This window comes from Boleophthalmus pectinirostris, unplaced genomic scaffold (assembly GCF_026225935.1).
Source record: "Boleophthalmus pectinirostris isolate CB_2022bp ecotype Guang Dong unplaced genomic scaffold, ASM2622593v1 HiC_scaffold_20, whole genome shotgun sequence".
Taxonomy (NCBI): domain Eukaryota; kingdom Metazoa; phylum Chordata; class Actinopteri; order Gobiiformes; family Gobiidae; genus Boleophthalmus; species Boleophthalmus pectinirostris.
In genome coordinates this window covers 1,291,815-1,363,903 of record NW_026571153.1, presented here as the reverse complement: position 1 = coordinate 1,363,903, position 72,089 = coordinate 1,291,815, and the positions used below count along the sequence as shown (strand labels likewise).

The window sequence follows — 72,089 nt, the reverse complement described above, 5'->3', positions numbered from 1 at the left end:
ACGTTCTGGAATTTTAAGAGCGGATCAGGACTAAACCAGGACTAAACCAGGTCTAAATCAGATCTAAACCAGGACTAAACCAGGTCTAAATCAGGTCTAATCTTGGAGAGAGAGAGAGAACCCTGAGCCTCGTGGAGCAGGTGTCTGAAAAGTGCGACGGCTGCACGTACCTCCTCGTCTCTGAGCTCTGCACTGGTCCTTTCACCCGCGGACACTCGGGTCGACACGGAAGGACCTCCAAGCACATTCCGACAGTGAGTCCTGGTTCTGGTTTAGTCCTGGTTTAGTCCTGGCTTAGTCCTGGTTCTGGTTTAGTCCTGGCTTAGTCCTGGTTCTGGTTTAGTCCTGGTTTAGTCCTGGCTTAGTCCTGAGTCCTTATAGAACTGGTGTCTGACATCATAAATTACATTATATTTCTCCACTTCGAGGATGAACTTTTCGTCGTCCATCATTAACATTTCCTTGGACACAGTTCATGTTGTTTACGTTGTTGTCTTGACTTTGGTTAAATTATTTTGAAAGGGCATCGGAAGTTTATTTTGACACCGTGTGTTTATTTCCTGTCTTTCCTCTGCTAAAAACCTTGGAGACGCACTGTTGATGCTGTAAAATTAGAAGTCCAACCTCTGGAGCAGCGTCAGCGTCAGACGCTCGTTGGACGTGTGTGTGACTCTGTCGGTGTGACTCTGTCAGACCAGTTAAAATGAAGTTCTAAACCTGTGCGTCTGCTGCTCGTGTGCTGTGCTGCTGCACTTACGCTCCGTTGTGCTTTGGTGTGAATTGGGGGTGAGAGTGAACAGTGTGAATAGTTTTTATTGTTGACTATAATTGTGTTGTATAATTTATTCTGTGAATCCGTGAGTACAGATGGAAACGAGCTGCGAGGTGTAAAGCTCCGAGCCCCGAGCGTCAGGACGTCCACTTCACACAGAGTCTATGTGGACACACGTCTGGGGCGTCCTGTGGTTTTGAGTCTTCGGGCGTTAGTGCGGTGAGAGTCTGGCCTTGACGTGGTGCGTCTTGAGTTTTCAGGTGTCGATGATCTAGACGCGTGTCCAGGGCGTCAGCATCAGAAGTAAAAAATGCTGAACTTCTCATGTTGGACACGTCGTGCCAACCAATCAAGGACGAGAATCCAGAGATGCAGCATTGGTGCAGAATAAATATTTACTCGCCACAACCACCGAGACGCCAGGACCAGACCAGGACTAGACCAGGACTAGACCAGGACTAGACCAGGACTAGACCAGGACTAGACCAGGACCAGACCAGGACAGACCAGGACTAGACCAGGACTAGACCAGGACTAGACCAGGACTAGACCAGGACTAGACCAGGACTAGACCAGGACTAGACCAGGACTGATCCAGTGTCATTAGTGGAGTATAAATATATTCATGCTGCAGTCGTTGAGCCGATCTCCTCCGCTGATGTTTTATGTAATAAAAACACTAAAGTCTTTCTCAGCCTCGTCCATCGTTCTAGGAAAAGACGGGCACTTGTTTCCAGGACAACGGACACCCTGGACATGCGTCAAGTATTTTTTTTGTTCATCCATGACGTCCGAGACGCGTGTTGGGGCGTCTGAACTCAAATGCAAAGGCTCCAACTAGAGGCGTCCAGGGTGTTTGTTGATGTCACAGTCTGAACGGACTTTTCATTTACATGTATCGGTGCTGAAGTGTTTTGGTTCAAGTCTACGTGGATCAAATTTTGACGGGGTCGGGGGGGCGGGCTCTGGAGCGATGATTGACAGCTGACCCACAGCCTCAACAATCCAACACGGTGTGGACCAGACTCTGGCTCTGACACTTAGTGGACGCTCCTCACGTCCCGTCCGCAGACGCCAGTGTCCAACACGAAAACTCACATGTCCTGCTGTAGTTGATCCTAAAGAGGCCGATACAGACACGACTTTGAGCCAAAAGTCACATTTTTTAATACAAATATGCACTAAAATGACAAAATAAGTCCAGAGACAGAAACACACTTCTATTTTAGACACATTTACACAGAGAATCAGGAGAAAAACGTGATTTTGGTGTTTAGTGGTTCTTTAAAGCACAGTTCACCTGAGGTAAGTCACTTCTTTCCGGTCAAATGTAGCTAAAATAAAACTCAGATTAAAGTCTAACAGAGTTTCAGACAGAGCAGTGCCTCCAGTTAGCGTCACAGCCCCAGAGAATGTGGACGAGATCAGCTGCAAAGATTTACACAAAAATCTAAAAACAAAGTGTTTGTTTCCTTCATTTATTTAGTTTACGTTTTTTTACTCTACAACAAAAATACTTTTGAATAAACTAAAGCTGCACTGTGGAACTTTTCGGTTGTGGGTCCGTCACCTGTTTGTTTCTATGGAGACGTCATCACTGTGTCTGGAATGTTCCACAGTGTTTAACTTTACATTTGTTCAATTACAGGTGCAGCATTTACAGTTCAAAAATCCCCCGAAAAGTGTCACGTTACATTTCCTCTTTTATCAAACGTCTCTGTTCTCCCACTTCGTCATGGACGGACGGGCAGGAGGAGCGGTTTAGTCCTGGTTTAGTCCTGGTTTAGTCCTGGTTTAGTCCTGGTTTAGTCCTGGTTTAGTCCTGGTTTAGTCCTGGTTTAGTCCTGGTTTAATCTTGGTTTTAGACCTGGTTTAGTCCTGGTTTAGTCCTGGTTTAGTCCTGGTTTAATCTTGGTTTTAGACCTGGTTTAGATCATCTTTAGACCTTGTTTAGACCTGATTTAGACCTGGTTTAGACCTGGTTTAGACCTGGTTTAGTCCTGGTTTAGACCTGGTTTTAGACCTGGTTTAGACCTGGTTTAGACCTGGTTTTAGTCCTGGTTTCGACCTGGTTTAGACCTGGTTTTAGTCCTGGTTTCGACCTGGTTTTAGTCCTGGTTTCAACCTGGTTTTAGTCCTGGTTTAGTGCTGGTTTAGACCTGGTTTAGACCTGGTTTTAGTCCTGGTTTTGACCTGGTTTAGACCTGGTTTTAGTCCTGGTTTACCTGGTTTAGTCCTGGTTTACCTGGTTTCGACCTGGTTTTAGACCTGGTTTAGTCCTGGTTTCGACCTGGTTTAGACCTGGTTTTAGTCCTGGTTTCGACCTGGTTTAGTCCTGGTTTAGTCCTGGTTTAAACCTGGTTTAGACCTGGTTTTAGTCCTGATTTTGACCTGGTTTAGACCTGGTTTTAGTCCTGGTTTAGACCTGGTTTAGACCTGGTTTTAGTCCTGGTTTCGACCTGGTTTCGACCTGGTTTTAGTCCTGGTTTAGACCTGGTTTCGACCTGGTTTAGTCCTGGTTTAAACCTGGTTTAGACCTGGTTTTAGTCCTGGTTTAGACCTGGTTTAGACCTGGTTTAGTCCTGGTTTAGACCTGGTTTAGTCCTGGTTTTAGTCTTGATTTATGACCTGGTTTAGACCTGCTTTAGTCGTGTGATCGGGGTCGCCTCTCCACAGCTCTGCCCTGGAACTGGTTTGGTCTGGTTTGGTCTGGTTTGGTCTGGTTTGGTCTGGTTTGGTCTGGTTTGGTCTGGTTTGGTCTCCATGAAGACAGAAAGAGAAAGAGATAGAAATAGTTTAATGCCACACTGTGGAACATTTCAGACAAAACCAGAACATCTCCACAGAGGAGAAACACATCTGACGGAGCCTCCAGCAGAAAAGTGACACAGATTTTCAAGATCTAAAACTGGGACACTTGGGTTTTTGTGGTTGGTGAAAATAAAATTATGAATCGAGAGGAAAATTAAAGAAAACTGACGAACATGAGTCAGTTTAGTCACGTTTTCTTTGTGTTTTGGTCGTTTTTAAGCAGCTTCTTCAGGTCTGGACCCTAAACACTGCAGATTTAACGTTGACATTTTTCTTCAGTGCAGAAGCGTCGTGATCGCGGCACAAACAGCAGATCTGAGTTCATCTGAAACTTTTCCAAACTCTTAAAGCGGCGGAATGTGACTTTTGTGGAGTTTGAACTTTAATACGTCACATATTTTGATCACTGAGTTACCTTCACTTCAAAAAATAATATCTGAGTAAATTAAAAAGACTTAAATTAAAAACATTTGACTTTATTTGAGTCAATTTAATTTGACGAGTAAAATTATTGACCAATGGAATAAGTGTTTTTTTTATTAACTCAAGCAACGTTCGAGTTTGTTTCTTATTTTACGTTCATTTATAAAAGTTGTTTTTCTTATTTTAATTTATATTTTAAGCACAAAAAGTCTTGTTCCACTTGCAGATCATTTTACTTCAAGAGAAATTTACTCAAATCAAGATAAAATTTTCTTAACTCAAGTCGTCTTAACAGAACAAGATTTTAGTTTTTGCAGTGTTTTATTGTTTGGAAAATCCTTTTATTCACTGAAACCAACATATGAACCTGTTTTATTTGTTTTTCCCTCCCCTTGCTCTCCGTGCTAAGTCACTCCCCCTTCAGAGTTTTTCACTTTGACTAAATGTGTCCGTGTGTGTTTTGTCTCTAGGTCTTCTCCTTGTCCTTGTTTGTGTGTGTGTGAGTGTGTGTGTGTGTATGTGTGTGTGTATGTGTGTTCGAGTGTGTGAGTGTTTGTGTGTGTGTATGTGTGTTCGAGTGTGAGTGTGACTGTGTGTGTGTGTGTGTGTGTGTTCATGTGTGTGTGTATGTGTGTGAGTGTGTGTGTGTTCATGTGTGTGTGTGTGTGTGTGTGTTCATGTGTGTGTGTGTGTTCATGTGTGTGTGTATGTGTGTTTGAGTGTGTGAGTGTGAGCGTGTGTGTGTGTGTGTTCATGTGTGTGTGTATGTGTGTTTGAGTGTGTGTGTGTGTTCGTGTGTGTGTCTGTGTGTTCGAGTGTGTGAGTGTTTGTGTGTGTGTATGTGTGTTCGAGTGTGTGAGTGTGAGCGTGTGTGTGTGTGTGTGTTCATGTGTGTGTGTGTGTGTGTTCATGTGTGTGTGTGTATGTGTGTTTTGAGTGTGTGAGTGTGAGCGTGTGTGTGTGTGTGTTCATGTGTGTGTGTGTGTGTGTGTGTGTGTGTGTTCATGTGTGTGTGTGTGTATGTGTGTTTGAGTGTGTGAGTGTGAGCGTGTGTGTGTATGTGTGTTCGAGTGTGTGAGTGTGTTTGAGTGTGTGAGTGTGAGCGTGTGTGTGTGTGTGTTCATGTGTGTGTGTGTGTGTGTGTTCATGTGTGTGTGTATGTGTGTTTGAGTGTGTGAGTGTGAGCGTGTGTGTGTGTGTTCATGTGTGTGTGTGTGTGTGTGTGTGTGTTCATGTGTGTGTGTATGTGTGTTTGAGTGTGTGAGTGTGAGCGTGTGTGTGTGTGTGTTCATGTGTGTGTGTGTGTGTGTGTGTGTTCATGTGTGTTGTGTGTATGTGTTTGTGTGAGTGTTTTGTGTGTGTGTATGTGTGTTCGAGTGTGTGAGTGTGAGCGTGTTGTGTGTGTGTTCATGTGTGTGTGTGTGTGTGTTCATGTGTGTGTGTGTGTGTTCATGTGTGTTGTGTGTGTGTGTGTTCATGTGTGTGTGTGTGTGTGTGTGTTCATGTGTGTGTGGCTGTGTGCATGTGTAATATCATCAGTAAGATCATCAGTCTCTGTTTGAGGCTAAACTTCATTGAAATTGGAAATATTGGGTCTCAGTTCTTGTATATTTACACATTGAACACTGCAGATTATTTCATTGTTGTAATAAATACACTGATTTTCAGATGGTGAAATACAACAATATACTCAATATGTCGAAAGCAGACAACATGCCAAAGAAACGACAAAATGATGAAGACTGGACAGCTGGTCAGAGTTCTTCAAAGCAGAAACCTCCACCTCAACATCTCTGCAAAACTGCAGCCTGTTGGTCACAAGAGGACAGTAAATGTGACAAGTTCATACTTTCGTCTTCTAAGGTTGATCCACTGAGTGCATCCTGAGGGGTGGACCTGGCTAAAAACTCATGTTAGGTTTATTTCAACACAGGAGAAACATCAGTCGTTTTTTTTAGACAGGTGTAAACAATATAATATAATAACAAAGATCAAAAATATATAAATGTAATAATACATTCAAAAATAGCAATAGCAAGCATAAAGACTGGTGTCAAATAAGAAATAATATATTAATGTTTATGTGCAATTCAAGATAGAATATAGAAATAAAGTAATACAAATATATTAGTTATAAACAAGAGGTTGTAATGCATTGTGCAAATTAGAGATGTCCCAATCACATTTTTTTTTTTGCCCCCAAGTCTGAGTCATTTGATTCTGAGTATCTGCCGATAACGAGTCCTGATCCGATACTTCAATAAAACATTATGAAATGAACTAAGAGCAAAGAATCAGATCCAGGATGTTTGTGGAGGATCAGATTGTGTTGATTTCATGTGTCGTATTTGGGATGAACTTAGTGTGAAAAATCAAATGTCCAAAACTTTAATTTTATTATTCACTTTTCTAATCATGAATCATCATTGTTGAAAATCTTGACGTTTCACAGTTTGGTCTTGGAATGTGTAACTTAATAAACTTAATGAACTGGACAAAACAGGAACCAGACCAGAACCAGATCAGACCTGAGACTCGACTCTGCACAATCTACACTTTGTATATGTGGTATTATATGTTTGTATGCGTGTTATATTTGAAACATTTAGGCTCATCTATGAAATCCAAATAATACAAAATCTTACCAAATAAAAACGAGATGACAGAATCCCCACAGCCTCTGTCCCCCGCACTGCCCCCACTCCGCTGCACCGCCCCCACATCCACAAACCCACAGCAGCGCGCACCTCAATATCAGTCCCACCGCTCAATAGACACTTTATTCCACTTTTCCCACCCTTCCCAACAAAAGCACCAACTCCACTGTGCAACATACAAAGAAACAGCGGCGTACAACGACGCCATCGGCCGCGCAGGTGTGAACACGGGCCAAAGGACCACAGGTAACAGCGCCCGAGCACAACACAGCCCAAAAGTCCCAGTGTGAGAGTGTCTCTAGTACAGCAGGAGCTGGGACAGACGCGCTAACGGGACGTCCCTGAACAAATCCCGCGCCTCAGTTAAAAAAACTAAACAAAAAACTGTGTTATATATGTATATTATTTATCCGATACCTGATCGGAACATAAGTCCACACTAGGTTTGTCCCGATTCGATCTGGATCGGGACAAACCTAGTGCAAATCATATGAAATATATATATATAAAATGGTGGAATGGTGTCTTTTGTGACAAACATTGTGACGGATGGATTAATTTATTCACCACAGTGCAGATTTACTGACAGAAATAAACCTGCCTGTGTTGAACTTCAGCGTCCTGCTTCTTCTCTTCAACTCTCACAATACTTCACTTTATTCTACAACACTCAGAGTCACAAAAATCCCTCAAACAGCTTCATCTGGAACAAGTGCAAATGTTCTTTCTTTGACCAAACGGAGGAAGACGTTGCCGTGTTCGTGGTCTGTGTAACAGAAACATGTTTTTGTGTTTTAAACAAGACTAATTGTTTTTTAATGGAAACTGTGTCTGACAGTCTCCAGAGAAGAAACAGATCACTGGAAAAGTTACACAGTGTGCTTTAGAGCTGCATCTCCTCTGTTCATTTGTTGCTCAGTTCTCTGACAGACTGTTAGCGCCCTCTGGTGGTTGTTTAACAGAACACAGTCTTGGCATTAGAAATGTTTGAAGTATAAATACAGTGATGGTTTCTACATAAACAGAGTCTCCCTGAAGCACAGTTTAGAACTGTGAGCCTCTGAGCTAAAAGGACGACATGACTGATGTCAGAAAACTGACAGAGTGGCAGTGGTTCAGAAGTTCAGTATTTGCCCACAAATCACAGGATCACTGGTTAAAACTTCCTCCAGTGTTTCCTCCGTCAGATGTTTCTGAACAGCAGAGCCGTCCTCTAACAGGAGCGAGTGTCCTAAAGAAAACAGAAATAAAACAAAAGGTCACAAAAAATATTATTAAAGACATGTCATGTGTTCTTCAGTTCAATAACAGGTTAAAAGAATAAATCTGTTTGTTTAGTCCCTGCGCCCCCTGCTGGAGCAGGTTTAACTCTGTGAGTGAAACATGAGATGAATTCTTGTACCTTGTTCCTTTGCAGCTCGGATTACAGCTGCACAGATGAAGAACAAAGAGCCAATGATGATGAAGCCCATCATGACAATGTGGAAGAGGAACTGACCATAGTTCTCATGTTTAGCGCCCCCTGCAGCAAAAAAAATAATTTATGAACAAGTCAGAATGAAACTGCAGATGCATCCAGAATATGTGAAATGTTAAATGTGTTTTTTCCCATACAATAAAATATTTGTTTTGAACTGTTAATTGCCACGGCAACAATCCTCATTTTTCATCATTGTGAAACTCATGGATAGACTCAGGTACAACAATAAACCACTTCCTACAGATGTGTTTCCCACGTTCAAGTGTGGAGGCTTTGAAGACAAAAAAGAAACATCTGGTCACATAATACGACCCGAGTGAAGTTACCATGACTCTCCACTGAAGTTTGCCTCTTCAGAAAAATGTGACCAACAGGTCACATCATTTACCCCAAAACTTCACACCGACCGTGGGAATAGTTTTATTCCACACTGGGATTTATCTACATTATTCTACATTACACTTCGCTGCTATGGCCTGTACATGTGTGAACATACATAAAGTTTTCAAACATTATTGCTGAATATAGGTCCATGGAGCATCAGCACAAAATCAGATTTGTTGTATTTCTCACTGATCTTCTTGTATTTCCTCCTGATCTTTCTTGTATTTCCTTCTGATCTTCTTGTATTTCCTCCTGATCTTCTTGTGATCCAGGCAGGGCTGGAGCTGGAGTAGACCTTCTGTTTGGAGTCACGTTTATCTCAAAATACACTGTGGAGTTTGAGAGAGTCAAGTCCAGAAGATTCAGGACATTTACAGAAGAGCAGCAAAACTTACCAGTAGAAATAAACCTCCAGCCTCCTCTGTCTCGGTCGTAGTTGGCCACCATCATACAGCGATACTTCCCCGAGTCGAGGGCTGTGAGGCGGGTGAGGAGGAGCTGCACCTGCCCCTGTTTCAGAGCTTCTCTGTGGAGCTCCACTCTGCCTCTGAACTGTGCGTCCTGGATATCTGATTGTTCCTTTCCACTTATCATGTCCAGTACCTTCTTCTGCGGTTCTGTCAGGAGTCTGCAGTTCATGTGGAGCTCAGACAGGTCCATGTTGTTCGGCCTGTTTAACTCTACGGTGATGTTGGTGCCCTCCTCTGCCGAATAGAAGATGCTTTTCAAACTGGACTGAGCTGGAACGAAAAGTTTGTTAAAATTGATCAAAGTTTATTTCAGACCCATATTACACTATTTTCTGATCTGTCCACAAACATAGTTAGGACGCCTGCCCTGCACCTGTCTCGGCCTCCACCTGCCTCTCCCTGCACTCCCCGTTTGTTATTTGTTGTCTCTCATTTGCGTGTGCTGCCGGTGTCCTGGCCCTGATTGGTGAGTTGCATCTCTTCTCTGCTGGGTTGGATTCTGTTTCCTGCTGCAGTGGTTGGAGGACTGACTGATGCTCCTCCGATCCCCTGACTGAACCTTCACCCAGTAAAAGTGCCGTGCTCCTGCTCGTCCTGCAGCTGAACTACAGCATGAGCTTCCACCTTCCGTACTAGACTTGTCTCCCATTTGCCTTCTGTTGAATGTAACGGTGGCCCCATCCACACTAGTGTGTATGTGAGTAGTGTTGTTGTGGGTGCAGGGTTCGTTCACACTAATCCGATGGAAAACATCTCCAGAGTCTGAACGATCTGGTGCCTCCAGCTCCACGAGTTCATGTTGGTCTAGATGTGATGGGGACTGTGTGACTCCTGAAAACTCTGATACTCTGATGTAGGAGCTGGAGTCTCGTCCTGATTGGACACGTCACTGTGACTCGCTCCTTCTGATTCTCTGGGTTTGTGCCATCGTCATGTGACGATATTGTGGAAAACAGTTTAAACAAACCAGAGACAAACGAGAAACAGCCGAGATACAAATACTATGCTCGTCTTAAAATCCACTGTTATGTTCAGTAACAACTGAACCTCATCATTGGTCCATGAAAAGACTGTTTCACTCTTGTCATCCTCCTCAGCTCGAACATCGGCTGCTGCAGACACGGTGCTCCTCTTCCTTGTTTTTCCCGCCCAGTGACGTCGTGAGGCCAGACTAGTCATGTGACTAATGTTTCAGGTAGATTCGCGTTACTGTGTGGAGGGAAGACTTTGATAATAAACACAGAAACGACGCAAATCGTTTCTGATGCGGTGATTTGTTTCAGTGTAAATGTGACCTGTGTAATGTGAGACACTAGACACCTGTTGTTTGTGACGGCCTTTTCTTTAATCTGAAGTTATCAACTTGGAGATATTGTTAAGTTGTATTGGGAATTTCTGATATAAAGTCTTGTAAATGGTCACATTTTTCTATAGCACTTTTCCACCTTCAAGGCTCAAAGCGCTTTGCAACAAGGAACCACTCACCCAGTCACACACACATTCATACACCAGTGTACACAGACACTGTGGGCAAGGTGGGTTAAGTGTCTTGCCCAAGGACACAATGACAGCATTCATCTGTGGGAGCTGGAATCACACCAGCAACCTGTGGGTCAGTGGATCTGACGCTCAACCAATGATGTTTATGTCAAGAGCTGGAATCAAACTGCCAACCTTCAGATCAGTGGGCGAATGCTCCACCAACTGAACTACTGCCCCCCAGGTTTTAGACAGTTTTACTGTCTAAAACTTTTGTTGTTGTTGTTGTATTTATTTTATAAAAGCCACTTCATTTAAATCACATCTAATTTGTGTTACTTTCCTTTGTCAATACCATAAACAGACCTGAACTTGTGTTTTGTTTCATTCACATGTTTAACACATAAACCTGCACGTTTAGGTTCTTCTCTCAAAGTGAAAACACTCTGTACCACCTTGTGATGTCATCATGTGGTGATACACGAAGTGTTCCACTTTTTAAACTCCACACACCTTCACCAGAATCATCTGAATCATTTCTGTCCTGGAATTTTTTTTAACCAATCTCTACTAAATTAAAGGTAAAAGGAACTGTTCATTTGAAAAAAACAAAAACAAACGACCACTTCATGACATCACAAGGTGGACCAGAGCATTTGGAGCTTTGTAAATGGACACAGACTGTTCAGTCCAATCTACAGGTTTTAAAAACATTACACTTTCCAAAATGCTGCACAGACAAATGACAATAATAAAGAGAGTAGATCATAAATAAAAACAATAAATAAAAACATTAAAATAAAGCTAAAAGATTTATTAAAGCTAAAAATGTTTAAATAAATCAAATAAAAATAAAAGACACAGGGGACCACACAACTCACACAGTGTTAAAAGGCAGAGAAACAGTCCACCAGAGGGAGCTGTTTGACAAGAGAGAATGTGTGAATGAAACAAACACAAGTCCAGGAGAGTTTCTGATGAGGAAACAGCGTCAGAACACGACTCAGATCTCACAAGAGTCTGTTTAGTGAAATGTTCCACACTCACCTGAGAGAAAAGTCAGACCGAGCAGCAGGGGCCAGAGCAACATCATCCAGAGGAACTCCATTCCCAGAGCTCTACAAACACACACACCACACTTTTAGTTCAGTTTGTGCTGTTTAAACTGTTTTTTTTTTTCCTTTTCAGACTCTTTTTTGACAGTGAGTGTGTTTACAGCACATCAGTGTCTCGGTTATGATCAAGTTTTTTGGTCCCTGGTTTCTTCATGGTGCATGTAAACGCAGTGTCCCGGTTTCAGTGTGAAGGTTATTAGAAACTGGGATACTGTAGCTGGTATATTCCAATAGTAACCGGGATACTGTGGCATGTAAACGCAGTATCCTTAATACTGCAACATAAAGTTGAGTCACATGTGTCCAGAAGACAAACACTTTCCAGTTTTTTCATCACAACAGAAGCGACATAAATAAAGTGACCTATATATATATATATATATATATATATATATATATATATATATATATATATATATATATATATTATATATATATATATATATTGACCATACATGAGTGAAATTACTACGCTAAACCTGCACACGTCTGATCTCTGAAAACATGAACCATCACACACACACCACACACACACACACACACAACACACACACAGACACACACACACACACACACACAGACACACACACACACACACACACACACACACACACACACACACACACACACACACACACACACACACACACACAGACACACACAGAACAGACACACACACACACACACACACACACACACACACAGACAAACACACACACACACACACACACAGACACACACACACACACACACAGAACACACACACACACACACAAACACACACACACACACAGAACACACACACACACACACACACACAGAACACACACACACACACACAGACACACAACACACACAGAACACACACACACACACAGAACACACTCATCTTCATCATCGCATCTGTCACAGAGAGAAAACACTCTTATTCCACTGAGTTGTGTCCTTTAGTCTGACAGAAGCTGAACCACATCAGTGACACAAGGAAAGAACTGTTTGTTTGTTTGTTTTTACTGGGCTGATGTGTCTATAGTGGTTCTGGTTTATATGTGGTAAAGTTGAATTTATTTATGCAGAAGATTTGAATGAAGAATCTTTTGCAGTGTTGAACATGTTTGGAAATGTTGGGTTTGATCTGTGCAGTGGATCAGAGCTCCTCACTTCTGGGAGGAACCTACCAAACTTCCTCTGCTAAAGGAGCTCATGGTTTGTTTTTTTTCCTGGTTTATTAAATTCAAGTTTAATTTTTGCACTTGTGCATTTGTAAGATTATTTTCATGTATACAGGCCCCCTCCCTCTGCTTCTGTTCATCCTCCAGCCTGATCAATCTTTTTTTTTTTTTTTGGTGACCCACCCTTTGGCTTTCACAAACTTATCACACAGATTACTCCAGACTTTTCTACACTGATTTTTGTCCGAGCCTAAAATATTGGCAATCTCCTAGCCAGACTGACGCCACCTCGTGCCTCCGCTCAGTGTCATGTGATGTTCCCTCCAGCTCTAGGTCAAGAATCAGAATACACTAGACGATCTGAAGAACCCCAGAAGTTGTAGACGGCGCACAGGCCAATCAGCTGTGAGCTGTGAAGTCATGACGTCATCGTAGTGTCTGTCTGTGTCCCTTTTGTGCAACAGCACAACAGTAAACACAGTTGTGTCGAGATCGATATGGACAAAGACAGACATTCTGTGTTGTCAACGATTCCCCAGATCCTGAGGATTTAAAGCCGGAACAAAAAGAATGTTTGGCGAGTTTGATCTCGGGGAAAGACGTTATTGTTCTTCTTCCTACAGGATTTGGAGCTTTACAAACGTCACGACCAAACAGCAGCAATTGGTTCAATAAAAAAAGTCCCCGTCTACTGTCGAGTGAAAGAATCCTAATGCTGCAGGTCACACGGTTTCCACCAAGTGAAACCTGATGCATCAAGCTAATTTTACTTTAAGTGGATGAAAAATATGACCGTGCATTACCCAAACATGCAGGGATGACGCTAACACAGGCACGTCCAAACTACGGCCCGTGGGCCAGATGCGGCCCTCAGACAAATTTATCTTGGCCCTCAGGCTTCCAGCTGAATTGGCCCAAATTACCTTAAAGCAATTAAAAATGAACTTTTTACTGTAAATTTTTTTTTTTTGAAAATTGACCTTGATATTTAGTGTGTGGTTTTAAGGATCTTAGTGTGAATAAAGTCTGATGGTTCATTCTAACGTGTTAAACCTGCACATATTTCAATTATTCACTGTACTGAGCACCAGTCTACTGCCCACGATCGACCCTCTGCTTCATCTGTGTTTAGAGATGTGGCCCTTGATGAAAAAAGTTTGGACACCCCTGATCTAACCCGTCTTCAGCCATGTTTGTGATGAGGAACAAATACATTAATACTCCTTCTTTAAGTAAATGTAGTTTTTCTCTCTAAAAAGGCATCGACAGTGTCATAAAACAAGTGTGACGCCCACAATGTGCGCTTATATAGTTTTTTTATTTAATGTAATGAAATTTTGTAAATGAGGAACAGTGGTGGTGTTTTATTTTGAGATGAACAATTGCAATTCCAATTTTGTCCACCAGATGTCAGCACGTGCAGTGAAATGGTTTGGAGGCTCTGGCTTCTGCTTCTGATATTGTTATTTTGTGAATATGGCAATGTTCTGATACAGTTAAAACAAAAGGTACAGTTATAAAAGTGATGTCATGACAAGTTCATTTTATCACATTTAAAAAAAAAATTGATTATTAGGCAATAAACATTATTATAAACAGTCACAGTTTTATTTATAAACTGTTATTACAGAGTGGAAAGAAGAGAAAAGAATATTGTACGTAACTGTGATTTCTATGTAAATTGTAATTTTTTGTATAATGTTCTTGTACAATTAAAGTTAATCGTCAGTAGCAGAAATCCAAGGCAACAGAAACTAACGTCTTGTTTATTTACTTTATTTCGGTGCCGACTTCTAAACCAACTAAAAGCTGTGGTTGTTCTCTCGCTCTAGGAAGTAGAGACTGAAATGATGATGTGTTGTGGTTTGCCACTTCTCAAAACATCATGCCATGTGTGAGGGGAGATTTAAAGAGCTGAACTGGCTCAGTTATTCTTCCTTTCGCTCTTTGTTCTCATTGCTCTTTCTGTTCTGCTGAACCAGGTCGGGGTTTGAGGAAACTCACGAAGAACAAGACAATTAAAGCATTAAAAAGAAATTTAAAGCATTAATCTTAAACAGAGCTTTTCCAGAGGTGCAAAGTTACTTTAAAATACTGTGTATTTTTCAACCCACACTCTGCTGTAAAATTCTATTGTAAACACACACACACACACACACACACACACACACAATAGAATTACGCAGCAATAATAACTAACAATGAATAATAATACAGGTTCATACATCTGCAAAATAACCACACGTTTAAACTCAGAAGCAAGAATCATTTAAAATATTTTAGAACGATAAAATTTCTTTCTCATTATTTACAGCAGCTTCAAATTCTGCACAGCAACAACAGTTTGTGGTTACGAGTCAATGTCAGGGATGACTGTGTTGCCATGGCACTGTTTCCTGTGTCTTGACTTTTACACAACTAGATTTATTTTGGGTTAGAGACTTGGTTCTGTCGTTGTGCACACCACAAAAATCACACACACTGATGTTATTTCACCTTGTCTTTAGAGGATGAATGAAGGAAGAAAGACTGAGGTGCAGTCACCTGAAAAGATCTAAAGTCATAACAATAAGACGGCGTTAAGTTTAACGTTTTCTAATGGAGAAATTTGGACATATTTATTATTATTTATCACACATTTGTTTTCTTGTACTGCTGCTTCAGATGATTTCAGACACATAAACCACAGACTCATGACACTGCTGGGCAAGTTACTTTAAAACTGTAATGTGTTATTTATTACTCAATACTGACATTTCAAAGTATTTAGTTACATTACAATATTACTGTATTTAAAATATAAAACATTACATTACATTACTCTTGCATTAATGTTTATGTTACTCTCGCCAAAATAACTGCTATAAATAAATGCTAAACTTTTGCGCCGTATACACTGAACCAGGTCTAAACCAGGACTAAATCAGGTCTGAACCGAGGACTAAACCAGGACTAAACCTGGACTAAACTGGGACTAAACCAGCACTAAACCAGAACTGAACCAGGACTAAACCTGGACTAAACCAGAAATAAACCAGGACTAAAATAGGACTAAAACTGGACTAAACCAGGACTAAACCAGGACTAAACCAGAAATAAACCAGGACTAAAATAGGACTAAAACTGGACTAAAACTGGACTAAACACTCTCAAACTAAAAAGCTGTTTTGTTCGTATTTCAAATGTTGTTAATCAACCTAAATTAGAAAAATAGAATGAAACTGCTCAAAAATGCAGTGAAACTATGTAAACTCAACTATTAAACACAAATCAGGATCAATATTTTCAATCAAATACACTCACTCTATGTTCATGAGGATGTTTTGGCTGTGAAAATGAGTTTAAAAAGTACTTACAAGTTTTATTCTGGCATCTCAAAATATTCACATGGATGTCGATACGAACGTCTAGTTCTTCCTACTCGAGTAAAGCTGCATGTTTAGTGCTGCGACTGTGAAAGGAGGAGCAAATGAGGCTGCACAGGTTGCTCCTCCCAGATGTGCCAAAAGTGAGACCTTCCACTGTGTTTCCTCTTCGGTAACTTTTGTGTGGGAAAACCACCCCATCTGCTGGTCAGTAGATGTCACTGACTTGTCTGTAATTTTCCACTGAAGGCAAAGCAAGTTTATTTGAACAGCAGAAATATAAATCAGCATCAAAACATTTAAATGTGTCGGGAATTCATGAACATCTCACACGTGTAGAACTGAAGAACGAGCAGGTGAAAAGTTCATGCTGGATTAATATCTATTTTATAAGATTAAAGTCATGACATTGTAAATGCTTCATGCTTTGCTCTGTTAAAGTGTGTGAGTGTGTGAGTGTGTGAGTGTGTGAGTGTGTCTGTGTGCATTTGTCTAGAGACGCTCCTGCTATGCAGTCTGCACATCTTCTCACTGTTTTCAGACGTCACATTTTGTACTTGTGTTTTATCATTTGTTTTATGCTGAAGTGTATTAAGTCAGAATGTGTATTAAATGTATCGTGAATTAAGTACAACTGCAACACATGTGAGTTTAATGAGGTTTAAATCTATTAGCACACACATTAAACACCTCCGTTTTTTCCTTGGCTTCAGTGGAATCACCTATAATTAACAAACATTATGAGTGTGATTAAAATCTTCTGTCCGTCCAGGTAATAAGGCCGATACGTTTATATGTTGATACTGAGTCCTGCACCGAAGGATACGGACAAATAGTCGCTGAAAAGGGCGAGTTTTAACGTTCTGGAATTTTAAGAGCGGATCAGGACTAAACCAGGACTAAACCAGGTCTAAATCAGATCTAAACCAGGACTAAACCAGGTCTAAATCAGATCTAAACCAGGACTAAACCAGGTCTAAATCAGATCTAAACCAGGAAACCAGGACTAAACCAGGTCTAAATCAGATCTAAACCAGGACTAAACCAGGTCTAAATCAGGACTAAACCAGGACTAAACCAGGTCTAAATCAGGACTAAATCAGGTCTAATCTTGGAGAGAGAGAGAACGCGAACCCTGAGCCTCGTGGAGCAGGTGTCTGAAAAGTGCGACGGCTGCACGTACCTCCTCGTCTCTGAGCTCTGCACTGGTCCTTTCGGACACTCGGGTCGACACGGAAGGACCCCCGAGCACATTCCGACAGTGAGTCCTGGTTCTGGTTTAGTCCTGGCTTAGTCCTGAGTCCTTATAGAATTGGTGTCTGACATCGTAAATTACATTATATTTCTCCACTTCGAGGATGAACTTTTCGTCGTCCATCATTAACATTTCCTTGGACACAGTTCATGTTGTTTACGTCGTTGTCTTGACTTTGGTTAAATTATTTTGAAAGGGCATCGGAAGTTTATTTTGACACCGTGTGTTTATTTCCTGTCTTTCCTCTGCTAAAAACCTTGGAGACGCACTGTTGATGCTGTAAAATTAGAAGTCCAACCTCTGGAGCAGCGTCAGCGTCAGACGCTCGTTGGACGTGTGTGTGACTCTGTCGGTGTGACTCTGTCAGACCAGTTAAAATGGAAGTTCTAAACCTGTGCGTCTGCTGCTCGTGTGCTGTGCTGCTGCACTTACGCTCCGTTGTGCTTTGGTGTGAACTGGGGGTGAGAGTGAACAGTGTGAATAGTTTTTATTGTTGACTATAATTGTGTTGTATAATTTATTCTGTGAATCCGTGAGTACAGATGGAAACGAGCTGCGAGGTGTAAAACTCCGAGCCCCGAGCGTCAGGACGTCCACTTCACACAGAGTCTATGTGGACACACGTCTGGGGCGTCCTGTGGTTTTGAGTCTTCGGGCGTCAGTGCGGTGAGAGTCTGGCCTTGACGTGGTGCGTCTTGAGTTTTCAGGTGTCGATGATCTAGACGCGTGTCCAGGGCGTCAGCATCAGAAGTAAAAAATGCTGAACTTCTCATGTTGGACACGTCGTGCCAACCGATCAAGGACGAGAATCCAGAGATGCAGCATTGGTGCAGAATAAATATTTACTCGCCCCACAACCACCGAGACGCCAGGACCAGACCAGGACTAGACCAGGACTAGACCAGGACTAGACCAGGACTAGACCAGGACCAGACCAGGACTAGACCAGACTAGACAGGACTAGGACAGGATTAGACCAGGACTAGACCAGGACTAGACCAGGATTGGACCAGGACTAGACCAGGACTTAGACCAGGATTGGACCAGGACTAGACCAGGACTAGACCAGGACTAGACCAGGACCAACCAGGACCAGACAGGACTAGACCAGGACTAGACAGGGACTAGACCAGGACTAGACCAGGATTGGACCAGGACTAGACCAGACTAGACTAGGACAGACCAGGACCAGACCAGGACTAGACCTAGAGGACTAGACCAGGACTAGACCAGGACTTAGACCAGGACTAGACCAGGACTAGACCAGGATTGGACCAGACCAGACTAGACAGGACAGACCAGGACTAGACCAGGACTAGACCAGGATTAGACCAGGACTAGACCAGGATTAGACCAGGACTAGACCAGGACTAGACCAGGACTAGACCAGGATTAGACCAGGACTAGACCAGGATTAGACCAGGACTAGACCAGGACTAGACCAGGACTAGACCAGGACCTAGACCAGGACAGGACTAGACCAGGACTAGACCAGGATTAGACCAGACCAGGACCTAGGACCAGGACTAGACCAGGACCAGGACCAGGACCAGACCAGGACTAGACCAGACCAGACCTAGACCTAGACCAGGACTAGACCAGGACTAGACCAGGACTAGACCAGGACTAGACAGGACTAGACCAGGACTAGACCCAGGACCTAGACCAGGACCAGACCAGGACTAGACCAGGACTAGACCAGGATTAGACCAGGACTAGACCAGGACTAGACCAGGACAGACCAGGACCAGACCAGGACAGACCAGGACTAGACCAGGACCAGACCAGGACTAGACCAGACCAGACAGGACAGACCAGGATAGACCAGGACCAGACCAGGATAGACCAGGACTAGACCAGACCAGAGGACCAGACCAGGACTAGACCAGACATAGACCTAGACCAGGACTAGACCAGGATTAGACCAGGACCAGACCAGGACTAGACCAGGACTAGACCAGGACCCAGACCAGGATAGACCAGGGACCTAGACCAGGACTAGACCAGGACTAGACCAGGACCAGACCCAGGATAGACCAGGACTAGGACCAGGACCTAGACCAGGACTAGACCAGGACTAGACCAGGACTAGACCAGGACCAGACCAGGACTAGACCAGGATTAGACCAGGACTAGACCAGGATTAGACCAGGATTAGACCAGGACTAGACCAGGACTAGACCAGGACTGATCCAGTGTCATTAGTGGAGTATAAATATATTCATGCTGCAGTCGTTGAGCCGATCTCCTCCGCTGATGTTTTATGTAATAAAAACACTAAAGTCTTTCTCAGCCTCGTCCATCGTTCTAGGAAAAGACGGGCACTTGTTTCCAGGACAACGGACACCCTGGACATGCGTCAAGTATTTTTTTTGTTCATCCATGACGTCCAAGACGCGTGTTGGGGCGTCTGAACTCAAATGCAAAAGCTCCAACTAGAGGCGTCCAGGGTGTTTGTTGATGTCACAGTCTGAACGGACTTTTCATTTACATGTATCGGTGCTGAAGTGTTTTGGTTCAAGTCTACGTGGATCAAATTTTGACGGGGTCGGGGGGGCGGGCTCTGGAGCGATGATTGACAGCTGACCCACAGCCTCAACAATCCAACACGGTGTGGACCGGACTCTGGCTCTGACACTTAGTGGACGCTCCTCACGTCCCGTCCGCAGACGCCAGTGTCCAACACGAAAACTCACATGTCCTGCTGTAGTTGATCCTAAAGAGGCCGATACAGACACGACTTTGAGCCAAAAGTCACAAATATGAACTAAAATGTCAAAATAAATCCAGAGACAGAGACACACTTCTACAATTTTAGACACATTTACACAGAGAATCAGGAGGAAAAAAAAGTGATTTTGGTGTTTAGTGGCTCTTTAAAGCACAGTTCACCTGAGGTAAGTCACTTCTTTCCGGTCAAATGTAGCCAAAATAAAACTCAGATTAAAGTCTAACAGAGTTTCAGACAGAGCAGTGCCTCCAGTTAGCGTCACAGCCCCAGAGAATGTGGACGAGATCAGCTGCAAAGATTTACACAAAAATCTAAAAACAAAGTGTTTGTTTCCTTCATTTATTTAGTTTACGTTTTTTTACTCTACAACAAAAATACTTTTGAATAAACTAAAGCTGCACCGTGGAACTTTTCGGTTGTGGGTCCGTCACCTGTTTGTTTCTATGGAGACGTCATCACTGTGTCTGGAATGTTCCACAGTGTTTAACTTTACATTTGTTCAATTACAGGTGCAGCATTTACAGTTCAAAAATCCCCGAAAAGTGTCACGTTACATTTCCTCTTTTATCAAACGTCTCTGTTCTCCCCACTTTGTCATGGACGGACGGGGCAGGAGGAGCGGTTTAGTCCTGGTTTAGTCCTGGTTTAGTCCTGGTTTAGTCCTGGTTTAGTCCTGGTTTAGTCCTGGTTTAGTCCTGGTTTAATCTGGTTTAGATCCTGGTTTTAGACCTGGTTTACCTGGATTTAGACCGTTTTAGTTGGTTTATGACCTGGTTTAGCTTTAGTCCTGGTTTTACCTGGTGACCTGGTTTAGACCTGGGTTTAGTCCTGGTTTAGACCTGGTTTAGACCTGGTTTAGTCCTGGTTTAGACCCTGGTTTTAGTCCTGGTTTAGACCTGGTTTAGACCTGGTTTAGTCCTGGTTTAGACCTGGTTTTAGTCCTGGTTTTAGTCCTGGTTTCCTGGTTTAGACCTGGTTTTAGTTCTGGTTTAGACCTGGTTTAGACCTGGTTTACACCTGGTTTAGACCTGGTTTTAGTCCTGGTTTTAGTCCTGGATTCGACCTGGTTTAGTCCTGGTTTTAGTCCTGGTTTTGTCCTGGTTTAGACCTGGTTTTAGTCCTGGTTTCGACCTGGTTTAGTCCTGGTTTTAGTCCTGGTTTCGACCTGGTTTCGACCTGGTTTTAGTCCTGGATTCGACCTGGTTTAGACCTGGTTTAGACCTGGTTTAGACCTGGTTTAGACCTGGTTTTAGTCTTGATTTATGACCTGGTTTAGACCTGCTTTAGTCCTGGTTTAGTCCTGGTTTAGACCTGGTTTAGACCTGGTTTAGACCTGGTTTTAGTCTTGATTTATGACCTGGTTTAGACCTGCTTTAGTCCTGGTTTAGTCCTGGTTTAGTCCTGGTTTAGACCTGATTTAGACCTGGTTTCGACCTGGTTTAGACCTGGTTTTAGTCTTGATTTATGACCTGGTTTAGACCTGGTTTTAGTCCTGGTTTTAGTCCTGGTTTAGACCTGGTTTAGACCTGGTTTCGACCTGGTTTAGACCTGGTTTAGACCTGGTTTAGACCTGCTTTAGACCTGGTTTAGACCTGGTTTAGACCTGGTTTAGACCTGGTTTTAGTCTTGATTTATGACCTGGTTTAGACCTGGTTTAGACCTGGTTTAGTCCTGGTTTAGACCTGGTTTAGTCCTGGTTTAGTCCTGGTTTAGACCTGGTTTAGACCTGGTTTTAGTCCTGATTTGTGACCTGGTTTAGACCTGGTTTAGACCTGGTTTTTAGTCTTGATTTGTGACCTGGTTTAGTCGACCTGGTTTAGTCCTGGTTTAGACCTGGTTTAGACCTGGTTTAGTCCTGGTTTAGACCTGGTTTAGACCTGCTTTAGTCGTGTGATCGGGGTCGTCTCTCCACAGCTCTGCCCTGGAACTGCTGGTTTGGTCTGGTTTGGTCTGGTTTGGTCTGGTTTGGTCTGGTTTAGTCTGGTTTGGTCTGGTTTGGTCTGGTTTGGTCTCCATGAAGATAGAAAGAGAAAGAGACAGAAATAGTTTAATGCCACACTGTGGAACATTTCAGACAAAACCAGAACATCTCCACAGACGAGAAACACATCTGACGGAGCCTCCAGCTTTTCAAGATCTAAAACTGGGACACTTGGGGTTTTTGTGGTTGGTGAAAATAAAATTATGAATCGAGAGGAAAATTCAAGAAAACTGACGAACATGAGTCAGTTTAGTCACGTTTTCTTTGTGTTTTGGTCGTTTTTAAGCAGCTTCTTCAGGTCTGGACCCTAAACACTGCAGATTTAACGTTGACATTTTTCTTCAGTGCAGAAGCGTCGTGATCGCGGCACAAACAGCAGATCTGAGTTCATCTGAAACTTTTCCAAACTCTTAAAGCGGCGGGAAGGAAATGATTAAACTGTGTCGTCGCTCTTTTCAGGACAAGATTTTCACGGACTGATGACAAAGGAGACACGGTTTAGTCCTGGTTTAGACCTGGTTTAGTCCTGGTTTTAGTCCTGGTTTAGTCCTTCTTTAGACCTGATTTAGTTCTGTATTTTGTCCTGGTTTAGTCCTGGTTTAGACCTAGTTTAGTCCTGATTTAGTCCTGGTTGAGTCCTGGTTCTAGTTCTGGTTTAGTTCTGGTTTTAGTCCTGGTTTTAGTCCTGGTTTAGTCCTTCTTTAGACCTGATTTTAATCCTGGTTTTAGTTCTGGTTTAGACCTGGTGGTTTAAACCTGTTTTAGTTTAGTCCTGGTTTAGACCTGGTTTAGTCCTGGTTTAGACCTGGTTTTAGTCCTGGTTTAACCTGGTTTAGTCCTTTTCCTGGTTTTAACCTGGTTTAGTCCTGGTTTAGGCCTGGTTTAGTCCTGGTTTAAGCCTGGTTTAGTCCTTGGTTTAGGCCTGGTTTAGTCCTGGTTTAGGCCTGGTTTAGTCCTGATTTAGTCCTGGTTTAGGCCTGGTTTAGACCTGATTTTAGACCTGGTTTTAGTTCTGGTTTAGACCTGGTTTAGACCTGGTTTAAGCCTGGTTTAGTCCTGGTTTAGGCCTGGTTTAGTTTTCCTGATTTAGTCCTGGTTTAGACCTGGTTTAGTTCTGGCTTAGACCTGGTTTAGACCTGATTTTAGTCCTGGTTTAGTCCTGCGATCGTGGTCGCCTCTCCACAGATCTGACCTGGATCCTGGTCTGGTTTGGGTCGTGATCGCGGCACAAACAGCAGATCTGAGTTCACATCTGAAACTTTTCCAAACTCTTAAAGCGGCGGAATGTGACTTTTGTGGAGTTTGAACTTTAATACGTCACATATTTTGATCACTGAGTTACCTCCACTTCAAAAAATAATATCTGAGTAAATTAAAAAGACTTAAATTAAAAACATTTGACTTTATTTGAGTCAATTTAATTTGACGAGTAAAATTATTGACCAATGGAATAAGTGTTTTTTTTATTAACTCAAGCAACATTCGAGTTTGTTTCTTATTTTACGTTCAATTATAAAAGTTGTTTTTCTTATTTTAATTTATATTTTAAGCACAAAAAGTCTTGTTCCATTTGCAGATCATTTTACTTCAAGAGAAATTTACTCAAATCAAGATAAAATTTTCTTAATTCAAGTCGTCTTAACAGAACAAGATTTTGAGTTTTTGCAGTGTTTTATTGTTTGGAAAATCCTTTTATTCACTGAAACCAACATATGAACCTGTTTTATTTGTTTCCCCTCCCCTTGCTCTCCGTGCTAAGTCACTCCCCCTTCAGAGTTTTTCACTTTGACTAAATGTGTCCGTGTGTGTTTTGTCTCTAGGTCTTCTCCTTGTCCGTGGACATTCTCCCGTCGTGCCAGGCTTCTCTGGTGTTCCTCAGAGCTTTGGTCCTTTTGGGGTCGACCACCACGTACTCCACACGTGCGCGCCCGCCTCGTGCGCGCTCGCCTCGTGCGCGCTCGCCTCGTGCGCGCTCGTCCTCCGCTCCGGGCGTCTCCTCGGCGCCGCTCTGCCCCTCGGCCGGAGAACGCTTCTGTAAACACAAAACAACAATATTCTGTGTTAGTGTCAGAATCACTGAGTGTGTTTACATGCACATCAGTAACCCAGTTATGATCGGGTTTTTTGAGTATCCCGGTTTCTTGATGGTGCATGTAAACACAGTAACCCGGTTTCAGTAACCTGTTATGGCAGTGTCCTGGTTATTAGAAACTGGGTTACTGTAGCTGGTTTATTCCGATAGTAACTGGGATACTTGTGGCATGTAAAACAGTATCCCAGTTACTACAACATAAACCTGAGTCTGCATGCGTCCAAAAGACACTTTCCAGTCTTTCAACACAACAGTAGTGACATAAATAAATTGACCAACATAAATAAAGTGACCAAACGAGTGAAATGACTGTAAAATAAAGAGCTGCGCTAAACCTGCACACGTACAATCTGCACTCGTACGACCTGCACTCGTGTGACGCTGAAAAGCTAAAACATGAACTATCTCCTATACTCTATACGCACAGAACACACTTACCATCATTAGCGCCTCTTCTGTCACAGAAATAACACACATAATCCACAGAGTCGTGTCATTTAATCAAAAAAAAAAACTGATCACATCAGCGGCGCAAGGAGCGAGTTGTTTTTATCGCCGCTAACAGTTTATGCTAATTAGCCAAACGGTCTTAAGTTTCGTTTCTGTAAAACGTAAACAAATGTGATCAGAGCTGAATGATCTGATCAAACGGGCTGATGTGTCTATAGTGTTTATGGTTTATATGTTGTAAAGTTGAGTTTATTTATGCAGAAGATTTGAATGAAGAATCTGCACAGTGGATTGTGGGAGATCTCGTAGCTCCTTAGCTTCTTTATGCTAAAGGAGCTCCACGGTTTGTATTTTTCCTGGTTTATGAAATTGATTTAAGTTCATTTTTGCGCCTGCGCATTTGTAAGATTATGTCAAGAAACCGGGACACTCCATTTGATCATGTACACGCGGATATGAGTGTCCCGGTTTCTCAGTGCTCATGTAAACACAGTAACACGAATACTGACATAACCGGGATATGGCTAATAACCGGGTTATTGATGTGCATGTATACGCACTCAGTGAGTTTTAGAGTTTTAGAGTTTTCACACACGAGGACAGTTCAGATCAATATTGTTCAGATGCAGTTTTGTGTTGAAATACTGTGTGTAAAATCAGAGGTTATAGTTTTTGGCCCTAGCTCCCTAAATTCTTCTTCTTCTGTAGACCTGGGTTCATTAAACCATTTAGTGAAGCCAGTTGTTACAAATTTAGGAGTCAAAATGGACCCAGATCTAAAACTTGATCACCAAATTAGTGCTGTTGTAAAAGCTAGTTTTTTCCAGCTAAGACAACTGGCCAAAATTAAGCCTATTTTGTCAATGGAACATTTTGAAACTGTCATACATGTGTTTGTGACGACTAGATTGGATCACTGTAATGCACTTTATGTTGGTGTCAACCAAAATGCACTTTCCCGGTTGCAACAGGTCCAAAACTCAGCGGCTCGACTTTTAACTGAAACCCGGAAACACAAGAGCGTCTCACCTGTTTTAGCTTCTCTCCATTGGCTCCCAGTGTCTTTTAGAGTCGATTTTAAAATTCTTTTATTCACTTTTAAGTGTTTGCACGGCCCAGCGCCCTCCTGCCTCACTGACTTGATCCACCCTTTTGTCCCCTCTCGCACTCTCAGGTCTGCAGACCAACTCCAGCTCACCGTCCCAAAAACTAAACGTAAACTTTGTGGGGACCGTGCATTTTCTGTTTCTGCCCCTCGGCTCTGGAACCAGTTGCCATTAGTGATCAGAGGCCGAGTCTGGACCTGTTTTTAAATCACTCTTAAAAACGTATCTTTTTTCACTGGCTTTTAATAAGTGACATGTATATCTTGTCGAGTATTTTGCTGTTTTTTATGTTTTTAATGATTGTATTGTATGTGTATCATATATTTTCTTCTATTGTCTGTCCTGTGTTTGTGTACAGCACTTTGGCGAACTGTAAAGTTTTTAAAGTGCTTTATAAATAAAGTTGGTATGGTACTGTGAATCCTCATGTTTTTGAGTTTGGTTTGAGAAAATAGAGAGTCCTCCCGAGTTAAATTTTTTGAGAATGTGTCGTCCCAAAAACCAGAGCTACAGTAACAGCAGAAATATTAAATGAAGTAAATCAAAACCTGGAACTGAAATGCACAATGTTTTATTATAGCCTAAAATCTCGTCTTCATTTTCACGTCATTCTCGTTGATCCGATCTCGTGTCTTGTCTCGTCTTGTGGAATTTGTATCTCGTCCCACCTCTTCCCCTTCCAGGCCAATATAAAAATGTCACATATGAGTCGCAAACCTATTTACTGCTTGATCACTGCTGGTACGTGGACTTATCACCCTTTTATTTAGAATATCTGAGTGAATATTTATGACTATTTAGTAGTGCTGTCAAAAATATCATATTACTAACGAGTTAATGCCAAACAATTTTAATGCTGTCGGGTGGGCGTGGTCTGTTTCTTACCTGTCGGGTGGGCGTGGTTTGTTTCTAAACTGTCTAGTGGGCGTGGTCTGTCTCTTACCTGTCGGGTGGGCGTGGTCTGTTTCTATCTGGTGGGTGTGGTCTGTTTCTTACCTGTCTAGTGGGCGTGGTCTGTTTCTTACTGTCGGGTGGGTGTGGTTTGTTTCTAAACTGTCTAGTGGGCGTGGTCTGTTTCTTACCTGTCGGGTGGGCGTGGTCTGTTTTTTACTATCTGGTGGGCGTGGTTTGTTTCTAAACTGTCTAGTGGGCGTGGTCTGTTTCTTACCTGTCGGGTGGGTGTGGTTTGTTTCTAAACTGTCTAGTGGGCGTGGTCTGTTTCTATCTGGTGGGCGTGGTCTGTTTCTTACCTGTCTAGTGGGCGTGGTCTGTTTCTTACCTGTCCAATGGGCGTGGTCTGTTTCTTACCTGTCGATTGGGTGTGGTCTGTTTCTTACCTGTGGGTTCTAGTGGGCGTGGTCTGTTTCTTACCTGTCTAGTGGGCGTGGTCTGTTTCTTACCTGTCGGGTGGGAGTGGTCTGTTTCTTACCTGTCTAGTGGGCGTGGTCTGTTTCTTACCTGTCTAGTGGGCGTGGTCTGTTTCTTACTTGTCTAGTGGGCGTGGTCTGTTTCTTACCTGTCCAGTGGGCGTGGTCTGTTTCTTACCTGTCGATTGGGTGTGGTCTGTGTCTTACCTGTCGGGTGGGCGTGGTCTGTTTCTTACCTGTCTAGTGGGCGTGGTCTGTTTCTTACCTGTCTAGTGGGCGTGGTCTGTTTTTTACCTGTCGGGTGGGCGTGGTCCGTCCCGTGTGCAAGTCCAGGTCCAGGTACTCGATTGGTTTGTCTCGGTGTCGCCGTAGTAACGGGCTGCAGCTGACTCCGCCCTCTGAGGCTCGGTGCAGCATCAGCCGCAGCGACTGGACACAAACAAGAGAACAGAACAGTTTAAAGCCACACTGTGTAACATTTCTGCTGGAGGGTCCATCAAATGCTTTTCCCCACGGAGATGTTATTGCTTTATCTGGAATGTTCCGCAGTGTGGCATTAAACCTTTCTAACTTCACGGAGACCAAGTTACAGGTCAAGTTGCTGTATGTCTTTCAAGGTATTAAAAAAAAAAAAAAGTAGAACTGTTTAATGTCACACTGTGGAACCAGACCTAAAACCAGGACCAAACCAGGACTAAACCAAGACTAAACCAGGACTAAACCAGGACTAAACCAAGACTAAACCAGGACTAAACCAAGAGAAAACTAGAACTAAACCAAGAATGAACCAGGACCAAATCAGACGTAAAACCAAATCCAAACTAGGACCAAACCAGGAGAAAACTAGGACTAATCTAGGACAAAACTAGAACAAAACCAAGAATAAACCAGGCATGAACAAGGACTAAATCAGGACCAAACCAGGACTGAACCAGACCTTAAACCAGCACCCAACTAGGACCAAAACCAGGACTAAACCAGGAAAAAAACAGGACTAAACCTGGACAAAACTAGGACTAAACCAAGAACAAACCAGAGCTAAACTAAGAATAAAACCAGGATCAAACCAGGACTGAACCGGGACTAAACCAGGAACAAACCAGACCTTAAACCAGGACCAAACTAGGACCAAACCAGGACTGAACCAGGACTAAATCAGGACTAAACCAGGACAAAACCAAGAATAAACCAGAGTTAAACTAAGAATAAAATCAGGACCAAACCAGGACTGAACAAGGACAAAACTAGGATTAAACCAGGACTAAACCAGGCCTTAAACACGGACCATAGTAGGACCAAACCAGGACAAAGCTAGGACTAAACCGGAACTAAACCAGGACCAAAACAGACCTTAAACCAGGACCCAACTAGGACCAAAACCAGGACTGAACCAGCACCAAACCAGGTCAGAATGTGTGTTTTTCTAGGTATTTTTGAGCTGTAAAACCACCTGTAATTGAATAAATGTAAAATACAGCTGTTTAAAGTCACACTGTGGAACATTCCAGGCAGAGGAATGATGTCTCCAAAGAAACGAGCAGGTGACGGACCCTCCACCATAATGACAGTTATTTGCAGACGTGTTTTTAACGTCCAAAAACTCTTTCACTCTTTGCTTTTATTATTGGTGAAAGTTTGGCGTTACCGATTCGCCGCTGCTGAAGCTGAGGTTGGACGTTGTCATGGCGACGTAGTTGTCGTCGGGCTCGGAGTCGGAGGACGGAGACGAGCTGTGGGCGCTGCAGGGGGCGTCGTCACGGCGACAGGACGGGCTGACAGAGACACAGAGGAGAGGTCGGGTTTACGTTCAGGAGACTTTTCTCACAACGTCCGGGAGTGTAAGACGACTCGAAATAAGAAAGTAAAATGATCTGCCAGTGGAACGAAACTTTTTGTGCTTAAAATATGAAAATACATCTTTGCTACACTTAAAATAAAATAAATAAAAAAAAGAAAAGAAACTAAATCGACTGTTGCTTGACTTAAGAAAAGCAAACTTATTCCATTAGTAGATCATTTTACTTTTCAAGTTTAATCAACTCAAATAAAATAAATTGTTCTTAATTTAAGTCATTTTAACTTATGTAGATATTGTTTTTTTTTTTTTTTCAAAGTGTAACATTAGTGAACTTCTGAGCAAATATAATGTTATGTTCATGAATAAAACAGAAGGAACTTGTTCACTCAGACTCATTCTACAATTAAAATTTAAAAAATCTATTTCATGATGTGGATATTTGCACAGACGTGTTCTGAAGTTTTCTTAAACTGTTTGTGTCATTCCAGCCCTTTTCAATTCACCTGAAGTTGCCTGCAGTGTCCTTAAACATCCACAAGAGGGCAGCAAACAACAACAAATGAGACAGATATTTTGTTACAGGTCCCGTAGAGTTTATGACACAGGACAGATAAATGTGAAAAGGAGAGAAGAGTGGGGAGAGACATACAGTGCTGATAAAAGAAAAAGAAAGACTTACTCCCGTGTGAATGTTCGAGTGACGGGCGAGCGCACGGGGGGGCGGGACTTCCTGCCAGTCCTGCTGCTGCACCGACGCCATGTCCAACGGAGCCGGTCTCACTGGAACAATACACACGTACAAAATGAATAAATAAAAAGTACAAGAATAAATAAAAGAATGTGTTTTGTAAAGAATACCTTTTGTTTTCTGTGTCGGGTCTGAGTCTGGTTTCTCTGACGTTGAGGTCACACTGACTCCTGCAACATGGAAAATATCTGAACAATGCAAAAAAAAATACTTTTTTTAATTTATTTTTGTATTTAAAAATACAGTGTCCCAAAAGCTCAACCTGAAAACTGAACAAAAATAAAACATGACATATAAAATCTTCATCTGTTTCTGTACATTCTGTGAAAATTTGAGGTGATTTCAACAAGAATTGCCAAATTTTGATGTCAATTTTTTGGGATACCCTGTTAAGACTGTGATCCATGTTTTCATCTGAAGGACTGAGAATTTTCAAAACAATAACGACGTGTGACAGTTTGGGCGACAAACTTTTTTTTTTTTTTTTACTGATAGAAATGACATAACCTTATGTGTAAACCATGACATGTGATGCACATTTGAGGATGATACAAAATCAGTTTTTGGGAGTATTTCAGCCAACACGTGTCAAACAACAAAATTTAAATTCTACAAATTTTTTTTTTTTTTTATGTCTAAAATTAAAGATTACTCATCTTTAATCTCTTATTTAAGTAGGATAAGGTTTTAAAAAGTTTAAAGTGCCTTGTGACGAGGACACACGCTGCTGTGGACAGGCAGTGTGCTGAGGTTGTGTGTAGTGGTGTGTGTGTGTGTGTAGTGGTGTGTGTAGTGTGTAGTGTGTAGTGGTGTGTAGTGGTGTGTGTAGTGGTGTGTGTAGTGGTGTGTGTAGTGTAGTGTGTGTGTAGTGTGTGTAGTGGTGTGTGTAGTGGTGTGTGTAGTGTGTGTAGTGGTGTGTGTAGTGGTGTGTGTAGTAGTTGTGTGTAGTGGTGTGTGTAGTGGTTGTGTGTAGTGGTGTGTGTAGTGGTGTGTGTAGTGGTGTGTGTAGTGGTGTGTGTAGTGGTGTGTGTAGTGGTGTGTGTAGTGGTTGTGTGTAGTGGTGTGTGTAGTGGTGTGTGTAGTGGTGTGTGTAGTGGTGTGTGTAGTGGTGTGTAGTGGTGTGTGTAGTGTGTAGTGGTGTGTGTAGTGGTGTGTGTATGGTGTGTGTAGTGGTGTGTGTAGTGGTGTGTGTAGTGGTGTGTGTAGTGGTGTGTGTAGTGGTGTGTGTAGTGGTGTGTGTAGTGGTGTGTGTAGTGGTGTGTGTAGTGTGTGGTGTGTGTAGTGGTGTGTGTAGTGGTGTGTGTAGTGGTGTGTGTAGTGGTGTGTGTAGTGGTGTGTGTAGTGGTGTGTGTAGTGTGGTGTGTGTAGTGGTGTGTGTAGTGGTGTGTAGTGGTGTGTGTAGTGGTGTGTGTAGTGGTGTGTGTAGTGGTGTGTGTAGTGTGTGTGTAGTGGTGTGTGTAGTGGTGTGTGTAGTGGTTGTGTGTAGTGTGTGTGTGGTGTGTGTAGTGTGTGTGTGGTGTGTGTATGGTGTGTGTAGTGGTGTGTGTAGTGGTGTGTGTAGTGGTGTGTGTAGTGGTGTGTGTAGTGGTGTGTGTAGTGGTGTGTGTAGTGTGTAGTGGTGTGTGTAGTGGTGTGTGTAGTGGTGTGTGTAGTGGTGTGTGTAGTGTGTAGTGGTGTGTGTAGTGTGTGTAGTGGTGTGTGTAGTGGTGTGTGTAGTGGTGTGTGTGCGCGGTGTCCGCTGGCTCCACACAAACGCACAAACTACACTGACAAACAACACATGCTCCCGCACACCGGTTCAAGTTTATTGCCGACAGCAGTGGCTGTAATGAAACGCGATCACACTCGACGACTGTCAGACCTCAAGTCCGTGACAAGACCGAGTCCAAATGCCAAAAAAAAGACCATTAAAAAACGGTCTTGAGTTTTATGACACCACTTTGTTGTGATGACATTTACGGCCGCGCAGCTCACACTGGACAACAGTTTTCTAACAGAACATTTGTTTCTTTATGAAATCGTTTTAGATCAGGGGACACCAACCTGTTGCTCATGAACATATTCGTATTGTTCTAAATAACTCAAATTTAATTTCATTAAATGTCTTTTACCAAATCTGCTCTTACTGCAGACAATGTGAACAAGTTTGTTTTTCTGGACAAAAATCTGAAGCTTGAGTAAAAGTTCACGCTGAAAATGTTAGTTCTGCTCTTTTGAAAAGTTTTGTTTACTGTTTACAGGGAATTTATTTTTTTTATAATATTTCAAACATTTGTTGCTTATTTGAGAATATTTGATTTCACTTATTAATTTTATCAAGCAGCACTTTGACTTTACTTTCCTGTGTGTATAATGTTCAAACTAAAAATTCCAAACAGAACCAAAAGTGAAACGAACCGTGACCTCAAAACAGAGGAACGTACTGAACCGAGAGTTTTGTACCGTTACACCCCTAGATATTTACCACTGTAAACATGTCATTGTCTTTGTGCACTAATAAATAGAGAATAGTTGTACAAATCTGAGGCTCTGATATTTACTCCATTTCTTGCGACCTCTAAAATGAGTAGGTCTGCGTTTTTGTTTTGTAAAGATAGATCACCAGAGGAAAAAGGATGGAGACCCCTGTTTTAGATCAATATTGTGGTTTAAAATGTCACAGTTAGAACAGAATGATCCACATGAGTCAGAAATTACGACTATCGAAACACAAACACTTCAGGTCTGATAAAGTAAAGCGCGTTATTATCACTTTCACTCTGACGTTGATTCTGTATTTTCCAGAAAAGCGTCGAAAACGTCGTACTCCGCGTGTTTCTCGCTCTCACCTTTGCGCGGCTTCAGGTTGCGGTGGATGGGCGGGGGCTCGTTGCCGGGGGCGACGGCGGGACTCCCTCGAGGGGGCGGAGTCACGGGGGACGTGCGGAAGCCCATGTGAGCGGGGGGCGGGACCTGGCGGCCCAAAGACGAGGAGTCGCACGGGGCGGGGGGAGGGGCGGGGCCATGACGGCGGGCGGCAGCGGCGTCATGGAAACGTAGTTGGCTTCGTGAGGCGGGAGAGAGGAGGGAGGGGCGCCGGATCTGTGGAAGAAAGAGCAGATAGTCAAAATACTGAGATCTGACAGTTAATATCTGTTTCATACCATTACTAGTCCTATTAAAACACTATTGTACGTCACTTTAGTATCAAGAGGAGTCGCCCTCTGCTGGTGCATGCTAACTGTAGGCACCGCTCTGTCTGAAGCTCTGTGTGTCCGAGCAGGTCTGTCCCTAAGAACACCGTCCCCGGGGAGAGAATGTGAAGACGCACACGCCTGTTTCGTTATCTGCTGCACTCCACGCACTGAACCCTTTCATTACCAAACGAACACTAAACTCAGGGTCTGTTTACACGAGAATGTTTTGTGGGTAAAAATGACAAAATATTTTATGGGAAGTGTCTTTCGTTTAGCGCAGGGGTGTCAAACATCCGGCCCGGGGACTGGATCTGGCCCACCAAGACCTTTAATCTGGCTCTTGGCTGATTTTCTACTCAAATATTTTAATTATATTTTAAAACCTGAAGACAGAATTTGCAATTTTTCGCACACGATTCACAGTCGAAACCTCTGATAAATGAAATAATAGATTTACAGTTTCTACTTTTGTGAGCAGGTTTCCTCAGTAATGAAAATTAATAAAACAAATCTGCGCTCAACACATGACACACAAACACTTGAATGACATTCTGAAGACAGCAGCTCCTCAGGACATGGTGCCTGATGTTGATGTACTTGTGCAGACTAAAAGATGCCAATTTTTTAGCGGCAAAAAGAAAACATGACTAAATTTTATGAAATGCATACAAGTTCATGTTAAAACATTGTGTTGAAATTGCATTTTTCAATTGTTGTTGTTAATAATATTATAATATTTTGTCAAAGAAAGAGTTCATCAATTCAAAAAGATTTCTGTAATAGATTTGTGTTTCTCTGCACAAATATTTGAACTTATTGTTATTTTTGGGGTTTATATGACATGAGTTTTCTGATCCGGCCCCTTTGGGATCAAAGTCGGTTGGACACGACCCCCGGACCAAAATGAGTTTGACACCCCTGATTTAGAAGGTGATGGCGTTTTGGGGCTTAAAAATGCAAAAATCTGAAACCACCCTCCAGAGTATCCAGTTGAATAGGCTCTGCCGTGGCATTTCCGTCTACACTGACCAAGACTTTGGTCAGATGTACTCAGGTCACGTACACATTTACGTCACTTACATACAGGACACAGAAACATTTCAGATGGCATGCATACACAATCGAATTCCACATGTTTTTGCGTCACCCACTCGTCTAAACACAGAATAAAAAGTGAAGACACGATGCCACTTTTGCGTCTTCTGCTCAGACCCTCATCATATAAACGTAGACTTTATTTTTCATAACCTCTCCAGTGTGTTCTGCCGCTACTAAGGGTGCACACTCAGAAGCGCCAGTTTTGCCAATCTAAATCATGCTAAATTGATCATTTACTTTTCATTTACCCTCAGGCTGATGTACAGTAAATGTCACTGGGACGTGTGTGGGACGATACCTCGGGGCGATGGGAGGTTCTGTGGTGGCGGCGCTCATGGGAACGTAGTTTTCATCGGCCTCATCTTCCTCAGAACACACACTGCCCAACGGAACGAGCCCCTTGTTCAGCTGAAGAAGAACACACCAGAAGATAAATGTGCAGGTTTGTGTTTTAAACATATGTGAATGAAACAAAACACAACTTCAGGTCTGTTTGCGACGAGGAAAAAACGTTAGAACACAGAACAGAAAATAGTGGAAAAAGAAAAGTTTGTTGGTGTAAAAGCAGAAACTCCAGAAAGAACTTACAAAATATGTGTTGAAACTCTCACTGAACTCAAAGATGCTCGCTCGGTCCGACACAGAGCGAGGAGTGGACGAAGATTCTGAAACACAAACAGCAAAAAAACACAGTGAGTGTGTTTACAGCACATCGGTGTCCCGGTTCTGATCAGGTTTTTTGAGTGTCCCAGTTTCGTCATGGTGCATGTACAGTATAGGCATTATCCCGGTTTCAGTATCCCAAAAAAGGCATTATTCCATTTATGAGAAACTGAGATAATGTAGCTGTTATATTTCGATAGTAACTGGGATACTGTGACATGTAAACGCAGTATCCTGAATACTGCAACATAAAGTTGAGTCACATGCGCCCAAAAGACAAACACGTTTCAGGCCCCGTCCACACTAGTCCATATTTGGATCATTTTCATTGTAGTTGCAGTGTTGTTTCACACTAATCCGATGGAAAACGGCTCCAGCTTCCACGAATTCATGTTGGTCCAGATGTGATGGGGACTGTGTGACTCCTGAAAACACTGATCCTCTGATGTAGGTCTGTCACTGTCAAGTCATTCACCCACAAAACACTAAGAGACACAACATCTGTCCATTCATATAAACGGTCTATGCGTATGATCGTACGCAAAGTTTAACATGAACCACCTCCAACACGACAGAAACACAGAACAGACTCACCATCAGCAGAACACCCCTCTGTCACAGAAAGAACACTCATATTCCACTGAGTCGTGTCCTTTAGTCTGATAGAAGTTGAACCACATCAGCGACACAAGGAAAGAGCTGCTTTTATCAGAGCGATTAGTTTATGTAAATGAGACATGTGGTTTTAAGTTTCATGTCTGTAAAACATAAACAAATGTGTCAAAGCTGAATTATAATGTCAAACGGGCTGATGTGGCTCTACGGTGGTTATGTTTATATGTTGTAAAGTTGAGTGCATTTAGGCAGAAGATTTTAGTGAAGAATCTGCTGCAATATAGAGCTTCAATAGTGTTTGGAAATGTTTGGTTTGATGTGTGCAGTGGATTGTGGGACTTCAGAGCTCCTCACGCTGGTTAGAACCTCCTGAGTTTCCTCTGCCAAAGGAGCTCGTGGTTGTTTGTATTTTTCCTGGTTTATTAAATATATAATTTTGGTGCTTGCGCATTTGTAAACTTATGTCAATAAATCCCGAAACCTGAGCTACAAACAGCGGGGCTAATGCTAACGGCTAATGCTAACGGCTAATGCTAACGGCTAATGCTAACGGTTAAAGCTAGCGGAGTGAATGAACAATGGATAATACTAAGCCGCGGGCCAAAGTTCACGTTATTCGAGCTGGAAAACTTTAATCTGAAATCCTTGAAGAAAGACGCTTTGTTTGGTTTGTGCTCAGGTCGAGTTCTGGAATTTGAAGAGGAGGGCACCGGGTTCAGGCGTGAAAAAAAAAAAAAACTGTCGATGTTTGTACTTTGTAAGCGGCGATTTGTGTTGGAGTTTAATGGTTTAATATTTTGCCAGGGGAAGTTTAGACAATTTACTGTATTTCACTGCATTTTAGAGCTTCTCCTAAACCACAGCTCAATGTGTAGGCTATATTTATTTTTTGTTTTTTGTTTTTTTTTTCCTGACAGTGTCTACGTCCTGCTCCTGTCACCTCGCACACACAGGAGCTTAGGACGAACTCTACAGACTTTAGCAAATGGACTGAACCAGGACTAAACCGGTCTCAGTCCTGGTCTGGTCCCAGTCTCAGCCCAAACCCAGGACTAAACCAAAACTGAACCAGGACTGAGTGTGGAGATGGGCCCGGAGGTGCCCCCGTGTAGACTGTCAGGTGATCGGGACTGAAACCGGGACCAGACTGGGACTGAGACCAGGACTGACACCAGTTCAGTCCTGGTTTAGTCCTGGTTCAGTCCAGCATCAAGCCGTTATCCGTTTTTTTTTCCATTTTTCATTTAAACACAAAATCGCAAACTGCAAAAACAAATCATTATCTGTCTGTTTTGTTTTTTCATTTTGGTTTTGGAGACAAATAATAAAGAAAATAGTTGTTTTTTCATTTTCTTTTTTCTTTTATTTTGAAAAACAAATGAACCAATGAAACAAGGATTTTTAGCCTTTATCTGGACATTATCCTGTATTTATCTTGTATTTATGATGAGATGCTGCTGCTGAGGTGAGTCTGTCCCCTAGTTCGCGACACTGCAAACTTTTCCAGCTACGATTTATGTACGCATCAGGTTTTCATCAAATAAAAAGTGGAGTTTGTTCTGTGTCTCCACAAAAGCTGACTTTGCAGAGGCAAGAAACATAAATTTTAAAGTGAAAAAATGCATAGTGTCCTCAAACGGTTGATGTTCGAAAACTTTTATTAATTTTTTAAATTTTATTTCAGCAAAAGGCCTTTATCTGTATATAACATGGTTGCCAGCCCAGATCAGAGTCCTGCACCGGGTCTATTTTGTGGACACCCAAATAGTTGCTGAAACGGTCGGGTCACGTGAATCAAATGAACGACGAACGAGAGAAAAAACTTGACTTGTTTCCAGGGCGTCTGTTGCCCTGGAAACAAGTGCCCGGTCCCGGTCCTTTTCCAGAACGATGGACCAGACTGAGAGAGACTTTAGTATTTTTATTACATAAAACCATCAGTGGAGGAGATCGACTCAACGACTCCTGGTTAAGTCCTGGTTTAGACCTGATTCAGTCTTGATGTAGTCCAGGTGCAGGACTCTGGCCCAGGTGCTCTTATCTCCACCTCTTACCTGAGTTTGTGCGTCCTGGCAGAGTGGTCGTGTTGCTCCTGTTCTGTCCGGCGGTCTCTCCAGCGCCCCCCTGTGGTTCGGCCCCAGATCGTGGGAGCGCGGCCGGCCTCGCGGCGCTCTCGGGCAGGGCCGGGATCGCCGCGGGTTTGGGGGGCCTCGGCGGCGGTTGGGGAGCGACAGCCTGGACCTCGGCCGGGGTGAGGGAGTCGACGCTGGGGGTGGAGGACGGGCGACGCAGGCACCGGGGCATCTGGTACACGCCGGGGGGGACGGGAGGGGTGAGCGGGCGGGCGTCTCCGGACAGGTGGACAGGGGCGGCACGCAGGTGCAGGTCCAGGGAGTGTTTTCGTGGGTGAGGCGACGGGTGACAGCGAGATCTGGACGAGGGTCTGTCCAAGGTCCTACAGAAACGAAAAAAACAAAACAAAACATGAAAATATCAAGATTTTAAAAATCTGTGTCGTTCATTCATTTGTTTTTCAAAATGAAAAAAAAAAAAAAGAAAACCTGAAAAAAAAAAGAAGTTTTTCTTTCACTTGGACTGGACTACTTGGACCTCCAGTCCCTGGTTCATGGTTCAGGCTTGTTTGAGTACTGGTTTGGTCAGTCCAGTTTTAGTCCTGGTTTAAACTTGTTTTAGTTCTGGCTTAGTCCTGTTTTAGTCCTGGTTCAGTCTGAATTATTATTTCTGTGTAAACTCCAAGAAAAATATTTTAATTTGGAACTCTTAATTCTTAATTTAAAAACCTGATGTAAACTTTATGGACAGTTTTCAGAGTTTACCCTGGTCTGTATGGATCCGGCCCAGAGTCCAGGGACTGGCTGAAACCCTGGGCGGTCCAGGGGGCGGTCCAGGGGGCGGTTCTGTGTGAGGAGGAGGGAGGAGGAGGAGGAGGGGGGAGGAGCGAGGGCGAGGAAGAGCAGGAGGAAGAGGAGGAGGTGGCGATGCACGGTCCAGGGAAGAGCTCGCTGTAGTCTGTGTCCAACGACAGGGACGAACCTGCCGGGGGTCTGTGGAAAACAACAACAACAACAACAACATGAACGCCGAGTCAAAGCGGAAACGAGCGAGTCACATGTTCACGCGTTTCCATGGAGACGCAACACACACATCAGGAAATACTTGCAAGGAGATAAGATAAAATAATCCTGTTTACATGCATCACGAATTTTGGACTTCCGGTCATCATGCAATTCATACTGGGAAGGATCCTCCGAAAAAGTGAGCATCAAACCTCCATGTTTCTATTGTCAAAGTCGATCTTTTCAAGTCTTTTGAACCATATCACTTTTGGTTTCTAGGTTCTGATATTGTCATATTTTAGTTTTGGGATTCGGACATCGTAATTGTGTGGTTGTTGGATCCTAACAGCGGAAAACGACTCGAGAAATTGTGTTTGTGAACTTCATAAATGCAAAAGTGAATCAGATGTGTGTGACTCAAACCTCCGTTCAAACTGTTTCTCTTCCCAATGGAATTGAAAAATAGTGAAAGGTGAAGGTGATGGGCAGGATTGATCCACAGGAAGAACCAAAAAGGAAACATTTGACTGACTAAGAAATCATCCCGAGTTTACAGAGAACATTTTGTATGTGGAGTGACGACAAAACAAAATCCTGATCCCTCGCTCAACCTCGTTTATGAATTTAAAAATTCAACGCCAAAGTGAAAGGCTCCAACTGTTCACCAAGAAACACCTTCTACTGCAAAGACCAAGACGTGATGTTTCTGTAAAACCAGGGGTTTCAAACAACTGGGCCGGGGGCTGGATCCAGCCCTCTGAGACCTTTAATCTGGCCCTCGGCTGATTTTCTACTAAAATATTTTAATGATATTTTATATTAAAATCGTGTTAATTTTCTGTGGTGTTTATCACAGCAGCGTCTCCAGCGTCTCTGTACGTGGCCCCTCCCACCAGAGCAGCACAAATGAAGACTTGTCTCTTTCCAAACGCTCTTAAAGGACGATCGTTTTGACTGTTGACCGTGACACCCTCATCAGAAAAATGTCCAACATGAGAAAAGTGGAGCCGAGTGCAGGATTTTACAACAAAAATGCACTTATTCCTATTTACATACAAGTTGAAATTGTATTTTTCTTACCAATATTATAATATTTTGTAAAAGAAAGAGTTCATCAATTAAAAAAGATTTCTGTAATAGATTTGTGTTTCTCTGCACAAATATTTGAACTTATTGTTATTTTTGGTTTATATGACATGAGTTTTCTGATCCGGCCCCTTCGGGATCAAAGTCGGTTGGATACGGCCCCCGGACCAAAGTGAGTTTGACACTCCTGATGTAAAACCACAAGAACAAGAAAGTGCAAGCTCAGTCTGTTTGGCTTCTCGCTTAACAAACAGGATTTGCGTTTCTGTCCAAATGTTTTGCACCACGTAAGAACCAGCCACGGTCCTCGAGCAGAGAGGACAGGCCCGGACAGCGCGTTCTCGCTTTTTCTGCAGGAAGAGGACGACACGGAACCGCTCAGACTCAGTCCATTGCGCTCTGGTGTTGCTCCTCCTCGTCTGGAACCTGGACATGGAGGACGGAGTCTCTGGACCGATCTGACCAACGCGCTCGGAGGACGACACAAGACCAAAGACCGGAGCCCCTCCCGTGTCTTTATCGCTGTTGCTGCTGCTGTTGCTCGAACTCCAGGCTCATGTGGTGAGTTTGTACAAAGTTCTGCATGCTGCTGTTTTATGAGTTCCTGATGATAAGTTGGAATGCGGACGACCCACGGTTTTAACGGGGAAACATCAGTACCTTTCGCAATTGGAGTTACCGATGTTTACCAAGGGAACAGAGGTGCTGGGGAACATTGGGCTGACCCCAAAATGGATGCTTATTTTTACCAGAAGATAAACATTCACGAAACGTCAATTGGACCAATTTTGGTTTGTTTGTCGGTGTGAAAGCGGACCACACTGATGCAGACCAAATAATCAAACTATCGGTGTGAAAATGCCCTTAAACGCTTTTAACAACGTCATAATGGTGTTCACTTGTCACTAAACACCAGAAAAAAAAAAAAAAACAACATTATGTTGTCTTGAACTGCACTATCTTCTCGTGTTTTACCTGGAGTGGCTCTGGCAGTTGGACAGCCACAGGTACTCTTCTTCCTCCTCCTCCTCCCCGGGGCAGGGCTCTCTGCTCGGGGTCGAGGTCCTGATGCTCACAGGGTCATACGGCGGAGGGACGGAGACGGAGGACGGGAGGAGAGGCGGAGGTCCGGAGGAGGATGAAGAGGCTCGTCTGTCGGGAACTACGGCACAAACACAAACACAAAGACAGCAGACGTGAGCCGGTGTTTGGGTTTGGACAGTTTCAGTCGTGTCAACAGGACAAAAAAGTGAAATAAAAAGCCCAGGATCATGTAGCACAGCTTCAGAAAAACATTTAAAGGGTCCATCTGAAGCAAAATCAACTATTAAGATCTTTCTACCTTCTAAAGGGCCGTTCACACCAAAGCGTCAAAAAACACCTTAACGTCTCTATTTGGAGCCTTTGCATTTGAGTTCAGATGCCCCCGACGTGCGTCTTTGACGCCGTGAACAGACGGGACAAAAATACTTGACGTGCGTCCATTGCCCTGGAAACAAGAGCCCGGTCCCGGTCTTTTCCTGAAACAATGTCAGACCAGACTGAGAGAGTGTTTTTATGACATAAAATATCAGCGGAGGAGATCGGGTCATATATATATTTATACTCCAATAATGACACTGGATCAGTCCCGGTCTAGTCCTGGTCTAATACCGGTCTAGTCCTGGTCTAATTACGGTCTAGTCCCGGTCTAGTCCTTGTTTAGTCCCGGTCTAGTCCTTGTTTAGTCCCGGTCTAGTCTTGTTTAGTCCCGGTCTAGTCCTTGTTTAGTCCTGGTCTAGTCCTGGTTAGTCCTGGTCCTGGTCCTGGTGTAGTCTTCGTGATCGACTCGGTGATTGTGGTGTATATATTTACACTCCACTCATGTTTGTGGCTCTCGCTCTGGTTCTGGGGTTTTTCTTCCTGATAATAACGTCGCTGCATCACTGGATACTCGTCCCTGATTGGTCGACGCGGCTCGTCTGACGCGAAAAGTTCAGCATTTTCAACTTCTTGACACTGACGCCTTGGAGCCATGTCTAGAGCACCGACGCCAAAACGCTCAAGACGCACTGTGCTGACGCCGAAAACGCGCCGCAAAAACGCAGGACGCTCTAGTCGCGCGTCCACATAGACTTTACATTGAAACTGGACCCTTTGACGCCTTGGTGTGAACGGCCCTCAAGAGTGATGTGTGGGCCTTGTATTTGTCGCCCAAGTGGTTTTTAGATTGATTCAGTGTTTTTTTTTAACAAATTGCAGCATATTTCTCTCACCCTCCCACGTGACAATGAACTAAAGCTGCTACAACGATGACGCAGCAGATACACCTATGACGTGTTTGACGTGGCAGAAAACGCTTCACACCCGCCCCACCCCCCTCCCCCGCTCCACCACCTCTGCCCACTCACACACCGTCCTGGTCTGCACGTACACGTCTGCTGTTCTGTGTTATTAGGCCCGAGCCCCGACAGGGCGTAGGGCCTATTGCTTCCGCTCAAGCGGAGCGATGGGAGCGACGTGCGCATGTCGAATGTGACAAACGACATGCAACTATGTCCACGGTCGCCCCCAGCACGAACAGCAGTATCCCAGTAACCCACGCCCAAGGCCTGGCTCATATTTACTACTGCTAAAATGAATGGAATGTCAATGGAAGGCGATGGGTGACCTCACGAGATGGCGAATGACGAGCGCCTCAGTGCCCGTCACTCACCAATGACCCCACGGTGACGTGGGGGAAGGTCGAGAGCTTTCAAAAAACGTATAATATGTTGTTCTAAAGTTTTCGGATATATTGTTTTTGCTCGAATTATTATTATTATTATTTTATTTTATTTTATTTTTATTATTCTTCTGCTCTTTGAGCTCTAATTTGACCCCCTAAACACGTTCAAAAACTCACCAAACTTGGCACAATATTCAGAAGTGGCGAAAAATTCGATAAAATATAGGTTTCGTGCACGGGCATAAAAAAATGGCGACACAGCGCCACCTGGAAAAGTCAAAAATTTCGCGTCTATGGGAGATGTCCCAGGTCAACTTTGTCCTAGAGCCACGAAATTCGGGACACACATTCGTCATGTCAAGACAAACAAAAAATATTATTATGGCCACGCCCCCTGACAAACCAGAAGGCGGCCATCTTGGATTGAAATTTGAGTCCGCGTTTTCGCTGACATTGCGTTTGAACGAACTCCTCTGAAGGCGCTTCACCCACAGGCCTGAAAATCACCGTACATCATCTAGACAAGTGGAACATCTAAAGTTAGCTGATTTTTTTTGATAACTGTCACGGTTTACGTGCGGCAAAGCCGCAAATTTCGGTAAAAATTTCGCCTAAATTCAAGGTGACATTATTGTTCCTGTTCACACAGACTTAGTCCGATTGTGCTGAAATTTGAATCACTAATGTGTGATCTCAGTCTGAATATAATACACTATAAAACATATGAAAAGTGAACACTATAGCGCCCCCTAGCATAGACATGAAACGTCAACATTGTCGGATCTGCACCAAATTTGGGAATTACATTTTATGCATGATTACGAGTAAAAAAGTATATTATGGACATGGGGATTTTTTCACTATTGGCCAGCAGGGGCGCAAAGACTCAAAAATTTGGCTCCTATGGGATACGTCCTGGTCAACTTTGTCATAGAGCCATGAAATTCGCTACATACATTTGTCATGTCAAGACAAACAAAAAATGTTATTATGGCCACGCCCCCTGACAAACCAGAAGGCGGCCATCTTGGATTGAAGTTTCAGTCCGCATTTTCGTTCACATTGCGTTTGAACGAACTCCTCTGAAGGCGATTCACCCACAGGGCTGAAAATCACCGTACATCATCTAGACAAGTGGAACATCTAAAGTTAGCTGATTTTTTTTGATAACTGTCACGGTTTACGTGCGGCGAAGCTGCAAAATTTGGTCAAAGTTTTGGCGAATTTCAAGGTGACATTATTTGTTCCTGTTCCCACATACTTAGTCCGATCGTGTTGAAATTTAAATCACTAATGTGTGATCTCAGTCTGAATATAATACACTATAAAACATATGAAAAAACACTATAGCGCCCCCTACCATAGACATGAAACATCAGCATTTTCGGATCTGCACCAAATTTGGGAATTACTTTCTATTAATGACTAGAAGAAAAAACATATATTGCTGACATGGGAATTTTTCAAGGTTGGCCAGTAGGGGGTGCAAAGAACATCTAAAGGCGCACTATGTCATTTTGCCATTTGCAGGCACAGAGTTTGCGGACACGGCGTTTACGGTATGGTGTTGGCGGGGCACACTATTTGCGGGCACGGCGTTCGCGGGCGCGGCGTTCACGGCGTTTGCGGCGGGCGCGGCGTTCGGGGCCGGGCGGGCGAGGGCCGTTCGACGCCGCTTGCGGCTTTAATTTATCTTTATTTTTCGCTTCAAATACACTTTTTGTAATCATGTCCTCGTGGAGAAAGTGTGTATATGGCTGCAATGATCAAATGGTCCAAATTATTTGTCATGTCGACAGAAGAATCAAGACGTGTTAAGTGTCTGGAGTTTATTTCTGGGAACACAGACAAAAAAGAATATTTTTGTTTGCAGGTGACACTTCCCCGAAGACGCTTCAAGAACTACGGGTGTTTTAAAACTGGACTTACAACGAAGCAGAAGCGACACTTTGGAAAAGGATGATGGAGATCCTAGATCTGTAAGTTTACCGTGAGTAAACCGCTGAAGAGAACTAAAAGCAAACTGCAGCATTTATTTTTTAAGATTATCCCACATTTAATTTCAAACTGCATCATCTCTCTTGTTCTACCTGTTTCAGTTTGACAAACGTTACGTCGTCCTACGATATCACACTGATACTAACAACAGACTTAGGGCATTGTTTTATTCTAGTGAGTCGTCTTCAACGCTTCTGCACGAGAACAAAATTACGACACTGATGTTTAGTGGAGCCTGTTCACATTATGACCTCCTCATTTGATCGAACATTATTATTAAGGATCCAAGTTTGTCCAATTGTGCTTCTGTCTCCCCCTCCCTCCCTGAGACGGCGGAGGAAGGGCGGCTCACTCGTCGCCTACGTCACATTTGGAGGGCGGAGCCTGTGCTTTCTCAGGACGGGCGGGGGGAGGAGCAATCGTCGGACATTCAAAGTTCCTGGTCTGCAACTGCTTCCAAGAAATCAGTAAGATTTCATAACTATTGTGTCATGGATGTTCCAAAACCCAAATTGTGTTTGTTTATGTGCAGAAGATACAATGTGAAAAGAATTATTTTACATTAGACGGTACATTTAAGACCAAAATGAGCAGCAGTTACAGAGAGAGGAGCCACGATATTCTAATGTAAGTCAATGGGAGCCAGAGTCAGGAGGAGCCAGAAGAGCCACATGAGAACTTCTGTCCTTTAATCAAATCTGAAGGTGAACCAAAGATGGCGTCTGGTCACCGAAAACACCACGATGCCATCCTGGGTTCACCTCACATTTGTTTAAAGTCTGTGGTTGTGTAAAGATTTACCGTCGTCTGTGGGGTTGAATCCACACAGGAGGCAGATGGACGACACCCAGCGGTTCATGTCCTCTTCAGACTCACAGACGAGGTACCAGACCCGCTCCTCTGTGCGAACGTCGAACACAAAACTGCTCTGGAGCTCCTTCTTGGTGAAGGACAGACCTGCGTCCACCTGAACACAAAGACCACACGGATTTAAATGTCAAATATTAAACTAAACTCTGACTCTCTGAGCTGTAGCCTCCTGTATATTTACACTTTGTGTTGGTCAGGCACTTAAGAAATAGTTTTTGCAGATCATTATTGAATTGTGATTTAATTGTGTTCCATCAAAATGACAAAAAACATAAAACATAAAATGAATGTTTTACGTGGACATATAAATAAAAAAAATTATAAAAATATTATTCTCTGTTTTTGCCTCATCAGGTCCAATCAGCCCAAATAACAAAGAGAATCAATAAAACCACAAGAGTTAAGATCCTGATGTTATAATGTTGTTTAAATGTTGTTTTGTTTCATTCACATGTTTGAGTAAAACTTTACTACATCTGCAAAGCTCAAAATGCGCTGTTGCACCTTGTGATGTCATGTTGTGGCAGTTTTACCTTTAGTTCAGTAGAGATCTGCAATTCCAGGGCTGAAATGATCCAAATGATTCTAGTGAAGGTGTGTGGAGTTTAAAAACACAGTAGAGCTCTTCCTCTATCACCACGTGACATCATGAGTGTTTTAGGTTTGAGAGAAGAACTCAGCCCAGAGTTTTGTCTGTCAGGGGGAGTTAAGGCCTATTCATACTTCATAAGAACTTTGATCTTCAGGTGATAAGAACAAGAACAAAGTTAATTTGAGCTCTGACATTTCATTTTTCAAAAGACGTTCTGCTGCCAAACTGCCCTGCCCCCTCGCTGCCCCGCCCCCTCGCCTGCCCCGTCCCCCCCTGCCCCGCCCCCTCGCTCTGCCCCGCCCCCTCGCTCTGCCCCGCCCCCTCGCTCTGGCTCTATAACGAGGGTTTTATTTTCATCCTCCAGTCTGACCGCTCTTGCTCTTTTTTTTGGTGACCCTTTTGTCTTTCTCAAACTTGTCATGGAGATTTACTCCAGACTTTTCTACACTGATTTTCGTCTTGAGCCTAAAATGTCGTTGATCTCCCTCCATTTGTGCCTCTATCATCCCTGAGCGTCGTGTTGTACAGATGTTTGTATTTTCTCACCATTTCCTCAAAAATGACTCAAAACCATCCCTTTTTTTTGTTTTTTTTTTCTTGCTCTGCACTGGCGAGGAAACAGATAAACCACGCCCACAAAAATAACCAATCAGAGCGAAGATGTGGGACAGAACTGCAGAACTGTCGCAAAAAGTTCTGCTCCAGCTGAGGCGTCGAGAACAAAACACAAGAACTGAACAACAGGAGCTGAACAAACCACATGACGTCATTTTGTTTGTCCAACTCTGGGTGCAAAAGCAAAGTTATGTTCTTATGAAATATGAAAAGGCCTTTACCTGCTCAAAGAGATAAGTTTTGTTTTGTCCCAGAGTTTTGTCTGTCAGGGGGAGTTACCTGCTCACAGAGGTTGAGGTTGATGCTCCTGATGGGTCGTCTGGACTGAGGGTTCTTGTAATACTGGAGCATGTCAGGTTCACCGCTGAGACGACCGCTCCTCAACACGAACCAACGCCGCTTCCACGCCTTAAACACACGAGGAATGAAAATACTGAACCTTTAAAGTAATAGTACTCAAATATAGTAACAACAAAGATACGACCAGTAAAATCAAGACATGAAGTAAAAAAGTACAAACATCAGTATCAAGACTCTGCGGTATAAAGTGAAACACATCACATGTTTAGATCTTCACTGAAAACAACATATTAACATTTTTTATACGTTTCACTTCACTCTCTCTTCCCTTTGCTCTTCAAGCTAAGTCACTCTCCCTTCAGAGCGCCATCCCAACACACTCAGCGTCCACACTCTAATGAAACGTCACATCAGGTTTGTCCAGTCGCTGTGTACAGTTTTGTGTTTTGTGTGAACTGCGGTGCGGGAGCCTGGGGGACGTAGACTCGTGGGCGGAGCCTCGTACACAATCTCACAGCTAACCATGAGAAGGGTCTGAATCGGGCCCGTGAGAGATCGTTAGATTACTCAAACACGCCTGGATGACTCTAAAATATGTCAATACGATCATAAACAATACATTTTGTGGCTTCTTTATCATTATTATCAGTTTGTACGACCATAAACGAAAACAAAACAAACAAAAAAAATCCTTACATTTTTTCATTCCCGTTGTGGTTTCGTACGACAAGAGTGAAAAAACGGAGAGCACACTCAGATGGCTGATGTGCAAAAGCTTTTTTATTTTCACAATAATGTTTCAGCAAAAAAAGCCTTCGTCAGATATTTTTCTTGCTTTGAACCACAGCTCATACACGTTTAGGCACGTTATTTAAAAAAGAAAATAAAAAAGCTTTTCGACATTGGCAATTTTTTCACTTTTGTCTTGCTGCTCATTGAAAGACAAGAATTTTGGTGTGTGTTTTCTGTTTTCTCTTGGTTTATTTTGTACGATCATAAACAATAAACTTTTGTGCCTTCATTAACATTATTATTAGTTTGTACGACCATAAACGGAACAAATAAAAAAGAAAGAAATTGGGTTAAAATTATATTTAGTTTGCATAGTGTGTGCTTTATTTTGCTCTATGTGAATATTTGTAAAATTTTGTGATTAATGTTCAGAAGCAAACACATCATTTTTGAATTTTTTAAACTGTCATGAAAAGGTTTGGGTTAATATATGTTTTTTATTGTTCTTTTTTTTTCCTTCATTTTTTCTTCATTTTTTTAATTAAAACTTTTTTTTCTTAATTTTTTCATAATTTTTTCGAGATTTGTTTTCTTAATTTTTTCTTAATTTTCTTAATTTTTTCTTCATTTTTTTCTTCATGTTTTCTTCATTTTTTTCTTCATGTTTTCTTCATTTTTCGAGATTTTTTTCGAGATTTTTTCGAGATTTTTTTCGAGATTTTTTTCTTCTTCATTTTTTCTTCATTTTTTTCAAGAAATGTGTTATCTTTCGTTTATAATGTAGATGTTGTGTGTGTGATTATTGTTTCTCTCTTGGTACAAACTCGAAATAAAAACAAACCAAATCAAAACGTCTTCATGCAGGTTTGTGATGAGGAACAATGTTTGAAAAAGCCGTCTCAGTACGTAACGAGCTCGTATGAAAAAAAGATGTTTTCTAGAATGTTCTGGACCCGACCTCTGACCTCTGACCTCCAAGTGGACGGTCGAGGATTTTTTCTTTTTGTCTGTGGCCAAACAGTTACTAAAACAAACAGGGCTTCGTTGAGTAAGAGTTCACGGTCTGTTACAGCTCGGTAAATATGTCACACATAAGAGTCAGGACCCGAGAGGATTCAACACGTCTTTAGCAAAACCACGACGCAGAAGTTCACAACCAACACGGATCTTTAAAAGAGGAGGAAGAAGTTTTAAAATGGTTCTAATGGTTTAAATTTTAAATGGTTTCAAGACAAGACCAAGACCTCTGAGAGTCAAGACCGAGACAAGACCGAGACTTTTAAAGGACGAGACCGAGACAAGGCCAAGACCTTTGAGGGTCGAGGCTGGGACAAGACTGAGACTTTTAAAGGTCAAGGCCGAGACTTTTAAAGGCTGAGACCGAGACAAGACCGAGACTTTTAAAGGACGAGACCGAGACAAGACCAAGACCTTTGAGGGTCGAGGCTGGGACAAGACTGAGACTTTTAAAGGTCAAAGCCGAGACTTTTAAAGGCCAAGACCGAGACAAGACCGACACTTTTAAAGGTCAAGGCCGAGACTTTTAAAGGCTGAGACTGAGACTTTTAAAGGTCGAGGCCGAGACTTTTAAAAACAGAGACCGAGACAAGACCGACACTTTTAAAGGTCGAGGCCGAGACAAGACATTAATCTGTACTTTGGAACATTCTAGATCAGGGGTCGGCAACTCAAAATTTTCAAAGAACCATATTGGCCCAAAAAAAACAAAAAAACATACCTGCCTGGAGCCTTATATAAGCCTAATATGAAGACGACACAGACTGTCAGTATATTAACTGTATAAGCCGAATATTAAAATGACTGAGTCGGCTACAAATACAAAATGAACATTCATGATACACAAACCCCTTTTGTGACCCTCTCATACTCGCTGCTCCGTCTGTAGCCACTGAAATCAGGTGGTTCGTGTTTATTCCTTTGTCATTTAGGCCCCGTTTACACGTACACGGGGATTTATAAAAACGGAGACATTTCCCTTCGTTTGTTCACATCGCAAACGGAGAATTCGCCTCTGAAAACGAATCTTTCTAAAAACTCCGGCTGGAGTGGAGATTTTGGAAAACTCTGGTTTCACGTTTGTGTGTAAACTGAGATAAACAGAGTTTTAGGAGCTGAGGCGCTGAAAGTGCGACCGACGTTTACCTGTTGCTATGACGACGATGATGGAAGCATCAGAGCAGCAGTCGCATTTCTTCTGATCGTGCAGGAGCACTCAGAAAACAGCAGCATGTACAACTTTGTACAAACTCACCACACATCAGCCCGGAGCAGAAGCTCTGAGCTCAGCAGACAGGAGCAGTCAGAGCAGCTCCTCAAGACGGGGCTGAGGGTCCAGTGTTGGTCAGATGGTCCGGAGGCTTCGTCCTCCATGTCCTGGTTCCAGACGGGGGCGAGTTCCATGTGGGAAAAGTGAGAATGTTCTGTGGACCACAGGTCCAGGCTGCTCCAGTCATCTGCGCTCGACCGCGGCTGGTTCCAAGGTGGTGCAGCATCCGGACAGAAATCACGAATCCCATTTGGTTCGTTATATGTTGTTCTGAGCGTCCATCTGCGCATGTGTTTTGTTTTGGTTTTTTTTCTGGGGGAAAAGCAGTTCTTCTCAGGTGGAGGTGGACACCACCCCCCACTTCAGTTCATCTGTTTGTTCTGCTGAAACACTTTTCATGTGTTTCATTCACACACAGCTGATGGATCAGATCCATGAGCAGATGAACGAGGGTTTTACCCCAAAACAAACCAGATTAAAACAACAACAAAAATAATTTCTTTTCCATTTTCACTCATTTTTGAAAAAGCTCCAGGGAGCCACTAGGGGAGAGCTAAAGAGCCACATGTGGCTCTGGAGCCGCGGGTTGCCGACCCCTGTTCTAGAGAAAGCAACAACATCTCCATGGAGACAAGCAGGTGGCGGACCCTGGACCCTCCTCTGGACTCTGCTGCTGCTGGTCAATCTCCGGGTGACCTCTTCCTCTGCAGCGCTCGGACTCGTGCAGAGTAAATAAATACTTTGAAGCGTGTTTCCTGTTGGACCAAACTGGGACAGGAAGAGGAAGTGCTCTGCTCCGCTGCTCCATTTCCTCAACGGGACACCACCAGAAATCCCCCAAAAGTCACGGACCGCAGCATCCCGACTCCACAGACACCGGCCTCCGCGAGCTGCAAACGGCTTCCACACGGATCTCCGGCACTTTATGAACTTTAGTTTGTTTTTGCTGCTGATTGTTTTGTTTGTGCATTTCTCTTCCATCAAAGCAGAACTGTTACACGAAAACGTTTTATTATTTAAAGTTTGGAGTGATTCATGTTTGAGTCATTTTATTTTCAAGACTCCGTGTCGTCGATCGGCCCCCGTTCCTTCCTTCCTTCCGTCTCCAGTTTGATGTTTAAAAACGGAAAATTTTCAAGGTTTTGTTTTATTGTTACAAAATAAACACGTCTAATTACATAATAAGCCAGTTTAATGCCGTACTGTGGAACATTCCAGGGAAAGTGAAAGCCCAGAGCATCTCGATGGACACAACCAGGTGCTGGAAAAGTTACATGGTGCAGCTTTAAATGATTGTTTTGTTTGGTGAGTTAGTTATGGTAAATATTTGGCATCGTTTTACGTCAGTGAAGAAAAAAAGTTCAAAATCTGAGGAAATTGTCCTTCCAATTTTCTTCCTCTTATCCGGGGCATCAGTGACTCTCAGACTTTGGACCTGGTTTAGTCCTAGTTTAGTCCAGGTTTAGTCTTGGTTTGGACGTGGTTTAGACCTTGTTTGGACATGATTTAGTTCTGGTTTAGTCCTGGTTTAGTCCTGGTTTAGACCTGGTTTTGTCCTAGTTCAGTCCTAGTTTAGATCTGGTTTAGTCCTAGTTCTGACCTGATTTAGACCTGGTTTAATCCTGGTTTAGTCCTGCTTTAGTCCTTGTTTAGTCCTGGTTCAGACCTAGATTTAGACCTGGTTTAGTCCTGGTTTAGTCCTGGTTAAGACTTAGTTTAGACCTGGTTTAGTCCTAGTTCTGACCTGATTTAGACCTGGTTTAATCCTGGTTTAGTCCTGCTTTGGACCTGGTTTAGTCTTGATTTAGTCCTAGTTTAGACCTGGTTTAGTCCTGATTTAGTCCTGCTTTAGTCCTGGTTTAGTCTTAGTTTAGACCTGGTTTAGTCCTGATTTAGTCCTGCTTTAGTCCTTGTTTAGACCTGGTTTAATCGTGATTTAGTCCTAGTTTAGACCTGGTTTAGTGTAAATTTAGTCCTAATTTAGGCCTGGTTTAGACCCCTGGTTTAGACCTGATTTAGTCCAAGTTTGGTCCAAGTTTAGTCAAAGTTTATTCGTAGTTCAGTCCTGGTTTAGACCTGGTTTAGTCCCGCTTCTTTTTTCAGTAAAGATTCATTTCTGTCCTGTGATTGGGACTTTTTTTTTTTTTTTGTGTTGATATTTGTGAAAAATGTCTCTCTAGTTTTGATTCTAGTTTTTATCTCGATTATAGTATTTGATTTTTCTTTTTTTTTTGTTTTGTTTTGTTCACCCTGGAGGATCGTTCAGTCGTCCTGAAGCTCTGAACAAACAGACACTTCTTCTTCTTCTTCTTTTGCTCCTGTCAGTCCCACGTTCATAAATTTACTCTCCTTAGTTTAAAATTCCGTGTTTTCCACCTGCGGCGTCATCACTTCCTGTTGTTTTTTTTCTTTTTGTTGTTGTGTCTTTTGACCTTTGACCCAACAGGAAAAAAGCTGGAGTGGATCTAAAATAGAACTTCCTCTGTTCTGTTCCCGAACCAAAACCAAACTCCTGCAGCTCCTCAAACGGCCGAGTCTCCGAGTCTCTGCAAGATTCTTCTGCACGTTAAGGACAGATTTTAATTGTTTATTTTTTGTTCATTTATCTTCAATTAAAGCAGAAATATTATGAAAAAAACACTGATACTCTGAGTCCTGGTTTAGTCCTGGTTCAAGACCTGATTTAGTCCTAGTTTAGTCCTCGTTTAAACCTGGTTTATTCCTGGTTTAGACTTGGTTTAGTCCTTGTTTTAGACCTTAGTTTAATCCTAGTTCAGTCCTGTTTTAGTTCAGTTTCAGTCCTTGTTTAGTCCTTGTTTAGTTCTGGTTTAGTCCTGGTTTAGTCCAGTTTAAGTCCTGGTTTAGTCCAGTTTCAGTCCTGGTTTAGTCCTGGTTTAGTCCAGTTTCAGTCCTATTTTAGTCCAGTTTCAGTCCTATTTTAGTCCTGGTTCAGTTCTGGTTTAGTCCTGGTTCAGTCCTGGTTTAGTCCTGGTTCAGTCCTGGTTTAGTCCTGGTTTAGACCTGGTTTAGTTCTAGTTTACTCCTCATTTAGACCTGGTTTAGACCTGATTTAGTCCAGGTTTAGTCCTGGTTCAGTCCTGGTTTAGTTCTAGTTTAGTTCTGGTTTAGACCTGGTTTAGTCCTGGTTTAGTCCAGGTTTAATCCAGGTTTAGTCCCGGGTTAGTCCCGGTTTAGTCCTAGTTTAATCCTGGTTTAGTCCTGGTTTAGACCTGATTTAGTCCAAGTTTAGTCCTGGTTTAGTCTTGGTTTAGACCTGATTTAGTCCAAGTTTAATCCTGGTTTAGTCCTGGTTTAGTCCAAGTTTAGTCCAAGTTTAGTCCAGGTTTAGTACAGGTTTAGTCCTGGTTCAGTCCTGATTTAGTCCTGCTTTAGTCCTGCTTTAGTCCTGATTTAGTCCTTGTTTAGTCCTGGTTTAGTCATTAAAAAAAAAAAAAAAAGTGTATTGTAAGAATAACTTGTAATTTTCTACATATTTCTCAACTTTTCTTTCACAAACTGCTTCTTGGTGTAAAACTATAATTTATGTTTAGCGCAGGTGTTTCATCACCAAATGAAACAGAATTCAGAGCTTTAATGCCGTACTGCGGGACATTCCAGAGCGCAGCGTTCATGTCCCTGGTGCGCGGGGCGTTTCCTCTCACATTTGTGGTTAAATCCCAGTAAATCTGAGGGAGCGAGCAGCTGACAGCGATTAGAGTCTTACGTAACCCATGACGACGGAGTTTCTCCACCGCAGCTCTGACCCCAGGGAAAGTTTACACGCCGACGCCGAAGAATCGAACAAAACAAAGAATCTAACAGAAGAATCGAACAAAACAAAGAATCTAACACGACGAAGAATCGAACAAAACAAAGAATCTAACACGACGAAGAATCTAACAAAACAAAGAATCTAACACGACGAAGAATCGAACAAAACAAAGAATCGAACAGGATGAAGAATCGAACAAAACAAAGAATCTAACAAAACGAAGAATCGAACAAAACAAAGAATCTAACAAAACAAAGAATCTAACACGACGAAGAATCGAACAAAACAAAGAATCTAACACGACGAAGAATCGAACAAAACAAAGAATCTAACACACGAAGAAAGAAGAATCCACACAATCGAAGAATCGAACAAAACAAAGAATCTAACACGACGAAGAATCGAACAAAACAAAGAATCTAACACGACGAAGAATAACAAACAAAGAATAAACACGAAGAATCTAAACACGAAGAATCTAATACGACGAAGAATCTAATACGACGAAGAATCGAACAAAACAAAGAATCTAAACAGGACGAAGAATCGAACAAACAAAGAATCTAACAAACAAAGAATCTAACAAAACAAAGAATCTAACAAACAGAAAACAAAGAATCTAACAAAACAAAGAATCTAACAGGAACGAAGAATCTAACTCTAACACGACGAAGAATCGAACACGACGAAGAATCGAACAAAACAAAGAATCTAACAAAACAAAGAATCTAACAACGAATGAAGAATCTAACAGGATGAAGAATCGAACAAAACAAAGAATCTAACACGACGAAGAATCGAACAAAACAAAGAATCTAACACGACGAAGAATCGAACAAAACAAAGAATCGAAACAGGATGAAGAATCGAACACACCGAAGAATCTAACAAAAACAAAGAATCTAACACGACGAAGAATCGAACAAAACAAAGAATCTAACAAAACAAAGAATCTAACAGGATGAAGAATCGAACAAAACAAAGAATCTAACAAAACAAAGAATCTAACAGGACGAAGAATCGAACAAAACAAAGAATCGAACAAAACAAAGAATCTAACACGACGAAGAATCGAACAAAACAAAGAATCTAACAAAACAAAGAATCTAACACGATGAAGAATCGAACAAAACAAAGAATTCTAACATGACGAAGAATCTAACAAAACAAAGAATCGAACAAAACAAAGAATCTAACACGACGAAGAATCTAACACATCGAAGAATCGAACAAAACAAAGAATCTAACACGACGAAGAATCGAACAAAACAAAGAATCTAACACGACGAAGAATCGAACAAAACAAAGAATCGAACAGATGAAGAATCGAACAAAACGAAGAATCTAACAAAACAAAGAATCTAACACGACGAAGAATCTAACAAAACAAAGAATCGAACAAAACAAAGAATCTAACACGACGAAGAATCGAACACGACGAAGAATCTAACAAAACAAAGAATCTAACACGACGAAGAATCTAACACATCGAAGAATCTAACAAAACAAAGAATCTAACACAATCGAAGAATCTAACAAAACAAAGAATCTAACACGACGAAGAATCGAACAAAACAAAGAATCTAACACATCGAAGAATCTAACACGACGAAGAATCTAACACATCGAAGAATCGAACAAAACGAAGAATCTAACAAAACAAAGAATCCAACACGACGAAGAATCTAACAAAACAAAGAATCTAACACAACGACACCGAACACGAAGAAGAATCTAACAAAACAAAGAATTTTACACACCGACGTCGAACACAACAAAGAATCTAACACGACGAAAAGCGTTGCACAGAAAACTGCACAACTTCACTGGTGGAGGCTCCGTCAGACGCTGAAACTGAATAAATGTAAAGAAGTCGAGCTGTTTATATGGAGTAAGAAGCTTTCAGAAATATTTGTGCACATAGAATAGAAATCCGTGCATATTTGTCTGTAGTTGCACATAAAATAAATATTTGTAAACTCTCACATGAGTCGTACATAAAATATATTGTGTGTATTTTATCCATCAGAATATCAGAAAAGTTACGACGTCAAGAATTAAAATCACAAAATGAAAATTCACAATTAAACTTTCAGTACGAATACGAATTCACAGACGGGACTTTACTGTCAAAAACACGTCATCACTTCACAGACATTATTTATCGAGCAGAAGAAACATCGATCAAGATCAAGACTGTGCATGTTTAAGTTTGTAGCAGAGTAAAAACAGAGTAATGACACAACAAGGAGCTACAACAGAACAACAAGTGGATTCAGTCAAATTTAGTGTAAAAATGTCTTGTCTTGTCACATTGAATTCAGGAACCGGATGCTGCTGTGTGATATTGTGTAGAAACTCCTCCTCTGAACGGGAAACTGCACCGATATCTTAGTAGAAACAGAGTGGAGCCAGTTTTCTAACATCAGACGTAACATTATCCCAGGGATAATAAAAAATATGGGCATTTTCTGCATGTTTAGATTAAAACATTCACGGCTACAGCCACAGTGAGCATCAGTCAGTCTTAACCTTCATCTCAGCTGCATTTCTCACATGAAATGTGACCAAAAGTTCCTCAGGACGTTGAAATGTCCCAGTTTACACCAAACACGACCAAACTGTCCTGGTTACAGACGTCACAGCCGACAGGAGCAGACAGGTGCAGACAGGAGCAGACAGGTGCAGACAGGAGCAGACAGGTGCAGACAGGTGCAGACAGGAGCAGACAGGAGCAGACAGGAGCAGACAGGAGCAGACAGGTGCAGACAGAGCAGACAGGAGCAGCAGACAGACAGGCAGACAGGAGCAGACAGGTGCAGACAGACAGAGCAGACAGGAGACAGCAGACAGGAGCAGACAGGTGCAGACAGGAGCAGACAGGAGCAGACAGGAGCAGACAGACAGACAGACAGGTAGAGCAGACAGGAGCAGACAGAGAGCAGACAGGTGCAGACAGGAGCAGACAGAGAGCAGACAGGTAGCAGACAGGAGCAGACAGGCAGCAGACAGACAGGGCAGACAGACAGACAGGAGCAGACAGGTGCAGACAGGAGCAGACAGGACAGCAGACAGGTGCAGACAGACAGGAGCAGACAGAGCAGCAGACAGGAGCAGACAGGTGCAGACAGGAGCAGACAGGTGCAGACAGGAGTAGACAGGTGCAGATAGAGGCAGACAGGTGCAGATAGGAGAAGACAGGAGCAGACAGGTGCAGACAGGTGCACATACTAGAAGACAGGAGTAGACAGGTGCAGACAGGAGCAGACAGGTGCAGATAGACAGGCAGACAGGGTAGCAGACAGGAGCAGACAGGTGCAGACAGGCGCACATACTAGAAGACAGGCAGGAGTAGACAGGGCAGATAGAGGCAGAGCACAGCTGTGTTTTCAGTGTCAACACTCCTGTTCTCTGTGTGTGTTTCTCTCTTTCTGTTTTCTGTGTTTGTGTTTGACTCTGGTTCACACTTTTCTGGCCTGTTTATCTGAGACTAAATCTCCACTAAACCAAAATAAACTCAACAGAAATGAAGCAGGAAAGAGACTTGAAACTAAACTAAAGTCTGGTTTAGCACGGGTCCATTTTTGGAGACCTGCACCCGCCCCGACCCGTCGCACCCGCCCCGACCCCCTGCACCCCCCACCTGCACCCGCCCCGACCCCTCTGCACCCGCCCCGACCCCTCTGCACCCGCCCGACCCGTCTGCACCCGCCCCGACCCACCGTCCGCACCCGCCCCGACCCGTCTGCACCCGCCCCGACCCGTCCGCACCCGCCCCGACCCGTCTGCACCCGCCCCGACCCGTCTGCACCCCGACCCGTCTGCCACCCGCCCCGACCCGTCTGCACCCGCCCGACCCGTCTGCACCCGCCCCGACCCACCCGTCTGCACCCGCCCCGACCCGTCGCACCCGCACCCGACCCCGCACCCGACCCGTCCTGCACCCGCCCCGACCCGTCTGCACCCGACCCCCACCCGCCCCGACCCGTCTGCACCCGACCCCCGCACCCGCCCTGACCCGCCCGTTAACCCGAGATTATATCAAAGTTAAACCCGTCACCCGCCCGAGTCCCTGATAAATCACACACAGATTAAAAACTCTAACTGAAGCGTCCGTCAGAATAATGAACTGAAACGTTACGACGTCAAGAATTACAATCACGAAATGAAATGAAACGGTTTCACTTTCTTCAGCACGAACACGAACGAACAGACGCGACTCGACTGTCATCACTTCACAGGGATTAACAGAAGAAACACACCATGGACTAAACCAGGACTAAACCAGGACTAACCTAAGACTGATTCCAGGATTGAACCAGGAGGACTAAATGGACACATTTTTCTATAGCGCTTTACAACAAGGAACCACTCACCCAGTCACACACCAGTGTACACAGACACTGGGGGCGAGTCAAGTGTCTTGCCCAAGGACGCTGGAATCACACCACCAACCTGTGGGTCAGTGGATCTGATTGCTCAACCAATGATGTTTTTTTGTGTGTTTTTTTTATGTCGAGAGCGGGATTCAAACCACCAACCTTCAGATCAGTGGTCGAATGCTCTACAAACTCAGCTACTGCCACCCGACTAAACCAGGACTAAACCAGAACTGAACCAGGACTTGCTGTTGGGGCAGGCCCAGAGCTTGTGCCCGTGTAGACTGTTGAGTGACCGCAGGTGAAAGGACCAGTGCAGAACTCGGCGCCGCAGGGATATAAACGACGCCATCGCCCAATCGCGCTTTGTGGACACCTGCTCCACGGGCTCAGGGTTCTCTCTCTCTTAGTCCTGGTTTAGTCCTGGTTTTAGACCTGGTTAAATCCTCGTTTAGACCTGGTTTAGTCCTGGTTTTAGTCCCGATCTGATCCTAGTTTAGTCCTACTTTAGTCCTGGTTTTAGATCTGGTTTTAATCCTGGTTTAGACCTAGTTTAGTCCTGATGTAGTCCTAGTTTAGTCCTGGATTAGTCCCGTTTTGGACATGGTTTAGTCCTGGTTTTAGATCTGGTTTTAGTTCTGGTTTAGTCCTAGTTTAGTCCTGATTTAATCCTGGTTCAGTCCTGGTTCAGTCCTGGTTTAGTCCTAGTTTAGTCCTGATTTAATCCTGGTTTAGTCCTGATTTAGTCCTAGTTAGTCCTGATTTAGTCCTGGTTTTAGACCTGGTTTAGTCCTAGTTTAGTCCTGATTTAATCCTGGTTTAGTCCTGATTTAGACCTGGTTTTCTTGGTATTTTTGAGTTCTGTAAATCCACCTGTAATTGAGTAAATGTAAAGTCGAGCTGTTTAAAGTCACACTGTGGAACATTCCAGGCAGAGGATTGACGTCTCCATAGAAACGAGCAGCTTTAACTTGTCTACAGAGCAGTGCATCTTGGGAAGTGGAGTCTTTTCCTCCCCGGGGCCTCGTGTTTCACTTTCCTAAACCACATTTTTTTGTTGTGGTGTTTGGATCTGGTCCACAGCGTCGGCCCCACAGGACGAGGGTTAGTCCTGGTTTAGTCCTGGTTTAGTCCTGGTTTAGTCCTGGTTTAGTCTGACTCATGTGTTTTGGTGGTTCGGGCCCCCGGGTCTCGCTCACGGTCTCACTCAGGGCTCAGGTATTCCAGCAATGCACTCTGGGTATTTACTGGAACTCACTCCCGACGCTGCCAAACGACTCGACTCCGCGTTCCAAAGACCTGAGCTTCCTCTTCCAGACTCATCATCCCAAAACCAAACGGACCAAAGTAAAACCAAACAATCACCAGGATTAAAACAAAACGACAACAACAATATTTCCTCAAAATAAAACCGATCAAAACAAAACCAAAATAAAAGTGATTAAAACTTCCAGAATCTACAGGAAACACTCCAGATCTGAGGTTTTCAAACTGAGTCAATGTGAAACTCCTTCTAGAGCAGGTACGAGGTAAAACCTGGTTTAGACCTGGTTTTAGTTCTGATTTAGTCCTGGTTTAGACCTGGTTTAGTCCTGGTTTAGACCTGGTTTCAATCATGATTTTAGTCCTGGTTTAGATCTGTTTAGTCTTGGTTTTAGTCCTGGTTTTAGACCTATCTTAGACCTGATTTTAGTCCTGTTTAAGTCCTGGTTTAGACCTGGTTTTAAACCTGATTTTAGATCTGGTTAAGTCCTGATTTTAGACCTAGTTTAGACCTGATTTTAGTGCTGGTTTAGTCCTGGTTTAGTCCTGATTTTAGTTCTGATTTTAGTCCTGGTTTAGTCCTGTTTTAGTCTTGGTTTTGACCTGGGTTTAATTCTGATTTTAATCCTGGTTTAGTCCTTGTTTTAGACCTGGTTTAGTCCTGGTTTAGTGCTGGTTTAGGCCTGGTTTAGACCTGGTTTCAATCATGATTTTAGTCCTGGTTTAGTCCTGTTTTTAGTTCTGATTCAGTCCTAATTTTAGACCTGATTTAGTCCTGGTTTAGTCCTGGTTTTAGTATTGGTTTAGACCTGGTTTAGTCATGGTTTTAGCTCTGGTTTAGTCCTGGTTTAGTCCTGGTTTAGTCCTGGTTTTAATCCTGGTTTAGACCTGGTTTAGATCTGGTTTAGACCTCGTTTAGACCTGGTTTTAATCCTGATTTTAGTTCTGATTTAGACCTGGTTTAGTGTCCACGTGGAGGAGCAGCGGCTCTACTCCGAGCTCCTCACTCTGTGTCTGAGGGAGACGCCCGGACGCCTGAGGAGGAAACTCATCTGTGTCTCTGGTATCGTGGCTCTGGTCCTTCGGGTCATGACCAGAGGTGAGGGGAGGAACTCAGCTCCTCTTCACCACAACGACCGACACAGAGACCACATCACTGCACCTGTCCACCTGTCAATCTGCCCACGCCGCACCTGTCCACCTGTCAATCTCACTCTCCATCCTCGCTCTCACCTTTTAGTCCTCCTGGTTTAGTCTTAGTTTAGTCCTGGTTTAGTCTCGGTTTTGGTCCTGGTTTAGTCCTGGTTTAGTCCTGAGTTAGACCTGGTTTAGACCTGGTTTAGTCCTGATTTAGACCTGGTTTTAGTCCTGGTTTAGTCCTGGTTTAGTCTTGGTTTAGTCCTAGTTTTAGTCCTGTTTTGGTCCTGGTTTAGTCCTGAGTTAGACCTGGTTTAGACCTGATTTAGACCTGGATTAGTCCTCGGTTAGACCTGGTTTAGACCTGGTTTAGTCCTGATTTAGACCTGGTTTAGTCCTGGTTTAGACCTGATTTAGTCCTGGATTAGTCCTCGGTTAGACCTGGTTTAGTCCTGATTTAGACCTGGTTTAGTCCTGGTTTAGTTCTGGTCCATCCTCCTTGAACTCCTCCACTTGAGGCAGAGACCTCGGATTTTGAACTCGGACTTTTTGGCCTCTGAGACCAAAAAATCCGATTTCACAAAAAAAAAAAAAAAATCCGAATTGAGAATTAAACGTGTGAATGAAAGAAAACACAAGTCCGGTTCTGTTTTTGAGGAGGTGACGACACTAGAACCCGACTTAAACCTCACAAGAGTCTGTTTAACGACGTTTAACGAACCTAAAAACCACTGAGACGACAGGATTGTTTTGAAATTGTGTCAAAGTGAAAGTGAAACGTGCGTCGTGTTTCGGCTGCGGTTACAGTTTGTTTTGATTCACACTTGTGACTCTGGAGGTTTTCACGATGACTCAGTGTAAACACAAAGATAATTGGAGCGTGACTCAAGAGAACGAAGAAAACTGAAACTACAAAAGAGTTCATTCATTTCACACCAGCGCAGAGACACAGGTGAATGTGAGACGCCCTCCACAAAGCCTGGGTCAGACCTGGTTTAGTCCTGGTTTAGACCTGGTTTAGACCTGGTTTAGTCCTGGTTTAGAACTGGTTTAATTCTGATTTTATTCCTGGTTAAATCCTGGTTTAGTCCTGGTTTAGTCCTGGTTAAATTCTGGTTTAGTCCTGATTTTAGTCCTGGTTAAATCTTGCTTTAGTCCTGATTTTATTCCTGATTTTAGTCCTGGTCTAGACCTGGTTTAGTCCTGGTTAAATCCTGGTTTAGTCCTGATTTTATTCCTGATTTTAGTCCTGGTTTAGTCCTGATTTATGTCCTGGTTAAATCTTTCTTAATCCTGATTTTATTCCTGATTTTAGTCCTGGTCTAGACCTGGTTTAGCCCTGGTTTAGTCCTGATTTCAACCTGGTTTTAGTCCTGATTTTAGTCCTGGTTTAGACCTGGTTTAATTCTGATTTTATTCCTGGTTAAATCCTGGTTTAGTCCTGGTTAAATCTGGCTTAGTCCTGATTTTAGTCCTGGTTAAATCTTGCTTTAGTCCTGATTTTATTCCTGATTTTATCCTGGCCTAGACCTGGTTTAGTCCTTTAATCCTGATTTTATTCCTGGTTAAATCCAGGTTTAGTCCTGGTTTAGACCTGGTTTATACCTGGTTTTAGTCCTGATTTAGATATGGTTTAATTCTGATTTTATTCCTGGTTAAATCCTGGCTTAGTCCGTGGTTTAGTCCTGATTTTATTCCTGATTTTAGACCTGGTCTAGATCTGGTTTAGCCCTGATTTAGTCCTGAATTTGACCTGGTTTTAGTCCTGATTTTAGTCCTGATTTTAGACCTGGTCTAGATCTGGTTTAGCCCTGATTTAGTCCTGATTTTGACCTGGTTTTAGTCCTGGTTTTAGTCCTATGGTTTAAAGTCCTGATTTTAGTCCTGGTTAAATCCTGGTCTAGACCTGGTTTTAGTCCTGGTTTTAGTCCTGGTTTTAGTCCTGGTTTACTGTCCTTCTGTGGCCTAATGTTAATGAAACTGTAGAAAATCGTGTCACATGGGTTCGTTTGAAGAGCAGCTGTCAGTTCGTAACATCTCATTTACGATTCGTTAATTGAATTTTAATTGCGCAAACTTAAAATACGTCGCGAAATGTGACGTTTTCAAAGAACGAAGACAAAAATGAAACAAATTAAACCAGATCTGAAGGAGCTGAGAGAAACACAAACCTCCAAATCATTTCCTACTGTCACGTAAAGAGGAGGTTTTAACTTTTACTCAAGTAAGAAAACTTTTACTGCGTTCAAATGTGACTCGAGTAGAAGTAAAAGTACACAGCTGGAAACGTTCACACTCACGTATCGCCGTAGTTTCTTCTCTGGGGGAGATTTTCGGAGCCATCCTTCGCAGACGACCTCTCCCGCCGCGCTCATCCTCAGCAGCGCAAGTCCAGCCCAATTTTTAATAACCCGACTAAAACCACAGCCAAAACCAGCCGAGAAAGTCCTTGAAAATACTCCAAAACCGGCAATAACTCTGGATTTTTTCGAGTTTAAATGAATTCTGAATCAGTAAATCACCAACACTTTTCCATCAGTTTCCAAACGATGTCAGGTCGGGTTAAAAATCGCCCCCCAAAAAAAAAAAAAATCTGATTACTCCCTCGAACGGTGGAAAAAGTGATCGAAGACGGTCAAGATAAAACAAAAACAATGCAAATATTCAAGGAGTCGCTGCTGTGTTTCCTTCTAAAAGCGTAAATGGATTCGGGAGTCATTTCTGGAGAGTTAAAATCTCAAAAAACAAACTTGTAAAAAAGTGTAAAACCGGTTCCAGAAACGGACAGAGAAAGTGGAGTTTTGTCCCGTTGAGTTGAAATGGGCGTATGATTTGGTCTCTCCTCTCTCCCTCTGTGTGTATGAAGCCGACAGCTGAACACAATGCCACATTCCTCAAGGCTCCCTCCCCCTAGCCCCGCCCACCTCTCCCCCCTAGCCCCGCCCACTTCTCCCCTTCGCTCAGGAAACCGGCTTTTATGGAAAATCCTCACGCACCAGGACTCAGGACTCGTGTGAATCAGAACATATTTGCCCCAGTCAGCGTTGGGAAGTTTACTTTTAAAATGTAATCCCCTACAGATTACAGATTACATACTCCAAAATGTAGTTTGTAACATAATCCATTAAATTACTTAAAGGGAGTAATGTAATCTGATTACTTTGGATGACTTGATTTGCTGTAGAGAAACAAAGACGAGGAAATCTTCACATAAAATGTTTTGTCTGATAAAAGAAAATAAAAAGTCCAGATTTTACTGAACCAAATTAAAAATATGACTGATAGAAAACGAGGAGACACGGCCTGGTTTAGTCCTGTTAAAGCCTGTTTTAGATCTGGTTTAGACCTGGTTTAGATCTGGTTTTAGTCCTGATTTTAGTCCAAGTTTAGTCCTGGTTTAGACCTGGTTTAGTCCTGGTTTAGTCTTGGTTTAGACCTGGTTTAGTCCTGGTTTAGTCCTGGGTTTAGTCCTGGTTTAGTCCTGGTTTAGACCTGGTTTAGACCTGGTTTACCTGGACCTGGTTGGTTTAGTCCTGTTAAATCCTGGTTTAGTCCTGGTTTAGTCTTGGTTTAGTCCTGTTTTAGACCTGATTTTAGTCCTGATTTTAGTCCTGGTTTAGACCTAATATATCCTGGTTTAGTCCTGGTTTAGACCTGGTTTTAGTCCTGGTTTAGACCTGGTTTAGTCCTGGTTTAGTCCTGGTTTAGTCCTGGTTTAGTCCTGGTTTAGTCCTGTTAAATCCTGTTTTAAACAGAGTTTAGTCCTGGTTTAGTCTTGGTTTAGTCCTGTTTTAGACCTGATTTTAGTCCTGATTTTAGTCCTGGTTTAATCCTGGTTTAGACCTGGTTTAGTCCTGGTTTAATCCTGGTTTAGACCTGGTTTAGTCTTGGTTTAGACCTGGTTTAGTCCTGGTTTAGTTTACCTGGTTTAGTCCTGGTTTAGACCTGGTTTGTACCTGGTTTAGACCTGGTTTAGTCCTGGTTTAGTCCTGGTTTAGACCTGGTTTAGTCCTGGTTTAGTCCTGGTTTAGTCCTGGTTTAGACCTGGTTTAGACCTGGTTTAGTCCTGGTTTAGTCCTGGTTTAGACCTGGTTTAGACTGGTTTAGTCCTGGTTTAGTCCTGGTTTAGTCCTGGTTTAGACCTGGTTTAGACCTGGTTTAGACCTGGTTTAGTCCTGGTTTAGTCCTGGTTTAGTCCTGGTTTAGTCCTGGTTTAGTCCTGGTTTAGTCCTGGCTTTATTCCCTTTGAGTGGATGTGGCCAGTGAGGTTCATTTTCTGTTGTGTGATTCTTGTCTCTGTGTGTTTTGTAGCTGAAGGTTCATTTTAAGTTTTGTTTTTTTCTTTCTATAGTTGTGACGGCGAGAGGAGGAGGAGGAGGAGGAGGAGGAGGAGGGAAGAAGACAAACACATCCCGCTCACAAATCCAAAGAGACGTGGATCAAGGTCCCAAGACATGAACATGTGTCGAAGCACCAGCAGCAAGAAGAAACGACAAACATGATCCAGGAAGAAATGCATTCGGCTTTAAAATCAGAATAAACCAAACACTTACTTCAGAATTAAGTTTAATTTTGAATAATCATTTCATTGGGAATTAAGTGTTTACAAGTTTGTTTGTTTTTTTAAAAGCAGAATTCATTTTTGTTCAGAATTAAATTATTTTTATTCAGAAAAAGTGGAAACTGAGAGTCCAAAAAGCTAAGATCAATGAACAGTGGATGAGCTGATATTCTGTACACTGTGGCGACATCTGGTGGTCATTACTTGCAATTACACTTTTTTTTTTTTTTTTTTTTTTTTTTTTTTTTTTTTTTTTGGACAAAGATAACTTCAGTCCAGTTCAGATGACCTCCTTCTGAAACCTTTGCGTCTTTGTGTCCGCTGATCACATAAACACGAAGCAAAGACGACAAACCCAGAAACCAAAGACTGGAATAAAACACACATCGTCAAATTACTTTCAGTCTCACTCGGCGATGATTTGACTGAGTGATGAGAAGATCCAGTATCATGGCTCTGTCGTATTTGAACGAGGTTTAGATCTGGTCCACTCCACCGTGAAGGAAAAGGCAAGTTTATTTGTAAAGCACAATTCGTACACAAAGTAATTCAAAGTGCTTTACAGAATAAGAAATACATTAAAATCATAATAAAAACAAATCAAAACATAAATACTCATGAAGATTAAAATTAAAAAAGAGAGACATAAATTGGAGAGAAGAGTGCAGAATGAAAACCTTTCAGTTATTTGCACAGTTAAACAGAAATGTTTTGAGTCTGGATTTAAACAGCGTCACAGAAGAGTCTGTCTCACATGTTCAGACTGTTCCAGGTTTTAGCTGCATGAACCTGAAACTCTGACTCCCCTTGTTTAGTCGTGACTCTGGGCACCAGCAGGAGTTGGTCCCTGAGCTCCTCAGAGTGCGAGATGGTTCATATGACACTAACATGTCACAGATGGACTTTGGTGCTCGGCCATGGAGACACTTGTACAAACAGAGACACTTTAAAGTCTCTGAGCCACAGGAGCCAGAGCAGAGACCTGAGACCAGGACTTATGTGCTCGTTAGGGATGGGCATGATTAGTCGATTAATCGATAATTGATCACTAACAATTTCATCGATTCCGTTGATTTTAATGGACAAACTGAATGTATGTGTGTGTGTCGTGACCAAACAGGTGTGTACATGTGTCTCTGCATCAGAAGGAGCGAGACACAAACAGTGGGTCAGTCTGTAACGAACCGAAGCACAAATGTGGATTTAACCAGGATTTGTAGAAGAAATTCCACACTTTCCGTTGCGTTGGGACAAGTGTGAGTCCATGTGCACAGTGGATAAAGCAGCACATATGTTTCTGTGTCCAGTGGGAAAAAGTTTTTCCAGGTGAGAGTCGCTCAATGTGGATGACGAGGCCCCGCCCCCCTCCCCCCGTACGCTGTCCTGGTTTTGACAAACACAAATCTGGTCACACTGACCTGTATTCACCTGAGTCATGTCTTTTAATCCAACACAAGTTGAACCACATCAGCGACACAAGAGCTGGAGTTTTATCTTCACTTAGTTTATGTAAATTAGTGATGTGGTTTTAAGTTTTTGTTTCTGTGAGATTTGAACAAAACTGAATTAAACACATTATAATGTCAAACAGCTGATGTGGATCTAGAGTCGTTATGTTTATATGTCGTAAAGTTGAATTTATTGATGCAGATTAGTGCAGATAGTAATAATAATGATGATCATTTTAATATAAAAACGTTAATGATTAATCGATAATCGATCGTTAATTCTTCCGCCGATCGATTAAGAAAATTTCATCGAATGCCCGTCCCTAGTGCTCGTACTTCCTAGTTCGAGTAAGGACCCGAGCTGCAGCGTTCTGGATGTTCTGGATGTTCTGGATGTTCTGGATGTTCTGGATGTTCTGGATGTTCTGGATGTTCTGCAGCGTCTCACAGCTCGTTTGGAGAGACCAGTGAGCAGAACATTACAGTATCTAACCTACTGGAGACAAACGCATGGATAAGTTTCTCCAAGTCTGATTTAGACAGTAAACCTTTGATTTTTGCTCTGTTTTTTAGATGGTAAAAGGCTGCAGATGTTATTGATTTGATGTGGCTGTTAAAGTTCAAGTCTGAGTCCATTATTACCCCTAGATTTCTTGCCTGATTTGAAGGTTTTAGAGAGAGAGACTGGAGGTGACTGCTGACACTGTCCCTTTGTTTCTGTGGACCAAACACTATGACTTCAGTCTTGTCAGAGTTTAGCTGGAGAAAGTTGTTTTGCATCCACACACTGATCTGTTGGACGCAGTGACAGAGTGAGTCCACTGAAAGAAGAAAAACAGACCACGAACGTTGCATTTGCCTATTGAAATCCTGGAAGTCTGGACGTACGTTACCAGTCAAAAGTTTTAGAACACCACAGTTTTTTCCAGTTTTTTACTGTTTCCTGTTTGACCAAAATGTTTTCTAAACTTTTGATTGATGTGTGTGTCGATCTTTGGCAGATTTAACAGCTGAACACACTCGTGGCTCGTTCTTTTTACAACAGAAATCAAATATTGTTCAGAAAGTTCTTCCCAAGTCTGTTGCAGAAGTTTCCATAAATGTGCGGCACTTGTCGGTTGCTTCACTCTTCAGTCCTCAGCTCCATGGGGTTTAAGTCTGGACACTGTGCTGCTGCTGCTGCTGCTGGACACTCCAGGTTTTCAAGTTTTACCATCTTGTTCTTTTTTCCTGAGGTCGAGTTTGGACTTGTGTTTTGTATTTTTTTAATCTTTTTTTTTTTAACCTCTGTCTGTTCAGTTTTTATTTTTTTGTACCATTTCAAGCGACTCGTTGGACTTGCACGACTTGAACTGCAGTAAATAACTGGAAAAATTAAAGTGTTGTAAAACTTTTGACCGGTACTGTACGTTAGAGCGGCGCATCCGGGAACATGACTGGTGAGAAACATTCCCGCCTCGTTCTGGGGGAAAACAAACGACCCTTCTCTTTAACTTGAATGAAAACTAGGGTCAATAAACGTCCTTCATACAGAACTCCTCCTAACAGAAAATACACCAAATCAATACAAAAATATCTGTCTAATGTACAAGCCCCCCTTCGCTGAATGACTTTGTAAATTTCAGATCTGGTGAGGGCAGAGTGAGCAGAGGAGCAGTGAGGGAAAACTGCATTATTCCTCATAGAAAAACTGGATTTGTTCAGTGTGTTTCTCTTTCGTCAGAGCTTCTCGTCAGTGAAACTCTGCGCCTGAAGCCGTCAGAACATCTCCCTCATTCTCTGCTTTTAAAAAGAATGCTAAAAAGTGGCTTTTAGAAACGCAAATGTGTGAACACTAAAACCTTTATTGTATTTTTGTAATCTTACTGTACATTTGTGTAATTTTTGATGTGTAACTTTTAAGTGTATTTTCTTTTACGATGCCTTTTTGACACCTGGCAAAGGGACGACCGATGCAAATGAGCTCTTATCAGCGAACTCGGGCACATTTACATTGTTCTGATGTTGATTAATGTGCATTGTCCCTTTTCAAATAAATAAATAAAATAAAAACAATACATGACCACTTCACTGGGCGTTGACTGTGAAAGATACGTACAAAAACTTAATTCAGTTAATGCAGGAGAGTCAAACTCAAATTCACAGAGGCCAAAATTAAAAACTGGGGCTAAGTCGTGGGCCAAACTAAATATTTATTGAAAAATTTCAACAGCAGACTTCCAAAAACAATAAGTCTCTTTTACAAAGCATTTTCAAAATTTGAATAATAATACCCTAAATATAAAGGAGAGATGGGAAGCTGAGACTGGTGCTCAAGTGACTGACGAGAAGTGGGGAGATGTTTGCACTGAAGCACACCTGGTGACAAACTCTGGTCTGTGGAGGGAGTTTAAAAATGGAAAGTAATAACAAGATTTTTTAGGACACCAGAGATCACAGCTAAAATGAATCCTGTAAATCCTGATACCTGCTGGCGACACTGTGGTGCTCACCTAGGAACTCACACTCACAGATTTTGGACTTGTCCAAAGATCGGTCTGTTCTGGAGTATGTTTTTTGCAGCTGTCAGTACAGTATTTCAGTGATCATTTGTTAAAGAACACAGCTCGCCATTTTAGGGTTAATCCCAGAAGGTTTTGGAGGAAACGATAAAAAATATCTCTTAAGAATTTTACTAACTGCTGCACTCAAATGTATAACTATTAAATGGTTGTGCCCTGACCCGCCCACTGATCATACGTGGATTGAAAAGGTGAGAGAGATTTATCGATGGAGCAAATCACTTCTTCTTTAAGACTTAACAGAGAGTTCTTCATGAAGAGATGGAGTCCCATGTTTGCTTTTATATTCCAACAAGTTTAGCACGTCTTATTTTATTTATTTATTTTTATTTTTTATTTATTTATTTACTTATTTTTATGATTATTATTTTTATGTTTTTGTTTTTTAATCTATTATTATTATTTATGATTGTAAATGTATAACTGTCTTTGTCATTGTTATTGTTTTTGTTCTTTTTCTATATACTAATACTAATATTTGTGCATTTGTCCATTTTAACATATATGTAACCGGCTTTGTAACTGACCATAATGCACAAGCTGTGATATCTTAAACTTAATAAAAACTAAGTTAAAAAAAATAAAAAAATAAAAAATACAATTTCAACAGAGGCTCCATCGTCGACCGTCCCACAGTCACCAGCTTTGGCGTCACCTCAGACAGTGATTTCAAATTTGATAAGCAGATAAACGACGTCTTAAAATAGATTTATTATTTGTGGCTTTTATGTTAGGATTTTGTTTTTTTGTGTTTTCTCCCCCTCCCTCTTTTTGTTGCAGAACTTGAGTGTGGCAGGGGCAGTGTCGGGGAGTAACAGATTACATTTACCGGAGTTACGTAATCAGAGTACAAATGATGAGTAACTGTATTCAGTTACAGTTACTGTTTCAGTGAGTGGTAATTGGATTACAGTTACTTTGTTGAAATAAATGGATTACATGGAAGTATTTTCCTGTTTTCACATTTTGGGCTAAACCAGGACTTAAACCAGGCCTAAACCAGGAAACTAAACCAGGACTAAACCAGGACTACCAGGCAGGACTAAACCAGGACTAAACCCAGCCTAAACCAGGCCTAAACCAGGACTAAACTCAGGACTAAACAGGACTAAACCAGGACTAAACCAGGACAAACCAGGCCTAAACCCAGCCTAAACCAGGACTAAACCAGGCTAAACCACTAAACCAGGCCAGGATTAAACCAGGACTAAACCAGGACTAAACCAGGACTAAACCCAGGCCTAAACCCAGGCCTAAACCAGGCCTAAACCAGGACTAAACCAGGACTAAACCAGGACTAAACCCAGGCCTAAACCAGGACTAAACCAGGACTAAACCAGGACTAAACCAGGACTAAACCAGGACTAAACCAGGACTAACCAGACTAAACAGGACTAAACCAGGACTAAACCCAGGCCTAAACCAGGACTAAACCAGGCCTAAACCAGGCCTAAACCAGGACTAAACCAGGACTAAACCAGGACTACACCAGGTCTAAACCAGGACTGAACCAGGTCTAAAACCAGGACTAAACCTGGTCTAGACAATATGACACTGACAGTAGGTGAACATAATTTAAGGCAGCAGTGATTTCATATAGAAATCATTTCTCTATCAATAATATTTTTAAAATCTGATTAAGTAAAAACTGGGCTTTTTATTTTCTTTTAACAGACAAAACAAATATGTCATGTTCAGATTTCCTGGTCTTTGTTTCTCTGCAGTAAACAGTCGTCTGTTCATGGAGACTTGGGCTCAACAGACAATTTGAAGAAAACAAACAAGAATTTTCAGGATGTGGTTGTTACATTCATGTTGTTTTAAAAAGCAGGACAATATCAAGTAATCCAAAGTAATTCAGATTACGTTACTCACTTTAAGTAATTTAATGGATTATGTTACAAACTACATTTTGGGGTATGTAATCTGTAATCTGTAGGGGATTACATTTTAAAAGTAAACTTCCCAACACTGGGCAGGGGGCGTGGCTTCTTCCAGAGCAGATGAGACACACCTGCAATCAATTCCTTCATCAGCCTCTGTATTTAGCCCTGGTCTTCTCACCGCCGACTCCATCATAATTCCGTCCTGTTCGGTAGTTCTCAGTCAGGCTCTTGGAAATAGATCTGTTTTGTTTGCTGCTTCGATGTTTTCTTGGTTCCTAGTATGGGCAGATGAGCTTCATGAAGATTGAAGCCTTCATCCAATTGGTTCACTCGGTGCAAGCTTCCTGAAGCTTCATTTGCTCAGTAGGAGTCTACTGGAGCAAAATATCAGTTGACATGAATTTGAAGTGTGTTGCATTTTGCAGAAAGCCTGTGAATAAAACTCAGCAAATAAAGAAGTATGCAAAAACATGTATATGTAGTGATGTATACTGTGTGTGTTTATATATATATATAATATATAATATTATATATATATATATACTGCAGTATGGTAAATTATTATTTGGAAATAAAGAAGCATCAGTGAGGTGAGGGGGTTGGGTTCAGTGATTGTGCTGTAAACGTTGGGTGTTATGTTCAGACACATCATTTGTTTCTTTTTAAAAACAACAGTTTCTCCACTGTGGCAGGTCTCAGGCCATTTCTTTTTTTGACAATTTTCTCCTGCTTTCGAAAAACACCGCTCACACACAGATGAGGCAGCGGACACAAGAATGCCACTGCTAATTTATATAAATGGGATAGACATATTTCTGTCTCTCCCAGATTGTCCTCCAGCCTTCCAATATTTGGTCCATCATGCACCGTTGGACCTCAATATTTGCTCTGCTATTACATTTTGTGTTTGTGTCTACTCTGTCATCCAGGCGACACCACAGGTTGTTCTAAGAAATAAGAATTGTTTTTGTGAGTTTAAAGTCCCAAACTTCCAAACTCTCACTGATCGCAACTCTCCATTCAAACACCCACATTTTGAATGAAGATGAGCAGTTTATATCGCTGTCAAAACTCGCGGCAAAACCCGAACCACTTCCTGAATTAGTCACGTGGTGCAGCCGGGCAGCGAGGCTTCGGACGTCATCATTTTCAGCTCCTCCCCTAAATGAATCAAGCCTCGATAAGCGCTTCACGGAAACGCCCCTCCCTACTCGCACACGCTTCGAGACCCGACGGAACGTCACATCACTACCTGTTTCTGTTTTTGCCCAGGTGTCTCCGTGGTCGTCTGTCGTAGCTTCTGGAAAAGCCGGCCAGCTCCCTGCCTCCTCAGCCTGACTCTTGTTTGGAAACTTAAGCTGTTTTAAAACTTGACTGAGTTCCGGCTCTGCGTCCCTCTTGCCAAACCATAACATTTTATCCAAAGTCAAACCTTCTTTTTTAAATCTTTTGAACGGGTCATGCGCTCTTTTATTTCATCACGTCTGGACGACTGCAGCGCACTTGACACGGGCGTCTCTCAGAACACACTTTCCCATCTGCAGTGAGTCCAGAACTCCACGGCACGACTTTTAACAGGAACCAAAAACGAGAACATATCACACCAGTCC

At 42.6% G+C, this 72,089-nt stretch overlaps 1 pseudogene; it reads right to left on the bottom strand.

The window, feature by feature from the left end:
- Window positions 1–23,673: 23,673 nt before the first annotated feature.
- On the bottom strand, window positions 23,674–62,552 carry LOC110173600 (GRB2-associated-binding protein 1-like; annotated as a pseudogene).
- Between the last annotated feature and the right edge of the window lie 9,537 nt (window positions 62,553–72,089).